The 72,089-nt window shown below is 46.3% G+C and overlaps 2 protein-coding genes across 2 annotated transcripts; both read left to right on the top strand.

Moving 5' to 3' along the window:
- The first annotated feature begins 26,022 nt into the window (after positions 1-26,022).
- Positions 26,023-27,576, top strand: LOC125522047 (uncharacterized). The gene is made up of 3 exons (XM_048687116.2): positions 26,023-26,433; positions 26,588-26,717; positions 26,789-27,576. The coding sequence occupies exons 1-3, from the start codon at positions 26,055-26,057 to the stop codon at positions 27,402-27,404; spliced, it is 1,125 nt and encodes a 374-aa protein (XP_048543073.1). The 5' UTR covers positions 26,023-26,054; the 3' UTR covers positions 27,405-27,576.
- A 23,640-nt stretch (positions 27,577-51,216) lies between these two features.
- Positions 51,217-52,528, top strand: LOC125520927 (late embryogenesis abundant protein 31). The gene is made up of 2 exons (XM_048685970.2): positions 51,217-51,978; positions 52,075-52,528. The coding sequence occupies exons 1-2, from the start codon at positions 51,319-51,321 to the stop codon at positions 52,246-52,248; spliced, it is 834 nt and encodes a 277-aa protein (XP_048541927.1). The 5' UTR covers positions 51,217-51,318; the 3' UTR covers positions 52,249-52,528.
- The last annotated feature ends 19,561 nt before the right edge of the window (positions 52,529-72,089 follow it).

The raw sequence follows: 72,089 nt of genomic DNA, 5'->3' as shown, positions 1-72,089 counted from the left end.
GAGTTTCGTCTCGAAACCCTTCTTTCCGTTTAACAAACTCAAACAAGATTTTGCTTCTGCAAATTTGACTTAGATCCAGATTAGTAAACGAAGCTTGTTTCTTTCGCCGTTTAACTTTCGTTGTTTCGGTCGATTTGATTCTTTTTGCAAACCGGAGTTCTTAAGTTGAACTTTCTGGTTAGATCTCTTATTTGAGTTTTACCTGTGCATTAGATGAGTACTTATTGAATACTTGTTTGTTTGCGATAGAGTACCCGGAGTGCGCCGCTTGCTACTTTGAATCTCTAGGTTTCGCGGATCATCAGCAAGGCAAGTAACACTTTGATCATACCTCTTTACTACCCAGTTTTATTGCATTAGATCAATCCTCAAACATTGCATGATTAGGATCTAATTAAATTGTGGGTTTTGGGAAGTAGATGAGGTAGTACCTATTACCTGTTTTATTATCAAACCCTTGGGAGTTACTTCTACGTTTGTTTATTTTGCCATGCTATGCTAGTAGACGTGGATTGGGTGAGTGTATCCATGACAGATGTGAGATTGTTAAATTAATGGTTTATTTAAGGTGGCAACTTAAACACACATCTGGGTGGATTGAGGCACCTGGGTATTCCAGTGATTGCCTGTTTTCTTTATGGACCGCCACCCAGGCTCAAAGGGATCATGAGATTATTCATACTAGAAACTTCTGTGTGCAGTCACAAGCTACTATGGGCTCTAGCATAGTTGACTAAGTCGTGCGAACTCTTATAGTGGTAGACTAGCAGATGTAGGGGATGTAGGTTGGTACTGTCTACCCGATCGTAAGGTGCTAGCGCTTCTGAAAGACTATGTCTCGGTCATCCGTTTCTCCAACATCAGGAAGTGCGAGAATCCCAATAGAGGAGATCGAGTCTTGTGGGGAAAAGTGCGCAAACCTCTGCAGAGTGTATAAACTAATCATGGTTAGCCGTGTCCCCGGTTATGGACATCTTGAGTATCTAGTACTTGGATTATCATGTGAATCTCATCATGTTACTTTAACTAATATTGTTGGGTTTTAATGATGATGCTTAATTGGGATTGAGAGGGTGTCTACACTCTCAATGTTTAACAACCACCATGATAGTTAAGTAAAATTTATTCCTTTGCGGTAGGGAAAAATTGGCTTTATGCAAAAATTGTAACCATAGAGCTTTCCACCAGCCATATATGCATGTAGTATAGCTTTATTCTTTCATTACCCTCTATGTGTTACATTGCCAGCGTATTCCATGTGCTGACCCATTTTCGGGCTGCAACGTTCATGTTGCAGACTTTTCAGATGACGAGCAAGGTGCCTTTAGGTCATGGTTCTATACTCAGTGATGCCGTTGGAGTTGATGGACTCGCTTATCTTCCAAGCCTTCCGCTGTTACCGTTGTTAGATGGCCTTAAGCCATATTTATTGCAATAAGTTCTCTTTTGAGACATTCGATGTAATAAGTGTGTGATTGCTACTCTGTTATAAATCCTTCAAGTAATGTGCGTGTCAGCATTACTGATCCAGGGATGACACTGATGCACAGAGATCAGACTGGTTGAGGTCTGGTCGCTACAAGATGGTATCAGAGCACACGCTGACTGTAGGACACGACCACTAAGCTAAAGCCCTAGATCACTACTCACTCTTATCTTTTTTGACTTCTCATCTTTTCTACTCTTTTAGGATGGCGGATGCAAGGAACAAGTTCACGCAACCGGATGAAGATACACCCTTTGGACGCCACCTGAAGGAAGTCACTAAGTACCTGAACATCGAAGTACCAAGCTTCACCAGAACCTACAACGCCACTTTACCTGAAGAGGAGCACTGAATGATTCAAGTTCAAGTTCCAGGAAGGACGTTCATGCCCGTCACTGAGCCCATAGAGTTTTCCTTTGATGCACCAACCTGGAGTCTAGGAAAGAGCATGGCAGCCCACATCACCATGGGACGTATTGGAGAAGTTTACCGCAATGATCTCAAGGATACTATCTACCAGATTTGTAGGCGCCGAGATGAGCAATGGGAGATGATCAGCACGAGGAAGGATAGATCAATTGCCTCTTTCATCTAGGAGTTAAATCAGCACATTCGACGCCAGGAGAACCAGATGTGTGCATGCATGATAGATCTAAAGAAGGCGATGACAAGAATCACGGAGCTGGAAGAAGAACTCAATTCTATGCGCGATGGATATGAGGAGGAAATAGCAACACTAGTGGAGAAGAATGATGATCTGAAGAATAAGTTAAAAGTGTTCATGGGATTTCCTGCAACTGGAGGAGAAGATGATTGCACTTGCCCGAAGAACTACATCATCATCGACGACACCGACTCGGATCCAGATGACAGCGATGATGACTATGTCGATGAAGCTGGAGCGGATATCATGGAGTCTTCATCGGAGCAGTTTTTCTAGTCGACCACCATAACAGTAGTAGTGTTCCATCATGTATATAGCATAGTCCAAGCACTTTTATAACGATAGTTCTAGACTGATTATATGCCCTTGTTTGATTGAATGAAGTGATTTTGTGTGCATTTGGGTAGTGTTTTCTCTCTAGACCTCATTCTATTCTATATTCTCATCTTTTCTAAACCCATCAGATGCCTCTGAGACATGACCCCGGATTTACCTTCCCACCGGAGCTCACTCAGTTGATCTAGCAGCAGAATACGTTGATGCAGTTGGGGAACAACAACAACAGCAACAACCCACCACCGCCACCACCTGTTGATCACTTAACCCGTTTTCTTAGGCTGAATCCGCCGGTGTTCTCCAGTAGCACCGAGCCGATTGTTGCAGATGATTGGCTCCACAACACAGCAAGGGAGTTGACCACGGCAGGATGCATAGATGCGGAAAAGGTGAAATTTGCCGCACATCAGCTTGAAGGACCCGCAGCATCATGGTGGGAGAATTTCACAGCCACTTACCCTATCAACACTGTTACATGGGATCAGTTTCAGCAGGCTCTCCGTACTGCCCATGTTTCAGCAGAACCTATGGCCATGAAGAAGCGTGAGTTTCGCAACTTGCGCCAAGGAGGACGGACAGTTGGCCAGTATGTGGATGACTTTAGTAAGCTAGCACGTTATGCCCCAGATGACGTTGCTACGGATGCAGCTAAGCAGGAGAAGTTTCTGGAAGGACTGAATAATGAGTTGAGCATGCATTTGATGGTAGCAAGCTTCAACAACTACCAGGAGTTGGTAGATCGCGCACTTATGATTGAAGGGAAGCAGCAGCAGATTGAAAACCGTAAGAGGAAGCATGGACAAGGGAAGTACAATTCTGGAGCTCAGCAGAAGCCGCGTTTTACCCCTAAACTGGGAGGACCTTTTCAGCATACCCATGGGGGAGGGAGCTCGCACAATCATAATGGCCCCAAGAATGGTAATGGGAATGGAGGAAGTAACGGCCAGAACCGTACCAACCCATCAAGCCAAGAGAGACTTGAGCGAAGTCACTTGCTTTAAGTGTCAGAAGACTGGACATTACGCCAATGAATGTCCTGAAGCCCAGAATGGAAATGGTAATGGAAGCTCTGGGAAGAAGCCGAACCCTTTCAATAGGGGACAGGTGAACCACGTTAACGTGGAGGAGGTTGAAGCTCAGCCAGATGCAGTAATAGGTAAGTTTTTGGTTAAGTCATTTACTGCACTCGTTCTTTTTGATACTGGTGCATCACATTCATACATCTCAAGGGGATTTGTGGATAAGTATAAACTGCCAACCCAAGCCCTTAGGTCACCCATGTTAGTAACCTCGCCTGGAGCAGAGTATATGGCTAGTCTATGGTGTGATCGGTTACCATTAAGGATTGGTAACTATGTATTTCACTCAGACCTAATAGTATTGGAATCTCAAGGATTGGATCTGATATTTGGCATGGATTGGTTATCGAAGTATGAAGGGAACACTGAATGCGCCAGCAAGTCAATTTTGCTTACGACGCCAGAAGGAAGAAGGATCAAGTATGTATCCCGGCATGTGCCGAAGAGGACTCAAGTAAATTCCTTATCAGGAGTTGTGCAGGAGGAAGTACCAGTGGTGAAGGATTTCCCTGACGTATTTCCAGAGGTGTTTCCAGGCATGCCACCGGATAGAGATATTGAGTTTTTGATTGAGCTTTTGCCAGGCACAGGACCAATATCTAAGAGACCATACAGGATGCCCACGAAGGATTTGGAGGATATTAAGAAGCAGATTAAAGAGTTACTGGATAAAGGTTATATTCGCCCAAGTTCTTCGCCTTGGGGATCGTCAGTACTTCTAGTGGATAAAAAGTATGGATCGTTAAGGATGGTTGTTGATTATCGAGGATTGAATGAAGTAACAATCAAGAACAAGTACCCACTACCGATGATCAATGATCTGTTTGATCGATTGCAAGGAGCTAAGGTATTTTCCAAGATCGATCTGGATCGCATACCATCAGTTGAAGATTCGAGAACAGGATATACCTAAGACGGCTTTTACCACCAGGTACGGGCTGTACGAGTATACTGTTATGTCATTTGGTCTGACTAACGCACCTGCATATTTTATGAACATGATGAACAAAGTGTTTATGGAGTTTTTGGATAAGTTTGTCGTAGTGTCCATTGATGATATTCTGGTTTACTCGAAGAATGAAGAGGAGAATAAGGAGCATTTGCGTTTGGTACTTGAGAAGCTCAGATAACATCAGTTATATGCCAAGTTTAGCAAATGTGAGTTTCGGTTGAAGGAAGTTGGATTCCTCAGACACGTTATATCCGGAGAAGGTATAGCAGTAGATCCCACCAAGGTTGTCACTGTGACAAATTGGGAAGCACCAACAATAGTTGGAGAGATCCGGAGTTTTCTTGGACTTGCAGGATACTACCGGAGATTCATTGAAAATTTCTCGAAGATTGTGAAGCCTATGACGGAGTTGTTGAAGAAGGATACCAAGTTCCTATGGACTGAGGAATGTGAGGCCAGTTTCCAGGAGTTGAAGAAAGGTTTGGTTACATCACCAGTGTTGATTTTGCCGGATCAGAACAATGATTATGAGGTGTATTGCGACGCTTCATGTCGAGGACTTGGAGCAGTGCTTATGCAGGAGGGAAGAGTTGTTTCATATGCCTCGCGACAGCTTAAGCCTCATGAGTTGAATTATGCCACGCATGATTTGGAGTTAGTAGCCGTAGTGCATGCATTAAATACTTGGAGACATTTTCTCATTGGAAACCAGTGTGAAGTGTACATGGATCACAAGAGTTTGAAGTATATTTTCACGCAGAAGGAGCTAAATCTCAGGCAAAGGAGATGGTTGGAGCTCATCAAGGATTATGACATGAGATTGCATTATCATCCCGGAAAGGCTAACGTAGTAGCCGATGCACTGAGCCATAAAAGCCATGTCAACACACTAATGACGGGAGATTTACCGAAGGAGTTAGCCCAGGACCTTCGTGAGCTATGTTTGGAGATAGTTCCGAGAGGCTATGTAGCAGCATTGGAGATTCAGTCTACCTTGACGGATAATATCAGAGAAGCTCAGAAGACTGACAAGGAGGTTGCCTCTATAAAGGAGAAGATAAGCAAAGGAAAAGCTAAAGGATTTCATGAGGATGAGCATGATACCCTATGGTTTGAAGACCGTGTTTTTGTGCCCAATGACCCGGAGATCAGGAAGTTAATTCTGCAGGAGGCCCATGATTCACCATATTCGATTCATCCAGGAAATACCGAGATGTATTTGGATTTAAAGGATACTTTCTGGTGGACCGGAATGAAGAAGGATATTGCGGAGTATGTAGCAGTTTGTGATGTATGTCAGAGAGTAAAGACAGAGCATCAGAAGCCAGCAAGATTGTTACAGCCATTGCCAATACCCGAATGGAAGTGGGATAAGCTAGGCATGGATTTATTTACAGGTTTGCCTAGAACTCGTTCAGGCTATGACTCGGTTTGGGTTGTAGTCGATCGTTTGACAAATGTAGCTCATTTCATCCCAGTGAAGACTACTTACACCAGTGCTAAGTTGGCAAAGATATACATGACCAGGATCGTATGTCTGCATGGAGTTCCGAGGAGCATTGTACCAGATAGAGGAACCCAGTTTACCTCAAAGTTATGGAATCAGTTGCACGAAACTTTGGGTACCAGGCTAGAGTTCAGTACAACTTTTCATCCGTAGACAGATGGACAGACCGAGAGAGTCAATCAGATTTTGGAGGATATGCTGAGAGCTTGTGCGCTAGATTATGGATCTAGTTGGGACGACAATTTGCCATATGCAGAGTTCTCTTACAACAACAGTTATCAATCCAGTTTGAAGATGGCCCCTTTCAAAGCCTTGTACGGAAGGAGGTGCAGCACCCCATTGTCGTGGGATGAAGTTGGAGACCGCCAGTTGTTTGGACCGGATTTGATTAAGGAGTCTGAACAGAAGGTGAAATTGATTCGCGACAGGCTCAAGGTAGCCCAGTCCAGGCAGAAGAGCTACGCAGGTTCTAAACGTAAGGAAACAGTTTACGAAGTTGGAGACCGATTTTATCTTCGAGTATCTCCACTTCGAGGAGTTAAGCGCTTTGGAGTTAAGGGAAAGTTAGCGCCATGTTTTGTAGGACCATACAAGGTTTTGGAGCGTATGGGAGAAGTAGCCTACAAGTTGGAATTGCCCGAAGGATTGACAGGAGTTCACGATGTATTCCACGTTTCCCGGTTGAAGAAGTGTAACGCGGAGATGGCTGACATACCGCTAAGGGATACAGTGCCACTGGAAGCGATTCAGTTGGACAGTGATTTGACCTATGAGGAAAACCAGTCAAGATTCTTGAGTATGCCAGCCGAGTCACCCGCAGTAAGGTTATCAAGTTTTGCAAAGTTTAGTGGAGCCACCACACCGAGGATGAAGCCACCTGGGAGCGAGAGGAAGAACTGTTGAAGGACCACCCTCACCTATTTTCTAGCCAACTCGAATCTCGAGGGCGAGATTCATCTTAAGGGGGGTAGGTTTGTAACATCCCAAATTTTCAATTTGGAATGTTATACATTAGATCATCACTGAATATCATATTTTATTTGCCTGTGGGTTTTTTCCTAAGAAATTCAACGCAACTCAAGGACCCTCGGAGAGAGTTGAGGATTTCGTTATTTTCGTATTTGAGCTTTCTAAAATTTTAAAAATAGGATCATTTGATTTTATTTATTTTATCTTCAATTATTTCTATTATAAAAATATGAGAGAGGGAATAAAATGACTTTCCCAAAATAAAGAAATATTGAGGATTTAATAATAAAATCAAATAAGATTTTATTTTGGAGTTTTGCTATTTTATTTGAATTTAGGAAAAAATGCATGTTTTTCAAAATTGCATTTAGGCGCCCAATCAATGTTCATCTTGTCCGGCTTGATTTTGGAAGTTGGGGAAAATTTATTTCGGGATTTTTGGAGTCCGTTTAGTATTTCTTTTATTTGTTTTTCTGCGCATAATTAAAAAAACGCAAACCGACTTTGGGCCGTGTTCGGCCAGGACTCCGTCCGGCCGGGCCTTTATAAGGCGCCGCCCCGAGCCCGTCAGCCCACCAAGCCGAGCAGCGCCGCGCCAAACCCTAACCCTAGCCGCCGCCACCGAACCCCGCCGCCCGAGCCGCCGCCGCCCGCCGTCCCGCCACTTGCCGCTGGAGCCGCCGCCACCACCCGCCGCCGGAGCCGCCGCCGCCGCCGCTGCCAACCCCGCCGCCCGACGCCGGAGCCGCCCCACCGGAGCCGCCGCCGCCCGCCGAGGTTGACCACCGCCCCACCGCCGGCGGTTTTCCTCGAGAAAACCGTTTGGTTTTACGTTTGGTTTCATTCGGTTTTTTAGATCCCTTTTTTTATTTTAGATCGGTTTATTTTCGGTTTAGTTTATTTAGCGAGCATTCGCTCGTTTGTTCGTTTTAACGGTCGCGTTCACCGTTTAGTTCCAGAAAACGAACATTCGTTCGTTAATCTGTTCGTCGTTATTCTTTTTCTTGAATATTCTGCGATTATTTCCGATCGTGATTTCTGATCCGATTTTCGTTCTAGTATAACTTTTCGCTCGTTTATCGAAATCAGGCGATTCAAGCATCTGGAGTTTCATCTCGAAACCCTCTTTCCGTTTAACCAACTCAAACAAGATTTTTCTTCTGTAAAATTTGACTTAGATCCTGATTAGTAAATGAAGCTTGTTTCTTTCGCCATTTGACTTTCGTTGTTTCGTTCGATTTGATTCTTTTTGCAAACCGGAGTTCTTAAGTTGAACTTTCTGGTTAGATCTCTTATTTGAGTTTTACCAGTGCATTAGATGAGTACTTATTGAATGCTTGTTTGTTTGCGATAGAGTACCCGGAGTGCGCCGCTTGCTACTTTGAATCTCTAGGTTTCGCGGATCATCAGCAAGGCAAGTAACACTTTGATCATACCTCTTTACTACCCAGTTTTATTGCATTAGATCAATCATCAAACATTGCATGATTAGGATCTAATTAAATTGTGGGTTTTGGGAAGTAGATGAGGTAGTACCTAATACCTGTTTTATTATCAAACCCTTGGGAGTTACTTCTACGTTTGTTTATTTTTCCATGCTATGCTAGTAGACGTGGATTGGGTGAGTGTATCCATGACAGATGTGAGATTGTTAAATTAATGGTTTATTTAAGGTGGCAACTTAAACACACATCTGGGTGGATTGAGGCACCTGAGTATTCCAGTGATTGCCTGTTTTCTTTATGGATCGCCACCCAGGCTCAAAGGGATCATGAGATTATTCATACTAGAAACTTCCGTGTGCAGCCACAAGCTACTATGGGCTCTAGCTTAGTTGACTAAGTCGTGCGAACTCTTATAGTGGTAGACTAGCAGATGTAGGGGATGTAGGTTGGTACTGTCTACCCGATCGTAAGGTGCTAGCGCTTCTGAAAGACTATGTCTCGGTCATCCGTTTCTCAAACATCAGGAAGTGCGAGAATCCCAACAGAGGAGATCGAGTCTTGTGGGGAAAAGTGTGCAAACCTCTGCAGAGTGTATAAACTAATCATGGTTAGCCGTGTCCCCGGTTATGGATGACTTGAGTATCTAGTACTTGGATTATCATGTGAATCTCATCATGTTACTTTAACTAATATTGTTGGGTTTTAATGATGATGCTTAATTGGGATTGAGAGGGTGTCTACACTCTCAATGTTTAACAACCACCATGATAGTTAAATAAAATTTATTCCTTTGCAGTAGGGAAAAATTGGCTTTATGCAAAAACTGTAACCATAGAGCTTTCCACCAGCCATATATGCATGTAGTATAGCTTTATTCTTTCATTACCCTCTATGTGTTACATTGCCAGCATATTCCATGTGCTGACCCGTTTTCGGGCTGCAACGTTCACTTTGCAGTCTTTTCAGACGGCGAGTAAGGTGCATTTAGGTCGTGGTTCTATACTCAGTGATGCCGTTGGAGTTGATGGACTCGCTTATCTTCCAAGCCTTCCGCTGTTACCGTTGTTAGATGGCCTTAAGATTTATTGCAATAAGTTCTCTTTTGAGACATTCGATGTAATAAGTGTGTGATTGCTACTCTGTTATAAATCCTTCAAGTACTGTGCGTGTTAGCATTACTAATCCAGGGATGACACTGATGCACAGAGATCAGACTGGTTGAGGTCTGGTCGCTACAAGATGGTATCAGAGCACACGCTGACTGTAGGACACGACCACTAAGCTAAAGCCCTAGATCACTACTCACTCTTCTCTTTTCTGACTTCTCATCTTTTCTACTCTTTTAGGATGGCGGATGCAAGGAACAAGTTCACGCAACCGGATGAAGATACACCCTTTGGACGCCACCTGAAGGAAGTCACTAAGTACTTGAACATCAGAGTACCAAGCTTCACCGGAACCTACAACACCACTTTACCTGAAGAGGAGCGCTGGATGATTCAAGTTCAAGTTCCAGGAAGGACGTCCATGCCCGTCACTGAGCCCATAGAGTTTTCCTTTGATGCACCAACCTCGAGTCTAGGAAAGAGCATGGCAGCCCACATCACCATGGGACGTATTGGAGAAGTTTACCGCAATGATCTCAAGGATACTATCTAACAGATTTGTTGGCGCCAAGATGAGAAATGGGAGATGATCAGCACCAGGAAGGATAGAACAATTGCCGCTTTCATCCAGGAGTTAAATCAGCACATTCGACGCTAGGAGAACCAGATGTGTGCATGCATGATAGATCTAAAGAAGGCGATGACAAGAATCACGGAGCTGGAAGAAGAACTCAAGTCTATGCGCGATGGATATGAGGAGGAAATAGCAACACTAGTGGAGAAGAATGATGATATGAAGAAGAAGCTAAAAGTGTTCATGGGATTTCCCGCAACTGGAGGGGAAGATGATTGCACTTGCCCAGAGAACTACATCATCATCGACGACACCGACTCGGATCCAAATGACAACGATGATGACTATGTCGATGAAGCTGGAGCGGATATCATGGAGTCTTCATCGGAGCAGTTTTTCTAGTCGACCACCATAACAGTAGTAGTGTTCCACCATGTATATAGCATAGTCCAAGCACTTTTATAACGATAGTTCTAGACCGATTGTATGCCCTTGTTTGATTGAATGAAGTGATTTTGTGTGCATTTGCCTCATGTGCATTTGGGTAGTATTTTCTCTCTAGACCTCATTCTATTCTATATTCTCATCTTTTCTAAACCCATCAGATACCTCCGAGATGTGACCCCGGATTTACCTTCCCACCGGAGCTCACTCAGTTGATCTAGCAGCAGAATATGTTGATGCAGTTGCTAGTCCAGAATCAGAATCAGGGGAACAACAACAACAACAACCCACCACCGCCACCACCTGTTGATCACTTAACCCGTTTTCTTAGGCTGAATCCGCTGGTGTTCTCCAGTAGCACCGAGCCGATTGTTGCAGATGATTGGCTCCGCAAGACAGCAAGGGAGCTGACCACGGCAGGATGCACAAATGCGGAAAAGGTGAAATTTGCCGCACATCAGCTTGAAGGACCCGCAGCATCATGGTGGGAGAATTTCACAGCCACTTACCCTATGGACATTGTCACATGGGATCAGTTTCAGCAGGCTTTCCGTACTGCCCATGTTTCAGCAGGAGCTATGGCCATGAAGAAGCGTGAGTTTCGCAACTTGCGCCAAGGAGGACGGCCAGTTGGCCAGTATGTGGATGACTTTAGTAAGCTAGCATGTTATGCCCCAGATGACGTTGCTACGGATGCAGCTAAGCAGGAGAAGTTTCTGGAAGGACTGAATGATGAGTTGAGCACGCAGTTGATGGTAGCAAGCCTCAACAACTACCAGGAGTTGGTAGATCGCGCACTTATGATTGAAGGGAAGCAGCAGCAGATTGAAAACCGTAAGAGGAAGTATGGACAAGGGAAGTACAATTCTGGAGCTCAGCAAAAACCGCATTTTACCCCTAAACCGTGAGAACCTTTTCAGCATACCCATGGGGGAGGAAGCTCGCACAATCATAATGGCCCCAAGAATGGTAATGGGAATTGAGGAAGTAACGGCCAGAACCGTACCAACCCATCAACACCAGCCAAGAGAGACTTGAGCCAAGTCACTTGCTTTAAGTGTCAGAAGACTGGACATTACACCAATGAATGTCCTGAAGCCCAGAATGGAAATGGGAATGGAAGCTCTGGGAAGAAGCCGGACCCTTTCAATAGGGGACAGGTGAACCACATTAACGTGGAGGAGGTTGAAGCTCAGCCAGATGCAATAATAGGTAAGTTTTTGGTTAAGTCTATTACTGCACTCGTTCTTTTCGATACTGGTGCATCGCATTCATACATCTCAAGGGGATTTGTGGATAAGTATAAATTGCCAACCCAAGCCCTTAGGTCACCCATGTTAGTAACCTCGCCTGGAGCAGAGTATATGGCTAGTCTATGGTGTGATCGGTTACCATTAAGGATTGGTAACTATGTATTTCCCTCGGACCTAATAGTATTGGAATCTTAAGGATTAGATGTGATATTAGGCATGGATTGGTTATCGAAGTATGAAGGGAACATTGAATGCGCTAGTAAGTCAATTTTGCTTACGACGCCAGAAGGAAGAAGGATCAAGTATGTATCCCGGCATGTGCCGAAGAGGACTCAAGTAAATTCCTTATCAGGAGTTGTGCAGGAGGAAGTACCAGTGGTGAAGGATTTCCCTGACGTATTTCCAGAGGAGTTGCCAGGCATGTCACCGGATAGAGATATTAAGTTGTTGATTGAGCTTTTGCCAGGCACGGGGCCAATATCTAAGAGACCATACAGGATGCCTGCAATGGATTTGGAGGAGATTAAGAAGAAGATTAAAGAGTTACTGGATAAAGGTTATATTCGCCCAAGTTCTTCGCCTTGGGGATCGCCAGTACTTCTAGTGGAGAAAAAGGATGGATCGTTAAGGATGGTTGTTGATTATCGAGGATTGAATGAAGCAACAATCAAGAACAAGTACCCACTACCGATGATCAATGATCTGTTTGATCGATTGCAAGGAGCTAAGGTATTTTCCAAGATCGATCTGGATCGCATACCATCAGTTGAAGATTCGAGAACAGGATATACCTAAGACGGCTTTTACCACCAGGTACGGGCTGTACGAGTATACCATTATGTCATTTGGTCTGACTAACGCACCTGCATATTTTATGAACATGATGAACAAAGTGTTTATGGAGTTTTTGGATAAGTTCACCGTAGTGTTCATTGATGATATTCAGGTTTACTCGAAGAATGAAGAGGAGCATAAGGAGCATTTGTGTTTGGTACTTGTGAAGCTCAGAGAACATCAGTTATATGCCAAGTTTAGCAAATGTGAGTTTTGGTTGAAGGAAGTTGGATTCCTCAGACACGTTATATCCGGAGAAGGTATAGCAGTAGATCCCACCAAGGTTGTCACTGTGACAAATTGGGAAGCACCAACAACAGTTGGAGAGATCTGGAGTTTTCTTGGACTTGCACGATACTACCGTAGATTCATTAAAAAATTCTCGAAGATTGCGAAGCCTATGACGGAGTTGTTGAAGAAGGATACCAAGTTCCTATGGACTGAGGAATGTGAGGCCAGTTTCCAGGAGTTGAAGAAAGGTTTGGTTACATCACCAGTGTTGATTTTGCCGGATCAGAGCAAGGATTATGAGGTGTATTGCGACGCTTCACGTCGAGGACTTGGAGCAGTGCTTATGTAGGAGGGAAGAGTTGTTTCATATGCCTCGCGATGGCTTAAGCCTCATGAGTTGAATTATGCCACGCATGATTTGGAGTTAGCAGCCGTAGTGCATGCATTAAATACTTGGAGACATTTTCTCATTGGAAACCATTGTGAAGTGTACACGGATCACAAGAGTTTGAAGTATATTTTCACACAGAAGGAGCTAAATCTCAGGCAAAGGAGATGGTTGGAGCTCATCAAGGATTATGACATGAGGTTGCATTATCATCCCGGAAAGGCTAACGTAGTAGCCGATGCACTGAGCCGTAAAAGCCATGTAAACAGACTAATGACGGGAGATTTACCGAAGGAGTTAGCCGAGGACCTTCGTGAGCTATGTTTGGAGATAGTTCCGAGAGGCTATGTAGCAGCATTGGAGATTCAGTCTACCTTGATGGATAAGATCAGAGAAGCTCAGAAGACTGACAAGGAGGTTGCCTCTATAAAGGAGAAGATGAGCAAAGGAAAAGCTAAAGGATTTCGTGAGGATGAGCACGATACCCTATGGTTTGAAGACCATGTTTTTGTGCCCAGTGACCCGGAGATCAGGAAGTTAATTCTGCAGGAGGCCCATGATTCACCATATTCGATTCACCCAGGAAATACCAAGATGTATTTGGATTTGAAGGATACTTTCTGGTGGACCGGAATGAAGAAGGATATTGCGGAGTATGTAGCAGTTTGTGATGTATGTCAGAGAGTAAAGGCAGAGCATCAGAAGCCAACAGGATTGTTACAGCCATTGCCAATACCCGAATGGAAGTGGGATAAACTAGGCATGGATTTATTTACAGGTTTGCCCAGAACTCGTTCAGGCTATGACTCGATTTGTGTTGTAGTCGATCGTTTGACAAAGGTAGCTCATTTCATCCCAGTGAACACTACTTACACCAGTGCTAAGTTGGCAAAGATATACATGACCAGGATCGTATGTCTGCATGGAGTTCCAAGGAGCATTGTATCAGATAGAGGAACCCAGTTTACCTCAAAGTTCTGGAATCAGCTGCATGAAACTTTGGGTACCAGGCTAGAGTTCAGTACAGCTTTTCATCCGCAGACAGATGGACAGACCGAGAGAGTCCATCAGATTTTGGAGGATATGCTGAGAGCTTGTGCGCTAGATTATGGATCTAGGACGAAAATTTGCCATATGCAGAGTTCTCTTACAACAACAGTTATCAATCCAGTTTGAAGATGGCCCTTTCGAAGCCTTGTACGGAAGAAGATGCAGGACCCCATTGTCGTGGGATGAAGTTGGAGACCGCCAGTTGTTTGGACTGGATTTGATTAAGGAGTCTGAACAGAAGGTGAAATTGATTCGCGACAGGCTCAAGGTAGCCCAGTCCAGGCAGAAGAGCTACGCAGATTCTAAACGTAAGGAAACAGTTTACGAAGTTGGAGACCGAGTTTATCTTCGAGTATCTTCACTTCGAGGAGTTAAGCGCTTTGGAGTTAAGGGAAAGTTAGCGCCACGTTTTGTAGGACCATACAAGGTTTTGGAGCGTATGGGAGAAGTAGCCTACAAGTTGGAATTGCCCGAAGGATTGACAGGAGTTCACGATGTATTCCACGTTTCCCAGTTGAAGAAGTGTCACGCAGAGATGGCTGATATACCGCTAAGGGATACAGTGCCGCTGGAAGCGATTCAGTTGGACAGTGATTTGACCTATGAGGAGAAACCAGTCAAGATTCTTGAGTATGCCAGCCAAGTCACCCGCAGCAAGGTTATCAAGTTTTGCAAAGTTTAGTGGAGCCACCACACCGAGGATGAAGCCACCTGGGAGCGAGAGGAAGAACTGCTGAAGGACCACCCTCACCTATTTTCTAGCCAACCTGAATCTCGAGGGCGAGATTCATCTTAAGGTGGGTATGATTGTAACATCCCAAATTTTCAATTTGGAATGTTATACATTAGATCATCACTGCATATCATATTTTATTTGCTTGTGGGTTTGATCCTAAGAAATTCTACGCAACTCAAGGACCCTCGGAGAGAGTTGGGGATTTCGTTATTTTCATATTTGAGTTTTCTCAAATTTTGAAAATAGGATCATTTAATTTTATTTATTTTATCTTCAATTATTTCTATTATAAAAATATGAGAGAGTGAATAAAATGACTTTCCCAAAATAAAGAAATATTGAGGATTTAATAATAAAATCAAATAAGATTTTATTTTGGAGTTTTGCTATTTTATTCGAAGTTAGGAAAAAATGCACATTTTTCAAAATTGCATTTAGGCTCCAAATAAATGTTCATCTTGTCCGGCTTGATTTTAGAAGTCGGGGAAAATTTATTTCGTGATTTTTGGAGTCCATTTAGTATTTCTTTTATTTGTTTTTCTGCGCGTAATTAAAAAAACGTGAACCGACTTTGGGCCGTGTTCGGCCAAGACTCCGTCCGGCCGGGCCTTTATAAGGCGCCGCCCTGAGCCCGTCAGCCCACCGAGTCGCGCCGCGCCAAACCCTAACCCTAGCTGCCGCCGCCGGACCCCGCCGCCCGAGCCGCCGCCGCCCGCCGTCCCGCTACCTGGCGCCGCCGCCAACTCCGCCGCCCCGTCCCGCCGACCCCGCCGCCCGCCGCCCGCCGAGGTTGACCACCACCCCGCCGTTGGCGGTTTTCCTCGAGAAAACCTTTCGGTTTTCCGTTTGGTTTCGTTCGGTTTTTTAGATCCGTTTTTTTATTTTAGATCGGTTTATTTCCGGTTTAGTTTATTTAGCGAGCGTTCGCTCGTTCGTTCGTTTTAACGGACGCGTTCACCGTTGAGTTCAAGAAAACGAACATTCGTTCGTTAATCTGTCCATCGTTTTTCTTTTTCTCGGATATTCCGCGATTATTTCTGATCGCGATTTCTGATCCAATTTTCGTTCTAGTATAACTTTTCGCTCGTTTATCAGAATCGGGTGATTCAAGCGTCTGGAGTTTCGTCTCGAAACCCTCTTTCCGTTTAACCAACTCAAACAAGATTTTGCTTCTGTAAAATTTGACTTAGATCCAGATGAGTAAACGAAGCTTGTTTCTTTCGCCGTTTGACTTTCGTTGTTTCGTTCGATTTGATTCTTTTTGCAAACCGGAGTTCTTAAGTTGAACTTTCTGGTTAGATCTCTTATTTGAGTTCTACATATGCATTAGATGAGTACTTATTGAATGCTTGTTTGTTTGCGATAGAGTACTCGGAGTGCGCCGCTTGCTACTTTGAATCTCTAGGTTTCGCGGATCATCAGTAAGGCAAGTAACACTTTGATCATACCTCTTTACTACCCTGTTTTATTGCATTAGATCAATCCTCAAACATTGCATGATTAGGATCTAATTAAATTGTGGGTTTTGGAAAGTAGATGAGGTAGTACCTATTACCTGTTTTATTATCAAACCCTTGGGAGTTACTTCTACGTTTGTTTATTTTGCCATGCTATGCTAGTAGACGTGGATTGGGTGAGTGTATCCATGACAGATGTGAGATTTTTAAATTAATGGTTTATTTAAGGTGACAACTTAAACACACATCTGGGTGGACTGAGGCACCTGGGTATTCCAGCGATTGCCTGTTTTCTTTATGGACCGCCACCCAGGCTCAAGGGGATCATGAGATTATTCATACTAGAAACTTCCGTGTACAGCCACAAGCTACTATGGGCTCTAGCACAGTTGACTAAGTCATGCGAACTCTTACAGTGGTAGACTAGCAGATGTAGGGGATGTAGGTTGGTACTATCTACCCGATTGTAAGGTGCTAGCGCTTCTAAAAGACTATATCTCGGTCATCCGTTTCTCAAACATCAGGAAGTGCGAGAATCCCAACGGAGGAGATCGAGTCTTGTGGGGAAAAGTGCGCAAACCTCTGCGGAGTGTATAAACTAATCATGGTTAGCCGTGTCCCCGGTTATGGACGTCTTGATTATCTAGTACTTGGATTATCATGTGAATCTCATCATGTTACTTTAACTAATATTATTGGGTTTTAATGATGATGCTTAATTGGGATTGAGAGGGTGTCTACACTCTCAATGTTTAACAACCACCATGATAGTTAAATAAACTTTATTCCTTTGCAGTAGGGAAATATTGGCTTTATGCAAAAACTGTAACCATAGAGCTTTCCACCGGCCATATATGCATGTAGTATAGCTTTATTCTTTCATTGCCCTCTATGTGTTACATTGCCAGCGTATTCCATGTGCTGACCCGTTTTTGGGCTGCAACGTTCATGTTGTAGACTTTTCAGACGACGAGTAAGGTGCCTTTAGGTCGTGGTTCTATACTCAGTGATGCCGTTGGAGTTGATGGACTCGCTTATCTTCCAAGCCTTCCGTTGTTACCGTTGTTAGATGGCCTTAAGCCATATTTATTGCAATAAGTTCTCTTTTGAGACATTCGATGTAATAAGTGTGTGATTGCTACTCTGTTATAAATCCTTCAAGTACTGTGCGTGTCAGCATTACTGATCCAGGGATGACACTGATGCATAGAGATCAGACTGGTTGAGGTCTGGTCGCTACAGATGAGTAGGATGATGATTCTTCTATCATCTATTGACTAGCCTTGCCTCGATTTATATAATGCACCAGAGGCCTAGGATTTATAAGAGTCCTCGTCTTGTGCACCAAGTCTTGTGTAATCTTCCTTCCATAGCACAGGGTCGCCTGTAGTCTGGCCTTCCTTTGATGAATCAAGAGCGGCCCACTAGTCCGGCCCATGAGAGATAGGCCAGCGGCCCGAGGACCCCTTAGTCCGGGATACCCTCAATAAGAGCCTAAGCCTGAGGATACCTGATGTACCCTAAGATAATATTCAAAGACTCCCAAGCATCTAAGTTTGGGGATATCCGGGAAGGCACCCCCTCTTTCTTCTACCAACTATCGGTAATTTTACTTGGAGCTATATTTTTATTCATCACATGATATGAGTTTTGCTTGGAGCATCGTGTATTATATGTGTCTTTGCTTTGTTTGATTTTTAGTTTGTCACAATCATCTTTGCTGAACACACCTTCTTGAGAGGGACACACATTATTCATGATTTGTTAGAATATTCTATGTGCTTCACTTATATCTTTTGAGCTAGGCAGTTGCTCTAGTGCTTCACTTATATCTTGTAGAGCACGACGGTGCTTATATTTAAAAGAAATAGTTGCACTCTCATGCTTCACTTATATCTTTTTGAGAGTTTTTATTAGTAATGGCAATTAGTACAAGTTATGAATTTGGTCCTAATATGATAGGTATTCAAGATGGGTATAATAAAAACTTTCATGTACATCACATAATATGATAAGTTTGATTCCTTGCAATAGGTTTACGATATAAAGGTGGTAATATGTGGGATGTGCTAGTGAGTAATTGTGATTTAGTAAGAATATTGGTGTTAAGGTTTGTGATTCCTTAAGCAAGCACGTATAGTCTCTCATTATGCTATGAAGTTGGAGCATAATTTATTATTGATTGTCTTCCTTATGAGTGGCGGTCGGGGACGAGCGATGTTCTTTTCCTACCAATCTACCCCCTAGCGGAAGGCATAGTAGTATTTTGCTTCGAGGACTAATAAATTTTTGCAATAAATATGTGAGTTCTTTATGATTAATGTGAGTCCATGGATTATACATACTCTCAAGTTTCCGCAATTTGTTAGCCTATTCGGGACCATGTGTTGCCCTTTCTCACTTGAGATGTGGTGCAAACTTCGCCAGTGCATCGCCCGTGCTATGATACGCTCTATCACACATAAGTATTCTTATATCTTCCTCAAAACGTCCATCATACCTACCTATTATGGCATTTTCGTAGCCATTCCGAGATATATTGCCATGCAACTTCCACCGTTTCATTTTATTATAACATACATCGTCATTTTCATATTGCTTTGCGTGATCATATAGCTGACATAGTATTTGTGGCTCAACCACTATTCATCATTTTTTATACATGTTACGCTAGATCATTGCACATCCGGTACACCGTTGGAGGCATTCATATAGAGCCATATTTTGTTCTAGTATCGAGTTGTAATTTTGAGGCTCCAGATGATAGAGCCTATGGTTCCCCCATCAGTCGGGATAAGGCTTCGGACGAAAAAAGAGAGGCCAAAAAGAGCCCACAAAAAAGAGGCAAAGAAAAGAGCCCAACAAAAAAATGAATGAAAATGAGAGAAAGAGAAGGGGCAATGTTACTATCCTTTCCACACTTGTGCTTCAAAGTAGCACTATGTTTTTCATATAAAGAGTCTCCTATGTTTTTAGGTTCATATAACTAGTGGGAATTTTTCATTATAGAACTTGACTTGTTCATTCCAATGATGAACTTCCTCAAATGCTTGAGGTCTTCATCTGCAAGCAAGTTGGATGCACGCCCACTTAGTTTTAGTTTTAAGCTTTCATACACTTATAGCTCTCAGTGCATCTGCCGCATGACAATCCCTACTCCTTGCATTGACATTGATTGATAGACATCTCCATAGCCCGTTGATTAGCCTCGTTGATATGAGACTTTCTCCTTTTTGGTCTTCTTAATGTTATCTCCATCACCATACTCTATTCCACCCATAATTCTATATTCATGGCTTGTGCTCATGTATTGCGTGAGTTGAAAAGGCTAAAGCGCATTAAACAGTGTGAACCAATTGCTCGGCTTGTCATCGGGATTGTGCATGATAAATACTTTATATTAAGAAGATGGAGCATGGCAATGCTATATGATTTTGTAGGGATAACATTCTTCAGCATTGATATTTTCAAAGATATTGACTGTTTGTTGGTATGCCTTATTATTATTTTTTTATGTTAAACTATAAACTATTGCTTTGAATCATTCAGATCTTAATATTCATGCCACAAAATAGAGATTACATGATGAGCATGTTAGGTAGCATTCCACATCAAAAATTCATTTTTTATCATTTACATACTCGAGAACAAGTAGGAATTAAACTTGGTGATGCTTGATACGTCTCCAACATTGCAAATTTGGATATATATTTTTGAATATTTGTCGCGGATTAGCAAAATATTGTAGTGGCGGGCAGTAATAGTTGCCCGCCACAGCTACATCAATAACAGAGCCCTAAAATACCACCCTCTATTGTTTCTATCCGACAGCTAATTCTGTGAAAACTTAGGAGTGTCGGGTCAAAAATACTACCCACCATTGTTGAACATTTTGTAGTGGCTGGCGCTTTTACTTACCCACCACTGAAACTTCTCCAAATTAGTTGTGACGGGTGCCAATCATCGCCCATAACTAATTTGAGCCCATCTATAGGCATTTTTCTAGTAGTGTCTACATCATACTCGCTTCACCAACTCTACTCTCCGCTGCATTACTTGATGGGCGATCCAATCTAGATCTGATCTATTCTCACATCTTCATTGTCATCCTGGGTACTTCATTTGTACGGTGGATTTTTTTGTTTTCTACTACGTTTCCCAACACCTCGGACCACACAAAATCATCTTTATTCCTGCTTAACTGCTACTCCAATCTCCGCGCCGAGTTAATGTCGGCTCAGTGCGACGCGGCTGGATAGGGCGACGGGACGGATTCCTACTACATTGTAGATGGATGCTCCTCCGCCTGCCTGCTCGAGATTGCACAGGGGCAATAGCCGAGAAACCAACTTTGAGCTCCCACATCAAATCGCCGCTTGGCCTGGCCGGCGACCGACAAATAAACACGTCTGTGCACGACACAAACCACACTTTCTCCGCTTCTCTTACTCCTCCGTTCACGGACGTCGGTGCACCATCGCTTTCGTTCCTCCTCCTTCGACGACAACCGTCGGCGCAATGATCGCGAGCGGCACAACGTGGTGGAAGCTCCTTCCGTTGTGGCACCGACATGAGATCGCAGGCACCATCCACAAATGGCAGGACTGACGCATGAAACGCATAGAGGCGGGTCTGCCTCTTCGAGCTAGCCGAAGGAGGATGACTCGTCCAATCTCGATCCCGAGCCCACGACCGCGCAGTCCGCGAGCTTTGCCAAGGCCCATGCGCACTTCAACATGGTCATGGCGGAGGAGGAGCAGTAGGAGCAGGCAGTGCCGCCGGTCTCCATGTTCCAGATGCTACAGGACGACAACGAGGCCGGACACGTTGGTGGTTGACCTCACCTCCACCTGTGACGTCAATTGACATGCGATGGACTCTGGCGAGGAAGACTAGGTGGGACACGGACGTGCCTACGGCCGGCACAGAGTAGACTAGGGCAAGCCACTTTTGCTATGTAAAAAAGAAGTCATAATTAACAAAACGGGCGTGTTTGCTTTTATTTTTGATGCATCGGATCGCATAGTCGGCGTCGCTAGCGTGCCACGGACCGTTCGGATGCGTTCGCAAACGTTTTGGATGTCTGGTATGATGAGCGGGGTTAGAGATATCCTAACCTTGCGTTGGCAGAACCTGGAAGGCTAGAAAAGCAAAGATACGCTTTGATTGAGTTGCCTGTAGGTACCATGGTTGCTTCTAATCAGAAGCGCTCACACGTACACACTTGCATGCATGAACAGTGATCTGTGGTCTCTCTAGTCTGTACTACTAGGAACTATCAAATGCAACTTTTTTCTGTCACTATCATGCATGCATGAGATTATTGCTGCGTCCACTGCCCTGACGATTTTATTAATTAGCTTTCTGAAATCTGCTTAGATCACATGTTGACAGAGGTGTTACATATGTCGAGGGGGACTTTGTTGAATGATCCATCTTTTCCCTGGGAAGAAGAGAAATATGGAGCGTTGTGTAGTTGAATCAAAGTGAATGTCGGATCACAAGACGCGGAACCACAGGAGCATGCATGCATGCATGTTGATGCATGGTCCCTTTTCGCCAATCCTTTTATCCAGGGGACGATAGTAGGTCGATAATTGAATCTAAGACTTTTGAACTACACCATTTTGCTATCCTCTGAAGACAAACTAAGAGGGTGCTTCGATCCAAAGGACTTAATTTAGTCTGACTAAAAATAGTCTCTTTAAGAGGCTAAAGTTCCAAGCACCCCTGACTAAAGAGAGGCTAAAACTAGTCTTGAGACTAAAATGTTTTAGTCAGGGGTACACCTACTAAAATGTGGATTAGTCATCTCTCTCCTCATTTAACTCCTCTCCTTTAACACAGGCGAGTTCTGGATTGAAGGATTTAGAGGATAATAAATGCTCATTAACTTGATTTTAGTCTCTTTAGTATTTGGATCCAAGCATGGGTGAGGCTAGCAAGTATTAGTCTCACTACTTTTAGTCATGAGACTAAAACGTATCCAAGCACCCTCTGACCCTCATCAAATCAGTCTTCACAAGCATGCCAACTTTTTTTATGTGTACCCTTTGGATACCCAAAACAGTTGTCAAGCAGATCAATACATATCTTATGAACTGTTTCTGGAGGAAATTTGGTACCCAGGAAAGAGGATCAATATTGGTTTCATGGAAGAAAGTTTGTATACTCAAATCCCATGGTGGATTGGGAGTCCTAGGTAGATATCCATATACATAATCAGGCTTTACCTGTGAAATTCCTGCATAAGTTTTTTAATAAGGCTGACACACCTTGGGTTAAGATTATTTGGGAAACATACTACCAAGATAGCCTACTAGGTGACAAGAGGATGGGTTCATTCTGGTGGAGAGGTATTCTAAAAACTTTGCCTGCCTTCAAGCTTAATGCCATATGCAAACCAGTAAAAGGAGACACCACTCTGTTTTGGCATGACAATTGGTCCGATATGCCTCTGCAACAAAAGCTGTCTGAACTTTTCTCCTTGGCCATCAACAAAGAAATCACCCCGAGACAGATTCATGAGCAACAGGAGCTAGAGGTTTGTTTTCACAGGCCACTCTCCCAGCAAGCATTCAATCAATTCAACCTCCTACAAGACCAACTTCATAGTACTATGCACACTGAAGAGCCAGATCAGTGGGGATATTCTGGGCATCCACCAAATTCTCATCAATGAAGATGTACAAAAACCTCATTGACAAGACTGAAGCTCACACCATCTTCACGCAGATATGGAAATCCAACTGCAGACTCAGACACAAGATTTTCTTTTGGATGCTACTATATGACAGAGTTAGCACAAGGAACCTGCTTCACAGAAGAAAGATGTACCTACCTGATAACAACTGTGCGCTATGTTCAGATGCAACTCCCAAGAAACATTGATTCATCTCTTCTAGAACTGCCACTTTGCACTAAGCTATTGGAACTGCATATTCCCCAACACACAGAGAGGTATTTCCACTTATGATAAGATTTTGCTGACCATCACTGAGTTACCTAAGGACATTGCAATGGAGATCAATATCATGAGCTGTTGGGGTATATGGATGGTTAAGAATGATAAGATATTTAGAGCTGCACCACCCAATGTGAACACCAGGAAATTCTACCTACAGGAAGGGTTGCAACACATCATTCTCAGGTCAAAGCAAGCTAAGGGCGACAAGATAGATCAGTGGATTGAACAGTTCCTATAATTTTATGATTATGTTGCCTAGAGCTGGTATTGGGTGATTCACCCCATGTATTATTTTTTTGTACATAATTTTATATTAATAAAAATACCGTAGAACAATTGTTCTACGGTCACAGGGTCGAAAAAAAACTTTGCTGGAAAAATTATCAAAAAGAACCATGAAACAAGCGTGCCCCCAGCCTGCAAAATCACATGGATGGGGACGATCAATTTGCACTTGTTCTTAGACAGAAAAGACAATTCCCTCAAGAAATCAAGAAATAATTGGAGGGTAGGGATGTTAAGAAATGTTACCCGCTTATTCAACGAATGATTGAAGGGGGGGGAGTATGAAGCTGCAAAGTACATAAAGGAAAATTGTTTACGGTACCACACTCACCTGAAAAATTGAAGACATATATTTTATACTCCCTCTAGCCCAAACTAAATGTTTAGGACAGAGGGAGTATATGTCACGGAACAAGTGCTCCTTGGGGATGACAAAGTAGCTTTGATTCAACTAAACTCATACCAGCATTGACATGCAATGTTGGCCACAGGCTTATATATAGGTCGTGGTGAGACTCAATAAATAAATTAACTAAGCAACCAAAATTACTCTAGGTTTAAGACAACGATAATAAATGTTTTGTGAATGTAGGGCGAGCCAAGCCCTAACAGCCATTCCATCTACTCCCCCTCTCGCCACCACTAGGATGTGTCGTCGTGCAAAGCCCGTACTGATGGAGTCCTGGATTAGGGGGTTCTCTGTGCCGGTTACTGGTCCTTTGGGCTGGGCCAAGAACCCCCCCCCCCCCTCTTGAATGTGGGCCTCATTCGTCTGGCCCAGGAATGTCAAGAAGGAATGATCCGAAAACTGGCGCATACTCTAAGGTGTAGAGGTATTTCCATCTACTCCCCCTCTCGCCGCCACTAGGGCACATCGTCGGGCAAAACCGATGCAGTGATGGTGGCGGTGGCGGGGAGGTCCTAATCAGGTGCGGCCTACATAGGGAGGAGTTGGAGTGCTGCTGCGGGACGGCGAAGAAGATGTATGCTTGAGTGATGGTGTTCCTCGGGCGGTGTTTGACGGTGACATTGGTCATCCGGCTCTGTGATCTTCAACGGTAGCCCAGTCTGGCTAGCTCATTGAAGAATAGAGAGTCGTTGCATGGTCTGGGATGATGGCGAGGTCGACATCAAATCTGGACATGTCATGCAATGACACGAGTGACTTTTTTCAGGTTTTCTTACAGGATCTTCAAGTTTGGTCTGGGGCGGCAAGGCAGTTGTGCTTTTCAAGTGTCGAACAATGTTCTCTCTGCTCTTTCCCCGTTCCCTTGTTGTGCTTATTGGCAGCAGAGGGCGTGTGGAGCCGTGTCTCCGGTGGATCTTTTGGGATCTGGCGGTTTGGGTTTCTGGTGGATCCTTCTGGATTCAGATGGTTTTCTTTTTTTTACAGCCCTTCGGCATTTTCTTCTTTGGCGAGGCGATTTACTTCGCAGTTCAGCAGCCAGCATCTCCCAGTCTGCATCCACGACTTCCATGCCGCTGCTTCTATAAGCTCCTGTGTTTAAAAAAGTTTACTCCGCCGAGGCGAAGGCCTAGTGGCGGCGCAAAAAACCAAAATATAACAAAGAAATATTGGTTCTGACTGGTTGGTAAAAGGACTCTAAATCCTTTGAGTGATTCGATTCCACAACAGAACAAAAAATGAAATGAATGAATGAAAGTCATGACCATACCTCCAGTAGGAAGATCGAGGAACCGGTGCTGGCGCTCCTGGTTCATGGGATCCTAACCGCGATGAGGAGATTAAATATTATTTTTTCGTAAGTCCATCCAATAAAGATAGGCTGAGGAGAAAGAAAGGAGAAAACTAAAAAACAAGATGAACAGTAGATTGACAATATCCGAATGAAATAAGACAAAACGTAGCTATTTTATCAAATCCTGATTGTGTGGGTGTGAAGTGGAAAGGTGCTCACGACACGCCGCCTGTGAATATAGGAGGAAGTTTGACACCCTCAAGGATTTGAATAAATTTTTTTACATATGTGTTTGTAAGATCCTGTAACGCTTAATAGATGGCTTAGGGCTTTTCGCCCAAAAAAAAGCGACAGAAATTAAGCAAAAAGAAACTAGCAAGCTACTAGGCATGAAAGAGGGCAGAGAGAGAAAGAGGAGAAGAAAAGTGGTCAACTGCCCCACCACAGCTGTGAGGCCTATGAGCATGCACCGGTGAAGATTGCCTTATCGTGATCCATGAGCCATGCATGACCTACACCTTTATTTCCCGGGCGGGGGGACTCGAGCTACCACTGCACAGCTAGCAAAGTCCTGCGCAACTGTACGTGTGCATGCAGCTAGCGGCAAAGGTAGGGGATCAGATGGAGGAGAGGAAGGCACCCGGGTCAGGCAGGGCACTCTCCCACGGTGCACACCTACCTGAGAGCGACCGCCCGCCCCCTGCGCCTCCTCTCTTCCTCTTATACCTCCGCCTCGATCTCCCTCTCCTCGCTGCCACCATCGTGTCTCTATCCTTGTCCAGCCGTTTGTTTTCCAGTATATCCTCGCCGCGTTTTAGTGCGCGCTGCCGACCGGCCATGGCGAAGCAGTCGTGCTGCCACAAGAAGCGGCTGAGGAGAGGGCTCTGGTCCCCGGAGGAGGACGAGAAGCTCATGAACCACATTGCCATGTACGGCCACGGCTGCTGGAGCTCCGTTCCTAAGCTTGCAGGTATGACCGACCGTATGCATATGAGCGTGTGCAGGTGCGCTGCATTGTGAATTAGCAGTTTCGGAAAAGCAGAACAATCGCGTCGGATATCTTGGCTGGATTACTTTGTGCCCCGCTCTTAACTTAATTGGTAGCAACTTATTGAATTAATCAGGACTTGAGAGGTGTGGCAAGAGCTGCAGGCTGAGGTGGATAAACTACCTGAGGCCAGACCTCAAGCGGGGCACATTCTCGCAGGAGGAGGAGGACCTCATCATACACCTCCATTCCATGCTAGGAAACAAGTACGTCACTTTGCCTGTCTGTCTTCCAGTCCATCGAATTACAAATGACATCCAACTGTTAAACTTTTCAGGTGGTCACAGATTGCCGCGCAGCTGCCCGGCCGGACGGACAACGAAGTCAAGAACTTCTGGAACTCATACATCAAGAAGAAGCTGAGGGAGCGCGGCATCGACCCCGCCACCCACAAGCCGCTGGCCGAGGCCACCACCACGTCGCCCACCGCGTGCCGAGCGGTCTTTAGCGATGCCGAGCTCGTCCCAACAACGGCGGCGCTGGCCCAGGACCAGGTGGAGAAAATGCTGGATAGCCTGAAGATGCCGCTGGACTGGCCCGTCGGCGGTGTCGCCGGCAACGGGGTGCCCGAATCCTACCAGATGCCGAGCCTTCAGGAAGGCTGCGCCTTCCACATGGGCGCGCTGCAGCAGCACTGCGGCGCCATCCCGTCCGCGTCGAGCTCCAGCACGTTGACGGCAGCTGACGTCGGCGCCGCCCTGCCGTGGCTGGAGCTCGGGCCGACCGACACCATCTCCGGCCACGTCGACCAATACGCCGGCGCTCTGGGCGAGCTCAGGTGGTCTGACTACTTTGACGGCGCCCTGCAGGGGCAGTGCGTCTACGACAGCGGCATGGTCGACGACGACGCTGTGCAGTTCGACGACGTCCATGGGTTAAGCAGCTGGTGCTAATAGTATACGCTATATAAATCAACTAATTCTACCAAAAGGCCAGAGAACTGAAAGCTGCAACACTCTACTACATCGTTGCATAAAAGATTATAAGTTGATATGTACAGGCAAGACAAGGATCGATGGATGGATACTGGCTTAGCCTGAGGCTGAGAACCAAGATATACGTCTATACTTCTACATTTTATTTTTCTCTTAAATACTTCTAGATTTTATTTTTCTCTAAAAAATATACTTCTACATTTTACTACACATTGCAGTACTAGCTGCTGCTGCAACTAGTGATATACTACTTGTTAGTGTTGAGCATAATTCATCGTGTGGTAATGAAATCAGAAGTGTTTCGCCACACATGTAAAGGACAGAAAATGGTGGTTGTACTTGTACATAGGCCAACAGAGATGCCATATATGATTAAATAAAGATGATCCTATATTATGGGACGAAGAAAGTATTATTTATCCGTTCCTAAATTATGGGACAGAGGACGATTGATCGGATTGGTACTATATTGATCTTGAAGGCTCAGAATATGCATGGCTTTATTTTGGGTCCCTTATTATTCTCTTTCAAAACGAGGAGTGGTCCTCACCACGTCGTTTCTTGGTTTGTCCATTACTTCAAGGTCTAATCCCGTTATTGAAACAATTGTATGTACATTGGTTTTATCTAGTTCCATTTCTTCTATTTGTCATCCGTGACTTCAATTAATCAAGAAAACCCTGAAACTAACTAGCCGCAAATCATATTTGACAGCATTAAGGCGCACACCTGTCCGACCACGTTCGTTGCTAATGGGCAGGCCATCTAGCTTATCCTGCTTGCAAAAGAACCAACCAGTTTTTGTGAAACTTCCAACCAGTTTTGTCAAGCTTCCGGTCAGTTTTTACTTTTATTTGTTTTTGTTTTATTTTTATTTTATTACATTTTTGTTTTGCTCTTTGCTGATGATGTGGTACTAGTTGACGATAGTCGGATGGGGGTAAATAGGAAGTTAGATTCATGGAGACAAACCTTGAAATCAAAAGGGTTTAGGCTTAGAGAACTAAAACCGAGTACATGATGTGCAGTTTCAGTACTACTAGGTGTGAGAAGGAGAAGGTTAGCCTTGATGGCCAGGTGGTACCTCAGAAGGACACATTTCGATATTTGGGGTCAATGCTGCAGGAGGATGGGGATATTGATGAAGATGTCAACCATCGAATCAAAGCCGGATGGATGAACTAGCGCCAAGCTCCTGGCATTCTCTGTGACAAGAGAGTGCCACAAAAGATAAAAGGCAAGTTCTACAGGACGGCGGTTCGACCCGCAATGTTGTATGACGCTGAGTGTTGGCCGATTAAAAGGCGAAATGTTCAACAGTTAGGTGTGGCGGAGATGTGTATGTTGATATGGATGTGTGGCCACACGAGGAAGGATCGAGCCGGAATGATGATATACAAGATAGAGTTGGGGTAGCACCAATCGAAGAGAAGCTTGTCCAACATCGTCTGAGATGGTTTGGGCATATATATTCAGCGTAGGCCTCCAGAAGCTCCAATGCATAGCAGACGGCTAAAGCATGTGGAGAATGTCAAGAGAGGGCGGGGTAGACCGAATTTAATATGGGAGGAGTCCGTTAAGAGAGACCTGAAGGATTGGAGTATCACCAAAGAACTAGCTATGGACAGGGGTGCGTGGAAACTTGCTATTCATGTGCAAGAACCATGAGTTGGTTGTGAGATTTTATGGGTTTTACCTTTAGTCTACCCCAACTTATTTGAAACTAAAGGCTTTGTTGTTGTTGTTGTATTACGTTTTTGTTTTTAAATTTGTGAACATATGTGAACACTTTTTAAAATATTTTTCAAATTCAGGAACATTTTCCAAATCGTGAAAAATTTATATACATGAAATTTTTCAAACACGTGATTCTTTTTCCAAATTCATCAAAAAATCCAATTTGGAAAAAATGAATTCAGGATCATTTTTAAAAACATGAATATTTTCATCAAATTCATGAAATCTTTTTAAATTTGAGATCATTTTTTGAAAAACATGAATTTTCCCAAGTTCATGTTTTTTGAGTAATTTTAAAATTCATGGGCATACTTTTTGAATTCATGAACTCTTTTCAAATTCAAGAAGGCTTTTTTATTTCGCCTTTTTCAGATTTCATAAAACCATTTTTTGCTAGTAATTCGATTTTTTCGCCAACGGAGAGAGCAACAACAACAACTGACGTGCGAGCGTGCCGTTTTCAGGAAGTTTGAGAAGGGCAACACGACATCCTCGTGTCAATGGCCAAGTGGATGGAGAGCTGCCAACGGGAGTGTGAGTGGATGGAGAGCTGCCAACGGGAGTGTGATAGAGCGCAGTGCTTCACACGCACGTGCCATGAGTGGACTCTTAGAGCAACTCCAATGAAGCGGCCCAAACACATGTCGCATTTGCTCGCTTTTTATCTGTTTGGATCGGCCACCCGCCTGCCGTCCGTCCAGTTTTGCCTTTGAGTTGGCAATGCATCCAATGCGTCAATCCATTTCATGTCCGTATTCAACTTTTAAATAAAAAAGGCCCGCGGCAAATCAAGTCAGCGGCCATGTCTCATGCCGGCACCATGCCAGCGCCGGCATACAATGCCGGCTTCAGAAAATATCACAGTTCATGTTGGCGCACTCGCCAGCCGGCCGGCACACATGTCAGCACACAAAAAATGGTGGGATTTGAGTTCGACCACACCATCGCAGCTCCCGTGGTCATGCCGGCATACAAAAAAGATGGCCCCTCGACGCCATAGATCACTCGTCGTCGAACTTGAGCATGTCGGCCTGCATCTTCTCGAACCACGGCCTCTTCCTTGACGACAAGGCGTTGAGATCCACCTTCATGATCTCCACCCCGGTCATCATGCTTGCAAGAGCCACTTCTTTCGCCTTTGTCTTGGCGTTGGCGGCCTCAATCTCTAGCATCTTGGCTTGCTTCTCTGCCTCGAGCTCGAACATCTTGGATTGCTTCTCGGCGTCAAGATCAAGCCTTCTCCTTTGGATCTCCATGAAAGCATCCACTTTGCTCCGCCTTGAAACGCCGGCGCTCCTCCTCCCTTGAGTCCTTCTTATTCATCATGCCGTCCACGCTTGCGATCAAGGTGTTGGTGGCCGCATCTCGCTTGTCCTCCTTGGAGTTGGTCTTCCCCCGCGGCCGTGCCGGCTCGCCCTCCCAAACATCCTCCACGGTGCCCTTCCCCCCATGTGCCTTAAGCGCGGCATATTGTGCCTTGAACTTCTCTTCGTCCTTGATGACCCGATAGCAATGGGAGAGGTTGAAGCACTTGCCATTGTGTTGAACCTTAAATGCCTCCAAAGCTTGAAATGCCTACAAAATGTTTCCATGCAAGCATATGAGCAAGTGATCTTGATGGCACAAAAGAGGGCGGCTTGCTAGCATACCATGTCTTGCACGCCGATGCCGCTCACGGGGCGGGCCTTGACGCTCTTAAGGGTGGCGCAAAACTTGTTCCACTCTTGTTAGATCACCCTCCTCCGCTTGGAAATGGAGACCCACCCGCGCGTGCTCACAAATTGGTAAGGTGGAAACTTCTTGCGCTCATGAAACTCGCGGTGCACACGAGTCTAGAAGGTCGAATGCTTTTGCTCGGCGCCCGTCTTTGGGTCTTGTCCAATATCTCGCCAACACTCGTAAAGAAGCTTGTCCTCGGCAGCTGTGTACGCCTTCGTGCGCTTGCTCTTGCGCTTTGACTTAGGACCGGCGGTTTGTTTGGCGAGCTCATACTCGAACAAAGGCTCCACTTCGATGTCGCACTCGTCCTCTTCCTCTAGCCCATAGTCCTCCGGGAACTCGTGGTCGATGGGGAAGCCGTCCAGGTCGATGCCGGCATGAAGGCCGCCTGATCGGGATCATAGCCAGCGGCCGGCGTGAACGCCCCACGGCCGTTCTGGCTTTGCGTCTCCTCGGGATCGTAGCCAGCGTCCGGCGCACACCCTCGAAGATGAGGTGTTGCATGTAGTCCTCGTCGACGGCAGATGGCATTTCCTCGAACAGGTTACGGGCGTCCGGGAGACCGCCGGCCGGCGTCTGTCGCGCGCGTTTCCTCGTGCCGCCGGACGACGAGCCACCGACCACCGGGGTGGCGTTGAGGTCGATGGGCGCGGGCGCGGGCGTGGAAGGCGCGACCACGCTCACGTCGGATGAGCACTCCCCGGAGAGGCGGGAGGCCTGCGGGTAGACGTGAAAGCCGGGGAGTGGGTTGCAAGCCGGTGCGCGGGGTGAGTCGGGCATCACCATCCGAGAAAATGCCGACGAGCCGGTGCTGGCCATGGCAACAGCGGCTTGGATGAGGCTGTGCTGGCTAGGGTTTACCCCAAGCATGTAGAGCGCCTCCCTCGTTGCCGCGGCGACGCGGGCATTGGTGAACTCCTGCTGCGTGGCGGCGACGGCGGCGGCTTGCGCGGCGGCCTCATCCCTCGCGTCCGCGGCGTGCCTCCGGCCCTTCCTCTTGGCCGACTCCCTTGCCCGCTGTTCGGGCATCAGCGCCTTCTTCGGCTTGGTCGCCGCGGCGGTCTTGCACGGGGCACGAGGCTTACCTTTCCCGGAGGGGGCGACGGCGCCGGACGAGGCGAGGGAGTCGAGGCCGGCGGTGGCGTCGAGGTCGAGGTCGATGGCGTCCTCCATGGCTGGTTGGAGGGCGGGGGCGCGCGCGGGCTGAAGCGTTTTTGGGGGAAATGGGGGGAAATGGTGGTGGCTGCCACCGACAGGCGGGCCCGGGAAGAGGAGTAAGCGCGCGCGTCCGTCTCATGACCGTGCCGACGCAAATCCGGCTCACAATTGGGCCTGGAATGGGTCGCCCGCGGACGAAAAACGGACGCGCGCCCGTTTGGGTCGGCGCGTTGGGCTACCACTTTTGTCCGCGCCGATCCAAACGGACGCAGGCGGACGAAATGGGTCGCCCCATTGGAGTTGCACTTAAGGAGCTAGAAGCAGAAGAAGAGATTCTTCGGTTGGCACGTACTCCCTCCGTTCCTAAATATAAGTTTTTTAGACATTTTAAATAGACTACAACATATGAATGTATGTAGATATATTTTAGAGTGTAGATTCATTTATTTTGTTTGTATGTAATCACTTGTTAAAATCTCTAAAAAGACTTATATTTGAGGACGGAGGGAGTATCATGGAGGAGGGACGATGCTTCTGTGCCTTAAGGCACCTACCTTTGTGTCTATGACATGTGGGCCCAACAGGTGGCTGGCCCACATGTCAATGACCCAAAGGCGGGTGCCTTTAAGGCACCGAAGCTGCGTCCATGGAGGAGAGGAGTCAAGTTCTCCTGGGGCAGAGATTTTTTAAGAAAGGTTGAGATAGATAAGAAGAGGCTTGTGCAAATCATTGGGTGGGCTCTCAAGCAGCATCATTCGCCTGACCCTGCCAGAGCTGCTAGGTAGGAATTCTTAAAAAAAAGAAAGGATGTGCTCTAGTACTGGGCAGGTTCCCACGATAACTTTCTCCCTTGCTCATGCGGCCAATCTGTTGCTCATTTAAATCCTTAGTGTTGTAAAAGCCAGAAAGTAGTGATGTGATAATTGTAGTTCGAACTATGTGTATTGCAGGGTTGTTAGTTCCAGTTTAATCAGTGATATTCGCTTTTGTCTGGACCTACTATTGGTGTTCAGTGAGTTAGTGTTAGTGTGGGCATTTTTAGTTTGTGTTGGTGTTAGTGTTAGTGATGCTATTTTTAGTTCAGTTACTTCAGAGCAATTATGTATGCTTAATTTATGTTATGTTTGTATTGGTTCAATGCTGCTATATGTTGTTAGCTTGGAGTAAAGTTTGTATTGGTTAAGTGATGCTACTTAATTTATGCTATTTGGGTCTGTGAAAGTAAATGCAGTGCAGTGGTACTGAAACATGCATATTCAGTTAAGTGGTGCCATATATGATCCTGGAATATGCAGTCAGCTTATGTATGGAGCGGTATGTTGCAATATATGGTACCGAAACATGCATTTTCAGTTAAGTGATGCTATATATGGTCCTCGAACATGCATTCGAGTGTATGGAGGAGTATGTTGTTATATATTGTACAATAAACATGCATTTTCAGTTAAGTGATGCTATATATGATCCTGCAACATGCAGGCTATGTATGGAGGAGTACGTTGCTATATATGCTACTGAAACATGCAGTTTCATTCAGGTGCAATATATTAAATATGTTACTGTCGGTTATGAGTATATATGCAGGTGTAATATGTTGCTCTCCTTGTTGGTATCTGACTTTGCATTTGCACTACTATCTTAGTGTTGGTATGTTAGCAATGTTATCAATGTTAGTACTTGTGTTTGCAGCATCTGCCAATGTTAGTTCAGCTATGTATGTCATTTTGCAGTATTGTTACAACTATGTGTATTTGTGTTCGAGATAAGTTAAGTACAGTTTAAGAAATATGCAGTGAACTGTTTACACTCACCAGTGTCTGCAAGCACAAAGCGCACAAATTAATCTAAAGGTGTACTTTAGATGAACTCGGGGCCTCGTTGTGTGCATGGTACCCCTCGTCCAAATCCGTATAGGGCATGCCTCGCTATGTACATGACTAAAAGGGTTTTAATGATAAAATTGCACGAGCGCACTGCAGGTTACTTTCAGAAATAGACTGTGCTAAATGTAAACAGTGAGGGCAATCGACAAGATTGTAACCATGTTTACAACGTTCTCAGCTTGGCAAACAACAACAACGTGGCTGCCAGTCGGTGCGTTGTGATTAACCCAATGACCGGCTTGTCGGGTGCATGTCAAATCTGAGACCGCAATGCAGTCATTTTAAAGTTCTATCATCAAAGCGCAGGAATCAGTTCCAAGTTTTTTGAAGATTACTCTAGCACTGCGTTTGGATGTCTCCATTGAAGCCTAGGAAATGGATTTGGTATTGAACTAGCAGCAATACAACCGTTTGGATGGACAATGAATTCGTATTGGAAACAAAAGCGCAATTCCAAACCGTTTTGTCTCCCATGAAAAGCTTCCTCCCACGTTTCAGAGGGGTGTGATAACCCACAAGTATAGGGGATCGCAACAGTTTTTGAGGATAGAGTATTCAATCCAAATTTATAGATTCGACACAAGGGGAGGCAAAGAATATTTGAAGGTATTAGCAGCTGAGTTGTCAACTCAACCACATCTGGAGATTAATTATCTACAGCAATGTGATCAGTAGCAAAGTAATATGATAGTTTTGATAAAAGTGACAGCAGTAACAGTAACGGTAACCGTGATAACAGTAGTTTTGTAGCAAGTGCAATAGTGACGATTGATACGTCCATTTTGCATCATGCTTTTATATCGATATTTATTGCATTATGGGTTGTTATTACACATTATGTCACAATACTTATGTCTATTATCTCTTATTTTACTTACATAAAGAAGGAGAATGCTTGCAGCTGGGATTCTGGGCTGGAAAAGGAGCAAATATTAGAGACCTATTCTGCACAGCTCCAAAAGTCCTGAAACTTCACGGAAGTTATTTCCAGAATATATAAGAAATACCGAGCGCAAGAAGTACCAGAGGGGGGCCACCCACCAGCCACGAGGGTGGGGGTGATCCCTATCCCCTGGGTGCCCCCTGCCTCATGGGCCCCCTGGTGGCCCTCCTATGCCCATCTTCTGCTATATGGAGTCTTTCGTCGAGGAAAAAATCATAAGCAAGCTTTCGAGACGAGACTCCGCCGCCATGAGGCGGAACCTTGGCGGAACCAATCTAGGGCTTCGGCGGAGCTGTTCTGCTGGGGAAACTTCCCTCCGGGAGGGTGAAATCATCACCATCGTCATCACCAACGATCCTCTCATTGGGAGGGTGTCAATATCCATCAACATCTTCACCAGCACCATCTCATCTCAAACCCTAGTTCATCTCTTGTATCCAATCTTTGTATCCAAACCTCAGATTGGTACCTGTGGGTTGCTAGTAGAGTTGATTACTCCTTGTAGTTGATGCTAGTTGGTTTACTTGGTGGAAGATCATATTTTCAGATCCATTATGCATATTAATAGCCCTCTGATTATGAACATGAATATGCTTTGTGAGTAGTTACGTTTGTTCCTGAGGACATGAGAGAAGTCTTGCTATTAGTAGTCATGTGAATTTGGTATTCGTTCGATATTTTGATGAGATGTATGTTGTCATCCCTCTAGTGGTGTCTTGTGAACATCGACTACATGACACTTCATCATTGTTTGGTCCTAGAGGGAGGCATTGGGAAGTAATAAGTAGATGATGGGTTGCTAGAGTGACAGAAGCTTAAACCCTAGTTTATGAGTTGCTTCGTAAGGGGCTGATTTGGATTCATATGTTTCATGCTATGGTTAGGTCTACCTTAATACTTCTGTTGTAGTTGCGGATGCTTGCAATGGGGGTTAATCATAAGTGGGATGCTTGTCCAAGTAAGGACAGCACCCAAGCACCGGTCCACCCACATATCAAATTATCAAAGTACCGAACGTGAATCATATGAACGTGATGAAAACTAGCTTGACGATAATTCCCATGTGTCCTCGGGAGCGCTTTACTTCATATGAGATTTTTTCCAGGCTTGTCCTTTGCTACAAAAAGGATTGGGCCATCTTGCTGCACCTTATTTACTTTTATTACTTGCTACTCATTACAAATTACCTTATCACAAAACTATGTGTTACCGATAATTTCAGTGCTTGCAGAGAATACCTTGCTGAAAACTGCTTATCATTTCCTTCTGCTCCTCGTTGGGTTCGACACTCTTACTTGTTGAAAGGACTACGATAGGTCCCCTATACTTGTGGATCATCAAGACTTTTTTCTGGCACCGTTGCCAGGGAGTGAAGCGCCTTTGGTAGGTGGAATTTGGTAAGGAAAAATTTATATAGTGTGCTGAAATTTACTGTCACTTGTTACTATGGAAAGCAATCCTTTGAGGGGCTTGTTCGAGGTATCTTCACCCCGACCGGTAGAGCAAATAGTTGCTCCTCAACCTACTGGACCTACTGAAAATGAAAATGTTTACTTCGAAATTCCTTCGGGTATGATAGAGAAACTGCTAGCTAATCCTTTTGCAGGAGATGGAACATTGCATCCTGACTTACACTTAATCTATGTGGATGAAGTTTGTGGATTATTTAAGCTTGCAGGTATGCCCGATGATTTTATCAAGAAGAAGTTCTTCCCTTTATCTTTGAAGGGATATGCATTGACATGGTATAGGCTATGTGATGATATGGGATCATGGGACTACAAACGGTTGAAATTGAAATTCCATCAGAAGTTTTATCCTATGCATCTTGTTCATCGTGATCATAATTATATATATAATTTTTGTCCTCGCGAAGGAGAAAGCATCGCTCAAGCTTGGGGGAGGCTTAAGTCAATGTTATATTCATGCCCCCAATCATGAGATCTCAAGAGAAATGATTATTCAAAACTTTTATGTTGGGCTTTCTGACAACAATCGCTCCATGTTCGATACTTCTTGTACTGGTTCCTTTATGATGAAGACTATTGAATTCAAATGGAATTTATTGGAGATAATTAAACACAACCCTGAAGATTGGGATCTCGACGAAGGTAAGGAGTCAGGTATAACACCTAAGTTTGATAGTTTTAAATCTTTTATGGATACCGATATTTTTCGTAAATTTAGCACTAAATATGGACTTGACTCTGAGATAGTAGCTTCTTTCTGTGAATCCTTTGCTACTCATGTTGATCTCCCTAAGGAGAAGTGGTTTAAATATAATCCTCCCATTGAAACAAAAGTAGTTGCACCTATTAAAGTTCAAGAAAAAACTATCACTTATGATGATCCTGTTGTTCCCACTGCTTATGTTGAGAAAACACCTTTCCCTGTTAGAATTAAGGATCATGCTAAAGTTTCAGCTATAGTGAACAAAAGTAATATTAGGACACACAAACCCCCTGAGCAAGTTAAAGTTGAACCTAATATTGCTATGGTTAAAGATCTCTTGGCCGATAATATTGATGGGCATGTTATTTACTTCTGTGATGAGACTGCTAGAATTGCTAAACCTGGTGCTAAAGATAAACATAGACCTGTGGTAGGCATGCCTGTTATTTCTGTTAAAATAGGAGATCATTGTTATCATGACTTGTGTGATATGGGTGCTAGTGCTAATGCAATACCTATTTCCTTATACAAAGAAATTATGCATGCTATTGCACCAGCTGAGATAGAAGATATCGATGTTACCATTAAGGTTGCTAATAGAGATACTATTTCACCAATTGGGATTGTTAGAGACGTTGAAGTCTTGTGTGGGAAGGCTAAATATCCTGCTGATTTCCTTGTTCTTGGTTCCCCTCAAGATAGCTTTTGTCCCATTATATTTGGTAGACCCTTCTTGAATACTGTTAATGCTAAGATAGATTGCAAGAAGGATGTTGTTACTATTGGTTTGGATGATATGTCTCATGAGTTTAATTTTTCTAAATTTCGTAAACAACCCCGTGATGAAGAATTGCCTAGCAAAGATGATATTATTGGTCTTGCTTCTATTGTTGTGCCTCCTAATGATCCTTTAGAGCAATATTTGCTAGACCATGAGAATGATATGTTTATGAATGAAAGAAGGGAAATAGATGAAGTATTCTTTAAATAAGGACCCATTCTGAAACACAATTTTCCTGTTGAAATCCTAGGGGATCCTCCTCCACCCAAGGGTGATCCCGTGTTTGAGCTTAAACCATTACCTGATACTCTTAAATATGCTTATCTTGATGAAAAGAAGATATATCCTGTTATTATTAGTGCTAACCTTTCAGAGAAGGAGGAAGAAAAATTATTGAAAACTCTGAAGAAGCACTGTGCTGCTATTGGATATACTCTTGATGATCTTAAGGGCATTAGTCCCACTCTATGTCAACACAAAATAAATTTGGAGAAGGATGCCAAACCAGTTATTGATCACCAATGACGGCTGAATCCTAAGATGAAAGAAGTGGTAAGAAAGGAAATATTAAAGCTCCTTGAGGCAGGTATAATTTATCCCGTTGCTGATAGTCAGTGGGTAAGTCCTGTCCATTTTGTCCCTAAGAAGGGAGGTATTACTATTGTTCCTAATGATAAAGATGAATTGATCCCGCAAAGAATTATTACAGGTTATAGGATGGTAATTGATTTCTGCAAATTAAATAAATCCACTAAAAAGATCATTACCCTTTGCCTTTTATTGATCAAATTCTAGAAAGATTATCCAAACATACACATTTTTGCTTTCTAGATGGTTACTCTGGTTTCTCCCAAATACATGTGTCAGCTGATGATCAAGCAAAGACCATTTTTACTTGCCCTTTCGGTACTTTTGCTTATAGACGTATGCATTTTGGTTTATGTAATGCACCTGCTACCTTTCAAAGATGCATGATGGCTATATTTTCTGACTTTTGTGAAAAGATATGTGAGGTTTTCATGGATGATTTCTCCGTTTATGGATCCTCTTTTGATGATTGCTTGAGCAACCTTTGATCGAGTTTTGCAGAGATGTGAAGAAACTAATCTTGTTCTGAATTGGGAGAAATGCCACTTTATGGTTAATGAAGGTATTGTCTTGGGGCATAAAATTTCTGAAGGAGGCATTGAAGTTAATAAAGCTAAAGTTGATGCTATTGAAAAGATGCCATGTCCCAAGGACATTAAAGGTATAAGAAGCTTCCTTGGTCACGTCGGTTTCTATAGGAGGTTCATTAAGGACTTATCAAAAATTTCTCGGCCTCTGACTAACCTATTACAAAAAGATATTCCTTTTGTCTTTGATGATGATTGTGTAGAATCATTTGAAATACTTAAGAAAGCATTGATTTCTGCACCTATTGTTCAGCTACCTGATTGGAATTTACCCTTTGAAATTATGTGTGATGCTAGTGATTATGCTGTAGGCGCTGTTCTAGGGCAAAGAGTTGATAAGAAATTAAATGTTATTCAATATGCTAGTAAAACTCTAGACAATGCCCAGAGAAATTATACTACTATCGAAAAAGAATTTTTTAGCAGTTGTTTTTTGCTTGTGATAAGTTCAGACCTTATATTGTTGATTCTAAAGTAACTTTCACACTGATCATGCTGCTATTAAATACCTTATGGAAAAGAAATATGATAAACCTAGACTTATTAGATGGGTTCTCCTGCTACAAGAATTTGATTTGCATATTATTGATAGAAAGGGGGCTAAGAACCCCGTTGCAGACAACTTGTCTAGGTTAAAAAATGTTCTTGATGACCCACTACCTATTGATGATAGCTTTCCTGATGAACAATTAAATGTCATAAATGCTTCTTGTACTGCTCCATGGTATGCTGATTATGCTAATTATATTGTTGCTAAATTTATACCACCTAGTTTCACATACCAGCAAAAGAAAAAGTTCTTCTATGATTTGAGACATTACTTTTGGGATGACCCACATCTTTATAAAGAAGGAGTAGATGGTATTATTAGACGTTGTGTACCTGAGCATGAACAGGAACAGATCCTACGCAAGTGTCACTCCGAGGCTTATGGAGGACATCATGCTGGAGATAGAACTGCACACAAGGTATTGCAATTCGGTTTTTATTAGCCTACTCTCTTCAAGGGTGCCCGTAAGTTTGTATTGTCTTGTGATGAATGTCAAAGAATTGGTAATATTAGTAGACGTCAAGAAATGCCTATGAATTATTCACTTGTTATCCAACCATTTGATGTTTGGGGCTTTGATTATATGGGACATTTTCCTTCCTCTAACGGGTATACACATATTTTAGTCGCTGTTGATTACATTACTAAGTGGGTAGAAGCTATTCCAACTAGTAGTGCTGATCATAACACCTCTATTAAGATGCTTAAAGAAGTTATTTTTTCGAGGTTTGGAATCTCTAGATATTTAATGACTGATGGTGGTTCGCATTTTATTCATGGTGCCTTTCGTAAAATGCTTGCTAAGTATGACGTTAATCATAGAATTGCATCTCCTTATCACCCATAGTCTAGTGGTCAAGTAGAATTGAGTAACAGAGAGCTCAAATTAATTTTGCAAAAGACTGTTAATAGATCTAGAAAGAATTGGTCCAAGAAACTTGATGATGCATTATGGGCCTATAGGACTGCATATAAAAATCCTATGGGTATGTCTCCGTATAAAATGGTTTATGGTAAAGCTTGTCACTTACCTCTTGAATTGGAACATAAGGCATATTGGGCCATTAAAGAGCTCAATTATGATTTCAAACTTGCCGGTGAGAAGAGGTTATTTGACATTAGCTCACTTGATGAATGGAGAACCCAAGGCTATGAAAATGCCAAGCTGTTTAAAGAAAAAGTTAAAAGATGGCATGATAAAAGGATACAAAAGCGTGAGTTCAATGTAGGTGATTATGTATTGTTATACAATTCTTGTTTAAGATTCTTTGCAGGAAAACTTCTCTCTAACTGGGAAGGTCCTTACGTTATCGAGGAGGTCTATCGTTCCGGTGCCATAAAAATCAATAACTTCGAAGGCACAAATCCAAAGGTGGTGAATGGTCAAAGAATCAAGCATTATATCTCAGGTAATCCCATAAATGTTGAAACCAATATTATTGAAACTGTAACCCCGGAGGAATACATAAGGGACACTATCCAGAACGTTTCAGACTCCAAAAAGGAATAGGTATGTGGTACGGTAAGTAAACCGACTCCAAAACAGTTCTAATGGCACTTTTTCTCCGTTTTGGAATATTTAGAAAAATAGGAAAATAAGAAGTAGTCTGGGAGGGACACAAGGCTTCCACAAGGGTGGGAGGGGCGCCCTACCCCCTGGGCGCGCCCCCTGCCTCGTGGGCACCCCGTGTGCTCTCCGGACTCCGTTTTCTTGCACGATACTTTTTTTGGTCGGTAAAAATTCATTATATAATCTCCCGAAGGTTTTGACCACCGTATCACACAAATATCTCTTGTTCTTGTTTCGAGCTATTTTCTGTCAGGGTTGTCAAGGCCAGGCATCATGTCGTCCCCCTCCCCCAACAATGGTGACAATGATGCTTGTCTAATGAAGATAGAACTAAAGAGGGAAGAACCTATGGAGATCAACAAGGATGAAGGGATCAAGAATGCCACGGAGGACCAAGTCCCGCCAGCAGAAGACATCCTTCAACTTGATCACAATCATCTTACCCCAACTGAGATCGAAGCTTTCAAGATGATTGAGTTAGCTCGTATACAAAACAAATATCTCACACGTGAAAATATTTTGTTGAAGGAGCATATCATCGCACTCAAGGGCATTATCCGCAAGTTGGAGGACCTCCTACGCTCGATGTGCGACTATCCATCATCAACAACTCCACCTTCTTCACCAACAAATAAGAACTGAGTATCTAGTATGGGCACTCCCCTTGGCAATTGCCAAGCTTGGGGGAGTGCCCCGGTATCGTATCACCATCACTTTTATCTTTACCATTTTTCTTAGTTCGATCCTTTTGATAATATCTTGATCTAGTAGAATAAAGTTTTAGTATGATCTAGTTGTGAGTTTTGCTTTATGATCCTTCTATGTAATCGAGTCTGTGAGCTATATATAATAAAGTTTAGTGTTGATTCAAGGGCCTGATTATTTTGCTATGATCTTGAGGGAATAAAATAAAAAGAGAAAGAATAAAAAGAAATAAAGAGATCATATGGATCTTATGGAAAGTAATGAGCTCGCATATAAAGAGTATGATGAATAAAAGTTGTTGAGAGTTGACAAACATAGTTTTGGTCATAGTTGCAATTAACAGGAAGTAATAAGGAAAGAGAGGTTCACATATAAATATACTATCTTGGACATGTTTTATGATTGTGAACACTCATTAAAGTATGACATGCTAAAAGTTGATGTTGGAAAAGGAAGACAACGTAATGGGTTATGTTTTCTTTCATCTGAGATAAATTATATTGTCATGGATCATCCAACATGTTGAACTTGCCTTTCCCTCTCATGCTAGCCAATTTCTTTGCACCAAGTAGAGATACTACTTGTGCTTCCAAATATCCCTAAACCCAGTTTTGCCATGAGAGTCCACCATATCTACCTATGGATTGAGTAAGATCCTTCAAGTAAGTTGTCATCGGTGCAAGCAATAAAAATTGCTCTCTAAATATGTATGACTTATTAATGTGGAGAAAATAAGCTTTATACGATCTTTTGATATGGAAGAAATAAAAGAAATGGACTGCATAATAAAGGTCCATATCACAAGTGGCAATATAAAGTGACGTTCTTTTGCATTAGGATTTTGTGCATCCAACCATAAAAGCGCATGACAACCTCTGCTTCCCTCTGCGAAGGGCCTATCTTTTACTTTTATCTTCTACCTTATATATGAGTCATGGTGATCTTCACCTTTCCTTTTACATTTTATCCTTTGGCAAGCACAATGTGTTGGAAAGATCCTGATATATATAGCTAAATGGATGTGAGTCTTCATGAACTATTATTGTTGACATTACCCTTGAGGTAAACGTTGGGAGGCAAAACTATAAGCCCTTATCTTTCTCTATGTCCGATTAAAACTTCATACCCATAAATATTGCGTGAGTGTTAGCAATTATGAAAGACTAAATGATGGTTGAGTATGTGGACTTGCTGAAAAGCCCTTATATTTACTCTTTCCTACATTATGATAAATTGCAATTGCCTCAATGACTGAGATTAGAGTTTGTTAGTTCTCAATGAAGTTTATGATTCATACTTGAAATTGTGATTGAATTGTTACTTTAGCATAAGAGATCATATGACAATACATATATATATATCTCTGTTCTAAGAATGATCATGATGCCCTCATGTCTATATTTTATTTTTATCGACACCTCTATCTCTAAACATGTGGACATATTTTTCGATTTCGGCTTTCGCTTGAGGACAAGCGAGGTCTAAGCTTGGGGAGTTGATACGTCCATTTTGCATCATGCTTTTATATCGATATTTATTGCATTATGGGATGTTATTACACATTATGTCACAATACTTATGCCTATTCTCTCTTATTTTACAAGGTTTACATAAAGAGGGAGAATGCCGGCAGCTGGGATTCTGGGCTGGAAAAGGAGCAAATATTAGAGACCTATTCTGCACAGCTCCAAAAGTCCTGAAACTTCACGGAAGTTATTTCCAGAATATGTAAAAAATACTAGGCGCAACAAGTACCAGAGGGGGGACACCCACCAGCCACGAGGGTGGGGGCGCGCCCTACCCCCTGGGCGCGCCCCCTGCCTCATGGGCCCCCTGGTGGCCCTCCGATGCCCATCTTCTGTTATATGGAGTCTTTCGTCGAGCAAAAAATCATAAGCAAGCTTTCGGGACGAGACTCCGCCGCCACGAGGCGGAACCAATCTAGGGCTCCGGCGGAACTATTCTGCCGGGAAACTTCCCTCCGGGAGGGGGAAATCATCACCATCGTCATCACCAATGATCCTCTCATCGGGAGGGGGTCAATCTCCATCAACATCTTCACCAGCACCATCTCATCTCAAACCCTAGTTCATCTCTTGTATCCAATCTTTGTATCCAAACCTCAGATTGGTACCTGTGGGTTGCTAGTAGTGTTGATTACTCCTTGTAGTTGATACTAGTTGGTTTACTTGGTGGAAGATCATATGTTCAGATCCATTATGCATATTAATACCCCTCTGATTATGAACATGAATATGCTTTGTGAGTAGTTACGTTTGTTCCTGAGGACATGGGAGAAGTCTTGCTATTAGTAGTCATGTGAATTTGGTATTCGTTCGATATTTTGATGAGATGTATGTTGTCATCCCTCTAGTGGTGTCATGTGAACGTAGACTACATGACACTTCACCATTGTTTGGGCATAGAGGGAGGCATTGGGAAGTAATAAGTAGATGATGGGTTGCTAGAGTGACAGAAGCTTAAACCCTAGTTTATGAGTTGCTTCGTAAGGGGCTGATCTGGATCCATATGTTTCATGCTATGGTTAGGTCTACCTTAATACTTTTGTTGTAGTTGCGGATGCTTGCAATGGGGGTTAATCATAAGTGGGATGCCTATCCAAGTAAGGACAGCACCCAAGCACCGGTCCACCCACATATCAAATTATCAAAGTACCGAACGTGAATCATATGAACGTGATGAAAACTAGCTTGACGATAATTCCCATGTGTCCTCGGGAGCGCTTTACTTCATATAAGAGTTTGTCCAGACTTGTCCTTTGCTACAAAAAGGATTGGGCCATCTTGTTGCACCTTATTTACTTTTATTACTTGCTACTAATTACAAATTACCCTGTCACAAAACTATCTGTTACCGATAATTTCAGTGCTTGCAGAGAATACCTTACTGAAAACGGCTTATCATTTCCTTCTGCTCCTCGTTGGGTTCAACACTCTTACTTATCGAAAGGACTATGATAGATCCCCTATACTTGTGGGTCATCAATGATAGCAGTAGTAACTTAGCAAGAACAATATAAGATAAATTCGTAGGCATTGTATCGGTGACTTGTTGGATGATATTCATCATGAGACAGTTATAACCTAGGGCGATATGGCACAAGCTCCGGTTCATCAATATAATGTAGGCATGTATTTTGTAAATAGTCATACGTGCTTATGGAAAGAACTTGCATGACATCTTTTGTCCTACCCTCCCGTGGCAGCGGGGTCCTACTGGAAATTAAGGGATATTAAGGCCTCCTTTTAATAAAGAACCGGAACAAAGCATTAACACACGGTGAATACATGAACTCCTCAAACTACGGTCATCACCGAGTGTGGTCCCGACTATTGTCACTCTGGGTTGCCGGATCATAACACGTAGTAGGTGACTATAACTTGCAACATCGGATCTAGAACATGGATATATTGGTGATAACATAAACGGTTTAGAGCTGAAATCATGGCAGCCGGGCCCAAAGTGACAAGCATTAAGCATGGCATAGTCATAGCAACATCAATCTTAGAACATAGTGGATACTAGGGATCAGGCCTTAACAAAACTAACTCAATTACATGATGAATCTCATCCAACTCCTCACCGACCAGCGAGCCTACGAAGGAATTACTCACTCACGGTGGGGAGCATCATGGAATTGGCGATGGAGAAGGGTTGGTGATAACGAAGAACGAAGATCCCCCTCTCTGGAGCCCCAAACGGACTCCAGATCTTGCCTCTCGATGAAGAATAGGAGGTGACGGCGGCTCCGTCTCGTGAATCGCGATAATTCTTTCTCCTTGATTTTTTTGGAAAAATAGGATTTTATAGCGTCGGTTTCAGGGTCTGCGGGACCACTAGGTGGGGACAACCCACCTGGGCGCGCCAGGAGGGGGCACGCCCTGGTGGGTTGTGCCCACCCAGGTGCCCCCCTCCGATGGATCTTGGCTCTAGAAATTATTATTTATTGTATAAAAAACCCTCGCAAAGTTTTGTTCCATTCCAAAAACTTTTATTTCTACACAAAAACAACACCATGATAGTTCTGCTGAAAATAGCGTTAGTCCGGGGTTAGTTTCATTCAAATCATGTGAATTAGAGTCCAAAACAAGAGGAAAAGCGTTAGAAAAAGTAGATATGTTGGAGACGTATCAGGGCGTCGCTCCGATTTGGGCTGAAATCATGAGCGCCCACAAAATGTACCCCTTCATCCTCCCGCGCCCACAAAAAACAGAGCAAGAAGGTCGGCCGTGACCTAGGAGCTCGGCGGCGGCGACCACCACGAGCATCGGCGGCTACAAGTTGTCGTTTTCCCCCCGTTCCCTATTCCTCTTCCCCACCCCAGTACCGTGTCCCATCCTCGTACCGCGCTGCATCCCATCCCCATACCACATCCCATCGCAGCACCAGTCGGCGACCAAGATGGAGGTCTGCGGCGTCCTGGGACCTCTAGCCAGCGCCCCCCTCTGGATCCGTCGTGCCCCCCTCTGGATCAGTCGCGCCCTGACCCCCTGGATCCATGTCCCTGAAGGAAATATGCCCTAGAGGCAATAATAAAGTAATTATTTATTTCCTTATATCATGATAAATGTTTATTATTCATGCTAGAATTGTATTAACCAGAAACATAATACTTGTGTGAATACATAGACAAACAGAGTGTCACTAGTATGCCTCTACTTGACTAGCTCGTGATCAAAGATGGTTATGTTTCCTAGCCATTGACATGAGTTGTCATTTGATTAACGGGATCACATCATTAGGAGGAGGATGTGATTGACTTGACCCATTCCGTTAGCTTAGCACTCGATCGTTTAGTATGTTGCTATTGCTTTCTTCATGACTTATACATGTTCCTATGACTATGAGATTATGCAACTCCTGTTTACCGGAGGAACACTTTGTGTGCTACCAAACGTCACAACGTAACTGGGTGATTATAAAGGTACTCTACAGGTGTCTCCGAAGGTACTTGTTGGGTTGGCGTATTTCGATATTAGGATTTGTCACTCCGATTGTCGGAGAGGTATCTCTGGGCCCTCTCGGTAACACACATCACTTAAGCCTTGCAAGCATTGCAACTAATGAGTTAGTTGCGGGATGATGTATTACAGAACGAGTAAAGAGACTTGCCGGTGACGAGATTGAACTAGGTATTGAGATACCGACGATCGAATCTCGGGCAAGTAACATACCGATGACAAAGGGAACAACGTATGTTGTTATGCGGTCTGACCGATAAAGATCTTCGTAGAATATGTGGGAGCCAATATGAGCATACAGGTTCCGCTATTGGTTATTGACCGGTGACGTGTCTCGGTCATGTCTACATAGTTCTCGAACCCGTAGGGTCCACACGCTTAACGTTTTGATGACAGTTATATTATGAGTGTATATGTTTTGATGTACCGAAGGTTGTTCGGAGTCCCGGATATGATCACGGACATGACGAGGAGTCTCGAAATGATCGAGACATGAAGATTGATATATTAGAAGCCTATATTTGGATATCGGAAGTGTTCCGGGTGAAATCGGGATTTTACCGGAGTACCGGAGGGGTTACCGGAACCTCCCGAGGGTTAATGGGCCATAGTGGGCCTTAGTGGAGAAGAGGAGAGGCGGCCAAGGCAAGGGTCGCGCGCACCTCCCCCCTAGTCCGAATAGGACAAGGAGAGGGGGGCGGCGCCCCCCCTTTCCTTCTTCTCCTCCACCTCTTTCCCCCTCTTCTCCTAATCCAACAAGGAAAAGGGAGGGAGTCCTACTCCCGGTGGGAGTAGAACTCCTCCTGGCGCGCCCCCTCCTGGCCGGCCAGACCTCCCCCCTTGCTCCATTATATACGGGGGCAGGGAGCACCCTAGAGACACAACAATTGATCGTTTGATCTTTTAGCTGTGTGCGGTGCCCCACTCCACCATAATCCACCTCGATAATACTGTAGTGGTGCTTAGGCGAAGCCCTGCGTCGGTAGAACATCATCATCGTCACCACACCATCGTGCTGATGAAACTCTCCCTCAACACTCGGTTGGATCGGAGTTCGAGGGACGTCATCGGGCTGAACGTGTGCTGAACTCAGAGGTGACGTACGTTCGTACTTGATCGGTCGGATCGTGAAGACGTACGACTACATCAACCGCGTTGTGCTAACGCTTCCGCTTTCGGTCTACGAGGGTACATGGACAACACTCTCCCCTCTCGTGGCTATACATCACCATGATATTGCGTGTGCGTAGGAAAATTTTGAAATTACTACGTTCCCCAACAGTCCCACTATGCAATGCCCCTCCGTCCTCCTGTACACCCCCTCTTTCTGCACCATGGTTGACAGAGCTGCAGCTCCTCTGCTTCTCTACTCCATGGCCGCTCCCTGTATGAATTCTACTACTCTTCCAGCATGGCCATAGCCTACCTCCTTGAAAGCACAAGTGCTCCCTGGGTGATTTTGGTAATTAATGTCAACATATCTCTTATTGGACCAATGCTTCTACCTAGTATGTTTCAGATAAGTTCAACAATGGAGTGGCGTGGACTAGAGGATGTGGAACCCCCTTCAAGATGCTGAGGACAAACGATTGGCTCAAGCTCAAAGCTCAGGACTCTACATTTTCTATTTTAGTGATCCAAGATCACATTGAGTCCATAGGAAAGCCAATACTATTAAGAGGGGATGAGGTGTTGCTTAATGAGTTTCTTGCTCAAAGTTCTTAATGATATGTTCCGAAGCCCTCAACCACTTTCTCACATCCACATATGTCCCAAACCAAAAGTCAAACTCGGCCCCACCGAAACTTTCTATCTGGCGCCACCGAGTTCTCTTGACATAGCCACTGCCAGAAACCCTAATCAATTCGGTCTCACCGATGGGATCTCGGACTCACCGAGATGGGCTTGCAAACTCTCTGTTGCCTATTGCAATAATTTCGGTCCCACCGAGGTATGCAATCGGTCCCACCGAGTTTACTTGGCCAACTCTCTGTTTCGCTTATTACCCAAATCGGTCCCAGCGAGTTTGTGTAATCGGTCAAACCGAGTTGAGGCTTTACCCTAACCCTAGCACATCGGTCCTACCGAGTTGATCATATCGGTCCCACCGAAATTCCTAACGGTCACATTATGAACTAAATCGGTCTGACCGAGTTCTCTGAATCGGTCCCACCAAGTTTGGTGATTTGTGTGTAACGGTTAAATTTTGTGTGGAGGCTATATATACCCCTCCACCCACTATTCATTCGTGGAGAGAGCCATCAGAACGCGCCTACACTTCCAACATACATTTTCTGAGAGAGAACCACCTACACTTATGTTGAGTTCAAGATATTCCATTCCAACCACATAAATCTTGATCTCTAGCCTTCCCCAAGTTGCTTTCCACTCAAATCTTCTTTCCACCAAATCCAATCCTATGAGAGAGAGTTGAGTGTTGGGGAGACTATCATTTGAGGCACAAGAGCAAGGAGTTCATCAACAACACACCATTTGTTACCTCTTGAAGAGTGGTGTCTCCTAGATTGGTTAGGTGTCACTTGGGAGCCTCCATCAAGATTGTGGAGTTGAACCAAGGAGTTTGTAAGGGCAAGAAGATCGCCTACTTCGTAAAGATCTACCCGAGTGAGGCAAGCCCTTCGTGGGTGACGGCCATGGTGGGATATACAAGGTTGCTTCTTCGTGGACCCTTCGTGGGTGGATCCCTTCTTGGACCCGCGCAACCGTTACCCTTCGTGGGTTGAAGTCTCCATCAACGTGGATGTACGATAGCACCACCTATCGGAACCATGGATAAAAAATCTCCGTGTCTCCAAATTGCGTTTGCACACTCTAATCCCATCCCTTTACACTCTCGCAACTTGCATGCTTTACTTTCCGCTACTCATATACTCTTGTCATGCTTGCTTGATATGTATTGTGAATGTTTAAACTTATGCCAAAACTCCACTTCAACTTAAAGAAATTAAATACTACAATTTTTCTTACTTAGTGTCTATTCACCCCCCCCCTCTAGACACCTCTTCTCGATACTTTCACTCCTCTTCTCCTCCTCCCTCCATATCCCTCTCTGATTAGCTAATTTACAATGTTTACATCAAATGTTAGTACCAAAGTTCAACCATTAAAATATTTTTCCCGAGTTGTCTGATTTCATAATCAAGAGAATGTAGATAAGTGTTCATTATGGGTATTAAGTTTCCTACCATGTCTCCTAAAGTTTATTGTGTCGAATTTGAGAGTACGTGTTGTTTGTTAATTCCAAAGTTTGTCATCCAAACATGATTTAGTATTGAAATCCCAGAGGCATTTCAAGGGCCAATTCACTGGACAACCAAACATGTGAATTCGTATTCGTGTCATTTCAGTATATGTATTCATATGCCACCATTGTACATGCCCTAAGGGCATGTACAATGCATAGCCTCAAGATGATGCCTCGCATGCCATGTAGGATTAGATATGACGTAAAGTAGGTTCGGATAGGGAAGCGGGATCCTCTCCAGGAGGCGGGTGCTTGAAGAGAAAAAGTGTGGTCTGGTGACAAAAATTGAAAACATTGGAGTGAAAAGTAGAGGTGCATGTGTACTAGAGTCTTTGTTTTCTATTTCTTAATGAGCCCACTAGTGATAGCTTGTATTGGAGAGAAAAAATTAATGTAAATGCCTCAAATTACTTTTTGTCATAGGGCTAAGGGCATGTACAATGCATAGCCTCAAGGTGATGCCTCGCATGCTATGTAGGATCGGGTATGACGTAAAATAGGTTTGGATAGGGAAGCGGAATCCTCTCCAGAAGGCGGGTGCTTGATGAGAAAAAATGTGGTCTGGTGACAAAAGCTGAAAAAGTTGAAGTGAAAAATAAAGATGCATGTATACTGAAGTTTTTATTTTTTATTTCTTAATGAGCTCAGTAGTGATAGTTTGCATTAAAAAAAATGTAGATGTCTTAAATTACTTTTTATTATAGGATATATGTATTCATATGCGATCATTGTACATTCCGGGTAGCACATGGTACTTTCCCTGGCGTCGACACGCCTCGTGTGCCTGGGGTGCAGAGACGAACGACGAATGGGGAGGCACCAGCGTCCATGGCGCCAGGGCACACCTCACCCCCTATGTACGGATGAAGTTTCTGCTACCCATTTCCGGATCCGGATGACACTGCGTCGGCAGTTCGGCACGGAGACGCCTACTCGAAAGATCTATGCTCGCATGCAGGCTCGCGCCACCGCCCTCCACGCTTGAGCCAACGAGAATCTGACACCTTCGTCCGTAGCGCAGCACACCGCAACAGCCAGCACCGCACGTGTCCTCGCGCCCACGCCTCCGTCGGCCACCGCATCGCCTCAAAGATCATACTATATAACGGAAGACAAGCATATCTCCAAGCAGCACAACTGATAGAGATAGCGATTGATACCTAGCGATTGATACCAGCAGGTTTGCAGAACAGAGAAGAAAGAGACAGTGAAGTGAGAGCAGCTGCTAAGCCATGGCTCAAGCACAGGCGACGCGAGGCGACCCGATGAAGGCCCAGCAGGAGCAGCCGGAGCCCATCCAGTACGGCCACGTCTTCGCCGTCACGGGCGACCTGGCCGTGCAGGCCATCGCGCCACGGGACGCGGAGGCCATGCGCACCGCCGAGGAGAGCGTGCAGGGCGTCCCGGTCCCGCAGGCCAGCGGCGGCGGCTTCAGCGCGGCGGTGGCCATGGAGACGGCCGCCGCGTACAACCAGGCCGTCGGCGCCGTCCGCCCCGGCCAGGCCAGCGACGCGGCCACCAAGCAGGGCATCACCGTCACCCAGACCGCCGTGCCCGGCGGCCGCATCGTCACCGAGTTCGTGGCGGGTCAGGTGGTCGGGCAGTACTCCGTGGCCGACCAGGCGATGATGCAGCAGCAGCAGCAGCAGGTGGTGGAGGAGGACGCGAGCAAGGTGACGATCGGCGAGGCCATGGAGGCAGCGGCCCTGTCCGCGGGCGATCGGCCCCTCGAAGAGGCCGACGCGGCGGCCATCCGCGCCGCGGAGACGCAGGCGCAGGGAGCGGACGAGGTCATGCCCGGCGGCCTGGCCGACCAGGCGTGGGCCGCGGCGAGCGCCAACGCCTGGGCCGAGCGCGACGAGGACAAGATCACGGTCGGCGATGTCCTCTCGGTACGTTCGTTACCCGACTTGCATATGCTCCTTTTTTCTGAGTTATATAGATGAACTGGTTGTGAACTCGTTGCGTGTGCTCCATCCCGTGTGCAGGACGCGACGACGAAGCTGGCGGACGACAAGCCGGCGGCGAGGGAGGACGCGGCCAGGGTGGTGCAGGCGGAGACGTACAGCGACGCCGGGGCGCGCACCAAGGCCGGCGGGGTGGGCGCCGCGGTCACCACGGCGGCGAGGCTCAACCAAGAGGACGACGACGACGACGCTTGAATTTTCGCGTCGTGCCACGTCTCGTGTGTGCGCTGTACCCTCGGATCAGACGGGAACACGCAGAACAAGATCGTGTGTGTAACCTTTACAGGAGAGCATCCTGTCGAGTGAGGCGAATCAAGGCAGTAGTAGATTCAGCCAGCCTTGCGTGTAATAAACGAATAACAGTGTTGGTCCGTCTGTGAATCTGTACATGTTTTTCTTTTCTCTGCGGGTGTAGCAGTATGTCGTGTGCTTTTTACTCGATGTTTCGCTCAAGTTCAAGTCTGTTTCAGCTATTTGTCGAGATGTGTAAATTTGGGGATTTCGTATTTTGACATTCCCAGTGCTGCCATGCGAAGGGGGACACATTCCGGTTGCCGCTTGCGCCGTGTCTAGGGCACGCAGCGAGCGCCAGCCGTCGTGACTCTGCCGGCAAACGTCGGTGGCGATTCACATTTCACAGAGTGCATCGGCCTTTATGGTTGGATGGATCCGATGACAGTGTTCTTGTCTTTTAAGGCGTTACTGCTGAAGATCTTCCTCATTCATGTGGTGTTAATGGTTGCTGAAGATCTTCCTCATTCATGTGGTGTTAATGGTTGCTGCGAATATGGTCCTTCCTCGTGAAGATCTTTCTCATCCATGTGGTCTACAAATATGGTCTGAGTTGTAGTTAGTCAATCGACCCTTCCTGCAAGCGTTGCTGTAAATATGACACACAAGAGAAACATTAATTAGATAAGATGACATTAATTGGACAAGATGAATAAAGTAACCTCAATCACAAGCCAAGAGAAATATTAATTGAACAAGATGAATAAAGTAACCTCAAATCACAAGCCAACAGATGGATTTCAAGCATTCAATAACAACAGAGGAAAAGATATAAAGATAGTTCATTCAAATCTCTAATTGAGTTGGGTCTTGAGAAATTGAGTTGGGTCTTGAGAGATAGGTAGATCTTCCCCAATCGAAAGAATGCAGGAATCTTGATGATTCACTTGGGGAATCCTTCTCCCATTAGGAGGCCTCGACAACGCTGGATGGTTCTTCTTAATTTGAAGGTCTGAAGGTCTTATTCCTCAGAGAGAATATAAAAAGAAGCAAAATTCTCTCAAGATCTATTCATATACAAAGAGCAAAAATCCTATTATGGTAAGGTATGAGACAAAAATTATCAAAGATCTATTCATATACAAGGAGCAAAAATCCTATTATGGTAAGGTATGAGACAAAAATTATCATGGATGTATAAATAGATTAAAGCTAAAACCCATCGGATAGAGCGGGTAAGGGTATGGGATCGTAACCCATACCCATATACCCATGTACTTATATAAAATCTGACAAGTATGGCCTAATTATCTTTACAATGTGTCATAAATTTGTGAACTCAGAATGTAGGACTATGTGTTGTTTTTAATGACTACGTAATATTATTTTGATGTCTTGTTGTTTATGAGAAACAAATGTTGTTTATTAAATGTGTTGTTGTTTATGATGTGTTTTTGTTTATAAGTATGTGTTGCTGTTATAATGTGTTGTCGTTTATAAATTATGATTATATGTTGTTGTTTATGACTACAAGTTGTTTAAATTGATACTTTGCAAACATTGAATAATTTTACCCACGGGTACCCATCTACCCTGTCGGGTAACGGGTATGAGAAAAAAGTTTACTCCTTGACTGATATGGGTAAGGGTGATGGGTAAGCTTAGAAGGGACGCGTAAGGGCATGAGGCGTCTTCACCCATATCCAAACCCTGAGGGTGCCATCCATGCTCTATCCGAACAGTCAAGTTGCAACAGAGGCTCTGCAATTGCTCTCTGCAAGAACCGAATAGACCGAAAGTGCAATTTGTGCACCATTTCATCCGTTGTTTTGTCTTCTTCCGTCACCTCTTCCACACTTCCCTCTTGGATGGTGTTGTCATCCTCTTGTGCTTGCACTCCTCCTCAAGGCACATGAAAGCTCCCGCAAACCTATACATGCACGAAGGGGGTTCAAGTAGTATACCATCCAAGAGAGAACCAAGTAGACACGCACAAAGGACATAATTCACCTTGTCATATGTGATGCGTGTGTCCCTTGGCAATGGAGCCAAGTCCATGGTGATGATACTAGGGCGTCCCGCACCATCTCCTCCCCCTTGAGAAAGATCCGTCCTCGGATCGGGATCCTCATCACCGTGGAAAAGATTTGGTGTGACCGTTTGGTATAGGACGCTCACCAAGAACTCGAGACCTACACATGCACAAAGCAAAGCAAAGAATGTGTGTGCATGGTACACAAATGCATCATCCATCATGATGCATCTCTTCTCTTGCCCATCACCATTCGCACAAAACATGATCAATGAATATATGGTATATGCATAGCATATGCCATGACAAGTATGTGCATCATGCATATTGTGCAAAGAAGGAAAGCAAGCATTAACACGTCAAGTCTCCAATCATACGTGAGAAAACTATGGGGGCATTCATGTTCAAGAATAAAGGCATTGTTGCACTCAATACATAGCAAGTAGCAATCACCCAACATGAGAGAGGCAACATATGGAGTAATTTGACAACATGCAAGAAAAAACATGTGAAGAGCATGGAAATGATTGCCATCAACGCATTGGAAAGAGAAAGTACTCACAATGGGAGATGCAATACACAAAGTAATCGTATCAATCATTTCATGTGAAGAAATGGTATGCATAAGCAATGCACAAGACAAATCACAATCTTCAAAGCAAAGCATGGTAAAATCGTCATAATTACATTGGCGAGAAGTCCTACATAAAGAACAATTGGTCAAAATGATCGACTCTCCCAACACAAGCATCATCAATAGCATGGAACCAAATGAGGCATGGCAATAATAAGTGATGCCTCCACCAAACTTGCAAATACACATACAACTAATATAAAGGGTGGACCATGTGTAATGAAAGGCATGGGTCACAAAGGCATGTAATGGCAATAGCAATGATCAAGGCATGCAATTCGAACACAATAATATGGACACAAGATCTGTAATGGAGGAGCTGGTGTCACGAGACTCGATTGCAAAGTCACCGGCATTTCTGAAACATCACCGGTGTTGCATTTTTGCATTTTTCTAAAACATCACTGGTGTTGCGGAGGCGCGGGTCTGCAAGCTCACCGGATTGCAATGGCGCCGACATTTCTGAAACATTGTCGGTGTTGTGGAGGTGCGAGTGTTGCGAGCTCACCAAATTGCTGCGTTGACAGCATTTCTGAAACATTACTGGCGTTGCAAAGGCGTGAGTCTGCGAGCTCACGGGAATGCAAGATCACCGATGTTTCTGAAACATGGCCTATATTGCGACGCTTTGCAACGTCATAGATGTTTTTAAAACAAAGCTCTTGTTGCAATTGCAACGGCCGCGAGCCAAAGTTAGAAGAGGGGTCGTACGGTGAGCCACATAGATCAGACGGCTCGTGACTCGGCCGATCTTTTAAAAAGATCAACCGGCCACGCGTAGCAAGCCCTGAAAACATACACTAATTTGATGGATATTTCTGAAGAAGAAAAATGCTGCAACAGATGGCATGCAGACCGTGTCGTGGTTCTAAGCCTGACAGTAGAATGGGGGTAGGAATGTAGAGGCAAGATCCTAGCTGTGGAGGAGTTGTACACGCGAGTTTTACGAGTTCAGGCCCTTCTCGGAGGAAGTAACAGCCCTACGTCTCAGAGCCCGGAGGCGGTCGACTGGATATATGCGTGTGCGTTACAGGGGGTGCGAACCCTTGTCCCGGAGGAGGGGGGTGGCTTATATAGGGTGCGCCAGGACCCCAGCCAGCCCATGTTACAAAGGGTTCAATGTACATTAAGGCAGAGCGTTACTGGTAACGCTAGTAATAAAGAGATATAAATGATCTTTAAGGTTACAGAGTGAATGACCGACCGTTGTCATCCTGAGTGACGTTAGGCCTTCTACACTCTGAGTGGTTTCTTGTATCGTCGAGTGGTTGTTCGCATAGTCGAGTGTCTTCTATACTATCGAGTGGAACATAGCTTCACGGTCGAGTGGATGATGATTTTGCTTCGACCGCTTCTGGTTCCTTCAGAGATGTCCTTGGGGAGGGTATCTTGGACAGATCCATGACCTTACCCTAGGTACATAGCTTCATCATTAGCCCCCGAATGAATCAGGGTTTGAGTGAGGAAGGAGTTGGGAACACTTCCGACTCATTCTTTGTGCTATGAGTATAACTTGTTCTGGAACAATGAACCGAGGAGACAACATCAACTTCTTTTTCAGTCGCCTTGGTCCATTATTAGTTTTTGTCGAGTGAACTTTCACGGTAGAATTCCGAATGATAATGTGGAGGATGTTTTCAGTCTGACCAATTGCTCTGTTCTCCACGGATTTCACGGGATTCGAATTTCGGGAAGCGCGCCAGACGGGCAAGGCCGTGGTAATCGGGACGGATTAGGCAGGTCTCCTCGATCTCCACGCCACCTTTTTTGCCACGTACTGCGCGCGCGACTGTTACGGGATTTGTTTAGATCGCCTGGGCCTACCAGTCAGTCACTTAGGGAATGACCTTATAAAAGGCACCTGACCGGGTCTCTGCACCGTGCGCTCCCATTCTCTTTTCTTCTTCCTCCGACCTCTCCGCCACGCTCGCTTTTGCTCTCGTCGCCGAACCCTCGCTCGAACTCGATCCGCCGCCATGGGAAAAGAGAAGATGGTGGTGCTGGAGCGCGCGAAGAAGGCGACCGCGAAGGCGAAGAGCAAGCGGACCAGCCGGGGCGGATCCTCGTCGAGATCCGGCCTGCCACCGGGCTGGATCCAGGGCGACTGGATCCACTCGATGATCAGCCAGGACGACCTCGACGACCTGGTGGAGGGGGGACCGATCCCCCACAAATCGGCACGGCTCCCGGGGAACGAGACCGAGCCGCAGCCAAGGGAGGGTGAGCGTGTTCTCCTCGCCACCCACGTCGATCGCGGATTTTCTCTGCCTCCCCATCCTTTCTTTCGGGGATTTTTGAACTTCTTTGGGGTTCAGCTCCACCACTTCACTCCAAACACCATAGTCTATCTGGCTGCTTTTGTGTCAATGTGTGAAAATTTCTTGGGCTGTCGACCGCACTGGGGCCTCTTCAAACATATCTTCACCTGCCGCTCCCAGTCGGTCAAAAAGGCCAATCCGAGTGATGAGAGGATGCACGTGATCCAGATGTGCGGGGGCCTGGGGATCCAGATGAGGAACAAGAGCACCTTCGCGGCGATGATCCTTCCCGACTCGGTCTGCGGCTGGCAGTCGACTTGGTTTTACTGCAAGGATCAGCCGACCCCGGGTCAGTCGACTGGACTTCCTCCCTTTTCCCTGACTCGAGTGGAGAAGCCCTCCTCGAAGGTGGTTCCCGAAGAGAAGGCGCAGGTCAAGGTGCTGGTCGAGCGGGTCGTCCAACTTGTCCGTGATGGGGTGACTGGGATGGACCTGCTGGAGGTATTTCTCGGTCGACGCATCCAACCGCTCCAGGCCCGTGATCATCTGATGTGGATGTACTCTGGACTCGAGGACTCCACTCGGATCCACCCAGAGGACGTCAGTGAGGACATCTTGGAGAAGTGGCTAATGGGAATCACCAGCAACAAAGACAACCCCCGGGGGTCTAGGAGGGTGATTCCATTCGACCACTCGCGCCAGCCGGAGCAGGTATGATTATGTTTTACCAAATATATTTCTGATTCACTGTGTGACACCTTGTTGATGGCCGACTGTACTCCTTTTGCTCGTTGTTCTTTCAGGCTCTCATTGACATGTACTCGATGCCCAACGGAGTGCAGGAGCAAGACGTCGAGGAGGGAGCGAGCGGGGGCGAGAGCGGCGAGTGGTACTCGGATGCAGAGGAGGACAAGGAGAGCGATGACTCGAGCGATGACGAAGAAGTCGACTCGCCTCCTCGCAGAGAGAGGAGATCCAAGCACGCACACGAACCGGCGAGCACCCCGGACCTGGCGACCGCGCCGACTGGGCAGTCCTCGAAGTGCCCCCGGACGTCTTCTCCAGCGCCGATTGAGAAGGCCCCAAAGCAGCCCAAGGTTGTGCCACCTCCAGCTCCAAAAGCACCAAAGGCCACCTCCTCCAAACTGCCCAAGGCTTTGCCCAGGATCAAAGTGACCGTCCCTACCATCTCTGGGTAATCATCTGACTTGTTCTTTTCGTCGCCTCGAGCAACAGAATGTAACCGACTGAGTACGGACACTTGCAGTGCTGCTACATCGGGAACCTCTTCCCTTTAGTATCGAGACGAGGAGATGGAAGACACGGTTACCTCCAACCCAGGTAGAAACTCTTATGATCTTGTTCTTGATTACTTGGTCGATTGCATTCTAGTGGTTCACTTGGGGTCGACTGATCTGTCTTGCAGCTCCACCCAATGTCATCAATCTTCCAGATGACAATGAAGATGTGGCTCTTAAGCCCAGGAAGAGCAAAAAGGTAGTAGCTGGCAAGATGTCTCAGCAAGGGCCAACAATAACAACACCCGTCCGTCAATCTGAAGACGCGGGCAGGGCCTCTGTAACCTTCGTTGCACCCTTGTCGAGTGAGCACCCCGCACTGTCGACTGCACCGGTGATTCCTTCAGTCGTCCAACTCCATGCCACGGAGCTCCAAACTGCCACACCTGGGTCGTCTGCTCTCTTTTTCACCAGCTACCCCGTTCCGGACAACCAGTCGGAAGCGGCTGCGGAAGCCATCCGTCAGGCTAACATGATGATGGAGCGGATGAAGACGGTGCATGAAAATAGCCAGGCTGCTTATGACGCCAACGCTGCTCTCCGGGCCAATGTCCAGGTAAGTAGACTTTTTGGCTGACCTTGTTCTGTCAGGATATGTTATCTAAAACATTTTCTTCCATACAATCTCCTGTTGTTTGCATCGAATCTGTACACCCACTGGGTGTTTGGTTGTATTTGGTATTTGCGTTCTTCCACTCGGTCTGGGCGAGTAGAATCTGAACCGGTGGGGGCACGCTAAGTGCACCCACTGGGTGTAGTCCCCGAGACCGCAGTCGACTGCTGGCAGTCGACTGGGGTCTGAATAGTTTTTTTTACTTGACCCGGGCGGACCGGTCGAGTTGGGTCTTAATCAGCGGGGGCACGCCAAGTGCACCCGCTGGGTGTAGCCCCCGAGACCGCAGTCGACTGTGTGCAGTCGACTGGGGTCTAAGCGAACTTCTTTAAGTTTTATCCACTCGGAAGTGAACAACCTTTGATCTTGTCGGTTGACACATCTTTTGCCTTCTGCAGAAGTCGTGTACTCTCATTTCCAAGTTTGCTGAACTTGAGGAGAAGCAGAGGCAACTCAACCTCGACTTGGAGTTGGCCCAGCAGAATCTGAAGAAAACTCAAGACGAAGCTGCTGGTATGGAAGGTAACTGCCTGTCGACTATCTTTTTAAAACATTTCTTCGAGCTCTTGTCTGGTCTGATTGCTTCTTTTGCAGAGAAAATGAAGTTGGCTCTGGAGAAGAAGGACTCGGACCTCGCCGCTACACAGAAGGAAGCCCAAGATAAAACTACCCTCGCAGACCAGAAGCTGGCTTCAGTCGAAGCACTGGAAGGGGAGGTGACCAAGCTGAAGTCCTGTCTCAACGAGTCTAACTAAGAGGTGAGTTGTCTGAAGAAGGACAAAATTACCCTGAACGAAAAGCTGGAGTCTGCGGTCCACAAGAGGAATGACACAGAGGCTTATCTGAGAACTCTCGCCAAGAAGCTTTATCTTATGCTGGAAGGTATTTCTTTTAAACCGACTGTGTTGATGCTTGCGAACGGATCCTGTCCGGACGACTCACTAATTTTTGGCTGCAGAATTCTGCCAAGACTTTGACGAGGAAACTGGAAAGGTCGAAACGGGTCTGGACCCTATCGCTTCTCCAGTTTGCGACGAAACTGCAATGAACGTGCTCCGACTGGAGTCTCGTGTCGCCAGCATCACAAGCTACCTCGCGCGCCTGAAGGAGGCAATCTCACAAGTCGACACATTACTCTAGCCAAGGGCGACGCTTCAAAATGACCTGGAATCCCTGATGGCTTGACTCAACGAGATCCCTGACCGAGTGCAGGAATGGAAGAAGTCCTCCGCCCGGTGTGGTGTTGACGTGGCGTTGTCCTTGGTGCGAGTCCACCGCAAGGAAGCTCATGAAGACAAGCTGGCGGCAATCAAGGTCGCTAACACTAAAAGGCATGACTTCCAGTCCTTCATGGAGACTTTCATCGCTGCTGCCACTTGGATCGCGGATGGGATCGACCTGGACAAATTCGTCGAGCCTGCCAGCCCTCCTCCTGCCGAGTGAACAAACTTATGAGACTTGAATCTGCTTTAAATTTGCCTCAAAATGCCGAGTGGTTGCTGTAACCGTTAAACTCCTTCGGGCTTGATGCTCGAATACTTTTGGTTTGCTGCTTGGAACTTTAGGATTCATCCGAATTTGGTTTATTTTCGAATATGCTTGCGTTTTTCCTTCAAGTGGACTTTGTTCTCTGCTCGGAATAGTCTTTGCGCTGGAGATGCAGCTCTGAGGTGGCGACTCCAGTCGACCTGCGCTTTGTCGTCCTTGCCGATAGGGATGGAGCGCACATTGTACTTGTGGCGTAGTCCCGAAGGAGAAGGTTGCAGTCGACGTGCACCTCGTCGTCCTTGCGGATAGGGATGGAGCGCACGTTGTACTTGTGGCGTAGCTCCGAAGGAGAAGGTTGCACTCGACCTGCACCTCGTCGTCCTTGCGGATAGGGATGGAGCGCACGTTGTACTTGTGGCGTAGCTCCGAAGGAGAAGGTTGCGGTCGACCTGCACCTCGTCGTCCTTGCGGATAGGGATGGAGCGCACGTTGTACTTGTGGCGTAGCTCCGAAGGAGAAGGTTGCGGTCGACCTGCACCTCGTCGTCCTTGCGGATAGGGATGGAGCGCACGTTGTACTTGTGGCGTAGCTCCGAAGGAGAAGGTTGCCGTCGACCTGCACCTCGTCGTCCTTGCGGATAGGGATGGAGCGCACGTCGTACTTGTGGCGGAGCTCCGAAGGAGAAGGTTGCAGTCGACCTGCACCTCGTCGTCCTTGCGGATAGGGATGGAACGCACGTTGTACTTGTGGCGTAGCTCCGAAGGGGAAGGTTGCAGTCGACCTGCACCTCGTCGTCCTTGCGGATAGGGATGGAGCGCACGTTGTACTTGTGGCATAGCTCCGAACTTAGGCGGGTAATAGACTGCAGCTAAGCCCCCGAATGGGAGGGTTGCTCTCCACTCGGTAGGATTTTTTAAACTTAGGCGAGTATTGGACTACAGCTAAGCCTCCGAGTGGGAGAACTTAGGAGAGTACTAGACTGCAGCTAAGCCCCCGAGTGGGAGGGTTTCTCTCCACTCGGTAGGATTTTTTAAACTTAGGCGAGTACTGGGATGCAGCTAAGCCTCCGAGTGGGAGAACTTAGGCGATTACTAGACTGCAGCTAAGCCCCCGAGTGGGAGGGTTGCTCTCCACTCGGTAGGATTTTTTAAACTTAGGCGAGTACTGGACTGCAGCTAAGCCTCCGAGTGGGAGAACTTAGGCGAGTACTAGACTGCAGCTAAGTCCCCGAGTGGGAGGATTGCTCTCCATTCGGTAGGATTTTACAAACTTAGGCGAGTACTGGACTGCAGCTAAGCCTCCGAGTGGGAGAACTTAGGTGAGTACTAGACTGCAGCCAAGCCTCCGAGTGGGAGGATTGCTCTCCATTCGGTAGGATGTTACAAACTTAGGCGAGTAGTGGACTGCAGCTAAGCCTTCGAGTGAGAGAACTTAGGCGAGTACTAGACTACAGCTAAGCCCCCGAGTGGGAGGATTGCTCTCCACTTGGTAGGATTTTACAAACTTAGGCGAGTACTGGACTGCAGCTAAGCCCCCGAGTGGGAGAACTTAGGCGAGTACTAGACTGCAGCTAAGCCCCCGAGTGGGAGGATTGCTCTCCACTCGGTAGGATTTTACAAACTTAGGCGAGTACTGGACTGCAGCTAAGCCCCCGAGTGGGAGGGTTGCTCTCCACTCGGTAGGATTTTTTAAACTTAGGCGAGTACCGAACTGCAGCTAAGCCTCCGAGTGAGAGAACTTAGGCGAGTACTGGACTGCAGCTAAGCCCCCGAGTGGGAGGGTTGCTCTCCACTCGGTAGGATTTTTTCAAACTTAGGCAAGTACCGGACTGCAGCTAAGTCTCCGAGTGAGAGAACTTAGGCGAGTAGTGGACTGCAGCTAAGCCCCCGAGTGGGAGGATTGCTCACCACTCGGTAGGATTTTACAAACTTAGGTGAAACGGATTCGTGGCTAAGCCTCCCGAGTGAGAGGCTTACCCATCACTCGGTAGGATTTTCTTTCGAACTTAGGAGAAATGGATTCGTGGCTAAGCCCACCCACTGGAGGATTTCAGAGGTAAATAAAAGCAACAACAATCATGCGAGAAGACTGAAAAGCTCTTTTCTTTGACGAACAAATTACAAAGGTACTTCTTATTACATTTTATTCGAATGAGTGCTTAAGTATAAAAGGGGCGGAGTAGCTCCGCGTTCCAAGCCCGTGGCTTGTCTTTCTGATGCTCAACACTGTAAAGATGGTATGCTCCATTGTGGAGAACTTTGGTGATGATGAAGGGGCCTTCCCAAGCCGGGGCGAGCTTGTGCGGTTTCTGTTGATCCACTCGAAGAACCAGGTCTCCCTCTTGAAAGGCTCGACTGTCGTGGTTCTAAGTCTGACAGTAATGTAGGGGGGTAGGTATGGAGAGGCAAGATCTTAGCTATGGAGAAGTTGTAAGCACACGAGGTTTACGAGTTCGAGCCCTTCTCGGAGGAAGTAATAGCCCTACGTCTCGGAGCCCGGAGGCGGTCGACTGGATTATGTGTGTATGAATTACAGGGGTGCGAACCTTTTACACTGAGGAGGGGGCTGGCTTATATAGAGTTCGTCGGCCCCCTCCGGCCCTCAGTTGTGCAGGGTCTTAAATACAGTAAGGTCGGGCGTTACTGGTAACGCCTCCAATAAAGTGCTATGATGACCATAAAAGCTACTTAATAACCGACCGTTAGCATGCGGAGTGCCTTTAGGTCTCCTGGCCGTCGGGTGGTTAGATCTTGGTCGAGTGATTGCTTCTTGGTCGAGTGTTTTCGAGTCCGTCGAGTGGAACACCTCCAAGTCGATTGGAAGGTGATTTCTTCTTGAGATGTCCTTGGGTAGGGCAGTTGGGACAGGTCCATGACCCTACCCTAGGTACATAGCTTCATCATTAGCCCCCGAATGGATCGAGGTTTGAGTGGGGAAGGGGTTGAGCACTTCTCCAACTCATTTTTCATGTCATGAGCATATCTTGTTTCGGATCAATGAACCTGAGTGATGACCGCAACTTCCTTTTCAGTCGCCTTGATCCATTCTTGGTTTTTTGTCGAGTGAGTTTATTTACTTGAAAGGCTCCGAGTGACGGTGTGGAGGAGATCTTCGGTCTGACAAGTTGTTCTGCTGCCCGCAGATTTCGCGGGATCCGAATTTTGGGAAGCACGCGGGACGGGGGAGGCCGCAGTAATCGGATGGGATAGGGCGGAGCCGCCTCGATCCCCGCGCCACCTTTTTCACCACGTATCGCGCGCGTGATTGTTATGGGATTTGACAGGACCGCCCGGGCCTACCAGTCAGCCACTCGGAGCGGCCTCATATAAGGCGTCGGACCGGGGTCTCTTGAACAGTGTGTCTCCATTATCTCTTCTCCTCTTCAGGCTCCTTCGTCGCGCTCGCTCTCGCCCCAGCGCCACCGCTCCGTACGCGTCTCGCCAGTGACGATAGGGAAGGAGAAGACGGCGGCTCTGGAGCGGGCGAAGAAGGCGACGGCAAAGGCGAAGGGGAAGGCGACCAGTCAGGGTGGATCTTCCTCGCGAACCAGCCTGCCGAAGGGCTGGATCTAGGGCGACTGGATCCGCTCGACGATCACCCAAGAGGACCTCGACGACCTAGCCGAAGGAGGGCTGATCCCCCATGAATTGGCGCGGCTTCCGGGGAAGGAATCCGAGCCGCAACCTCGGGAGGGTGAGCGCGTTCTCCTTGCCACCCACGTCGACCGTGGATTTTCCTTGCCTCCTCACCCTTTCTTTCGGGGATTTCTGAACTTCTTTGGGGCACAACTCCACCACTTTACTCCCAACACAATCGTTTATCTCGCCGCTTTCGTTTCTTTGTGTGAGAATTTCCTGGGTTGTCGGCCTCACTGGGGTCTTTTCAAGCACATTTTCACTTGTCGCTCTCAGACGGTGAAAAGGGCCAATCCGAGTGATGAGAGAACTCAAGTGATTCAGATGTGTGGGGGTCTTGGTGTTCAGATGAGAGGGAAAAGTTCCTTTCCGTCCATGATTCTTCCCGACTCGGTTCGCGGATGGCAGTCGACCTGGTTTTACTGCAAAGACCAGTTAACGCCAGGGCAATCAACTGGCCTCCCTCCTTTTACCATGGACCGAGTGAGGAAACCCTCCTCTTTGAAGGTGCTCCCGGAGGAGAATGCGCAGGTGAGGGTGCTGGTCGAGCGAGTGGTCCAGCTTATCTGTGACGGGGTCACCAGTATGGACCTCTTGGAGGTCTTCCTTCAGCGGCGCATCCAGCCTCTTCAAGCCCGAGACCATCCGATGTGGATGTATTCGGGTCTTGACGACTCCACTCGGATTCACCCGAAGGAGGTCGATGACGACACGCTGGAGAAGTGGCTGTCGGGCATGATTGGAAACAAGGACAACCCCAGGGGAGCCAGGAGAGTTCCTCCATTTAACCAGTCCCATGTACCAGAGAAGGTCTGATTCCAAGCTTTTGATTGTAATCTGAATTCACTCGCGCAGCTGTCTATACCGCGTCGACTGACTTTATTCTTCGTGCTTTCTTTCAGGCCCTTATCGAAATGTATTCAATGCCCAACGGAGAACAAGAGCAAGATCTGGAAGGAGAGGCGAGCGGCGGCGACAGTGGCGAATGGACTTCTGACGGTGAAGGGGACGGAGAAAGCGACGACTCAAGTGACGAAGAAGAAGTCGAGTCGCCTCCTTGCAGGGAGAGGCGATCCAAACTTGACCAAGAACGACCGAGCACCCACGAAAAGGCGACTGCTCAGGCTGGTCAGTCTTCAAAGCGTCCTCGGATCTCTTCACCAACCCCGACCGAAAAAGCACCAAAGCATCCCAAAGTTGCAGAGCCGAAGCCTCGGAAGGCGTTGCCGAAGATTAAGATTGACATCCCCGTCGCTTCTGCGTGAGTGTCTCCCTTTGTATTCACTCGACGTCCCGTGCTGTTTGTTTTTCTTGTTTTAACCAGACGAACTTTGGAACTGGCAGCGCTGCTACTTCCGAGACCTCAGCTTACAGGGACGAGGATGAGGTAATGGAGGATGTGGTCACTTCCAATCTGGGTATGATTTCTGCCATTCTGTCTTTATTTGGTCGACTCAACTGCAATGTGCACCATTGGGTGATATGATTTTGGCGATTGAACTTTGCACAACTCCCAACATTATCGACCTCCCCGATGATGATGAAGAGCCCGAGAGGCCTTTGACAAGGAAGAATAGGCAAGCTCCTGCAAGCAAGGTGCAACAATCGACGCCGAGGGCGGAACCAGTCGTTCAGGACACTGGCGACGCCAATCGGAGTTCTGTTACCTTCGCCGTGCCACTGTCGAGCGCCTTGCCTTCTTCGTCGACTGCTCAGGCCCCTGTCGACCCACCTTCAGTTTTTGCGACCCATCATGTCCTAGAGGACGAAGTGAATGCTGCCAAGGAAGCCATACGCCAAGCGGGCATCATGATGGAGAAGATGAAGACGGTGCGGGACGCCAGTCAGGCCGCCTACGACGCCAGCTCGGCTCTCCAAAGCAACGTTCAGGTTAGTTGGTCACCGCTTGTTCTGTTAGGATATGCTATCTGAAGACTCTTTCCGAAAACCATTGCATCTGTACACCCACTGGGTGTGTCGATTTAATTTTTGAACTAGTGGGGGCACGCTGAGTGCACCCACTGGGTGTAGTCCCCGAGACTACGGTGGACTGCTGGCAGTCGACTGTAGTCTTTGTATTTTATCGAGTGTAAACCGAACTGGTAGTTTGTCTCTTCCACTCGGTCTGGTCGAGTGGGATCAGAACCGGTGGGGGCACGCCAAGTGCACCCACTAGGTGTAGTCCCCGAGACCGCGGTCGACTGCTGGCAGTCGACTGTGGTCTGAGTTCTTCTTTCTCTCCCCCTTTTTTTTACTCCCTGCACTCGACTCTGGAGGGCCGGTCGAGTGGGATCAGAACTGGTGGGGGCACGCAAAGTGCACCCACTGGGTGTAGTCCCCGAGACTATGGTGGACTGCGGGTAGTCGACCATAGTCTTAGTACTTATTGTCTTTGTCGTTTTTCGCTGTAAAATAACTTCTCCTCTTTGATTGCAGAAATCTTTTGATCTTGGAGCTCGCTTTGCTGACTTGGAGAAACAGCAGATCCAACTGAACCTTGACTTGGAGCTGGCCAAGACAGAGCTGCAAAAGGCCAAGGACGGCGCCAATGGTAAGACGAGTTTGTCGACTGGTTTGTCTTAGGCTTGAGTAGCCTTCTGCTCTTTCTGAATCAAGCATCATTTCTTAGCAGAAAAACTGAGAGAAGCTCTGGCGAAGAAGGATCAGGATTTGGCTGCTGCTCGAAAGGAAGCTGACGATAGAACCGCTCTGGCTGAACAGAAACTGGCTTCGATCGGCCAGTTGGAAGAAGAGAATACCAAGATGAAATCTGCTCTGAACGAAGCCAACAAGGAGTGCACGTGCTTGAAGAAGGACAATCTCAACCTGTACGAGAAGATGGAAGGCATCACTCGCAGGAGGTACGATCTGGAGAGCTATCTGAGGAGCCTTGCCAAGAAGTTGTTCATCAAGCTTGAAGGTGCACATTTTGTTCCGACTGATTTTTTTTGTGTCGACTCAGCGTACGAAAATTGACTTATCCTTGGATCGTGAATGCAGAGTTTTGCCAGAACTTCGAGGAGGAGACTGGACGGATTGAGCCAGGTTTGGACCCAATCAATTCTCCCGTGAAAGATGAAACTGCCATGGATCTGCTCCGACTGGAATCCCGCATCGACGGTGTTGTGGACTACTTGGCTCGACTGAAGGTTGCCACGTCACGGATCGACCCGGCACTTTGGCCAGAGGCCACGCTCCAGAATGATCTTGAGTCCCTGATGACTCGACTTAACGAGATCCCTGACCGAGTGCAGGAGTGGAAGAAATCTTCTGCCCGGTGTGGTGCTGATGTGGCTCTGTCTTTGGTTCGTGTCCATTGCAAGGAGGTGCGACAAGATAAGCTGGTAGCAATCAAGGTCGCCAACACCCAGAAGCATGACTTCCGATCTTTTATGGAGACTTTCATCGCTGCAGCCACTCGGATCGCCGACGGCGTCAACCTAGACGAGTTCGTCGAGCCTACTAGTCCTCCTCCCGCGGAGTGAACAAACTTTTATGCCTCACCTTAAATTTGCCTCGGAATGCCGAGTGGTTTTTGTAACCGTTAAACCCTTTCGGGCTGAATGCCCGAGCACTTCGATCTGTGGTCCGGATCCTTTGGGATTTATCTGAACTTGGTTTATCATTGAATGTCTTCACGAATCCTCTGTCGAGTGGAACTCGTTCTTCACTCGAGACAACTTTTGTATTTGTGGCGCAGCCCCGAAGGAGAAGGTAACAGTCGACCTGCACCTCGTCGTCCTTGCGGGTCGGCGATGGAGCGCACGTTGTATTTGTGGCGAAGCTCCCAAGGAGAAGGTGGCAGTTGACCTGCACCTCGTCGTCCTTGCGGGTCGGCGATGGAGCGCATGTTGTATTTGTGGCGAAGCTCCCAAGGAGAAGGTGGCAGTTGACCTGCACCTCATCGTCCTTGCGGGTCGGCGATGGAGCGCACGTTGTATTTGTGGCGAAGCTCTCAAGGAGAAGGTGGCAGTCGACCTGCACCTCGTCGTCCTTGCGGGTCGGCGATGGAGCGTACATTGTATCTGTGGTGAAGCTCCCAAGGAGAAGGTGGCAGTCGACCCGCACCTCGTCGTCCTTGCGGGTCGGCGATGGAGCACACGTACTTAGGCGAGTACTGGACTGCAGCTAAGCCTCCAAGTGGGAGGCTGGCTCGCCACTCGGTAGGATTTTCAAATACTTAGGCGAGTACTGGACTGCAGCTAAGCCCCCGAGTGGGAGGCTGGCTCGCCACTCGGTAGGATTTTCAAATACTTAGGCGAGTACTGGACTGTAGTTAAGCCCCCGAGTGGGAGGCTGGCCCGCCACTCGGTAGGATTTTAAAATACTTAGGCGAGTACTGGACTGCACCTAAGCCCCCGAGTGGGAGGCTAGCCCGCCACTCGGTAGGATTTTCAAACACTTAGGCGAGTACTGGACTGCAGCTAAGCCCCCGAGTGGGAGGGTCACTCTCCACTCGGTAGGATTTTTAAATACTTAGGCGAGTACTGGACTGCAGCTAAGCCCCCGAGTGGGAGGGTCGCTCTCCACTCGGTAGGATTTTTTAAATACTTAGGCGAGCACTGGACTGTAGCTAAGCCCCCGAGTGGGAGGGTCGCTCTCCACTCGGTAGGATTTTCAAATACTTAGGCGAGTACTGTACTGCAGCTAAGCCCCCGAGTGGGAGGGTCGCTCTCCACTCGGTAGGATTTTTCAAATACTTAGGCGAGTACTGGACTGCAGCTAAGCCCCCGAGTGGGAGGGTCGCTCTCCACTCAGTAGGATTTTTCAAATACTTAGACGAGTACTGGACTGCAGCTAAGCCCCCGAGTGGGAGGGTCGCTCTCCACTTGGTAGGATTTTCAAATACTTAGGCGAGTACTGGACTGCAGCTAAGCCCCCGAGTGGGAGGGTTGCTCTCCACTCGGTAGGATTTTTCAAATACTTAGGCGAGTACTGGACTGCGGTTAAGCCCTCGAGTGGGAGGGTCGCTCTCCACTCGGTAGGATTTTCAAATACTTAGGCGAAACGGTTTCGCAGCTAAGCCTCCGAGTGGAAGGCTGGCTCACCACTCGGTAGGAAATTATTTTTACAAACTTAGGCGAAACGGATTCGCATCTAAGCCACCCGCTGGGGGATTTCTCACGCAAACAAAAGCAATAACAATCATTGGGAAAATTATACCGCTCTTGTCTTTGATAAATAAACTACAGAAGTTTTTCTTATTACATCTCATCCGAGTGAGAATTCAAGTATAAAAGGGGCGGAGCAGCTCCGCATTCCAGGCTCGTGGCTCATCTATCGTGGTTATATGTCGTGGTACCAGGAATAGGCGTCTAAAAAAGACAGTCGCTCACATCTCGCAGTCGAGTCGACTATCCGGTCGATGCGGGAGAGAGGAAAATGATCTTTCGGGCAGGCCCGATTGATATGTTTAAAGTCAATGCACATGCGAAGTGAATTGTCCTTCTTGGGGACCATGACAACGTTGGCGAGCCACTCGGAGTGGTAGATCTCTCGGATGAACTCCGCTGCTAAGAGCCGAGCCACCTCCTCGCCAATAGCCTTTCTCTTCTGGATGGCGGACCATCGGAGATGTTCTTTGACAGGTTTTATTTTTGAGTCGACTCGTAGGCGATGCTCAGCCAGCTCCCTAGGAACACCTGGCATGTCAGAAGGCTTCCATGCGAAAATGTCCCAGTTCTCACGGAGGAACTGGATGAGCGCTTCTTCCTATTTGGAGTCGAGTGTTGTTGAGATATGAGTTGGAGCAGCGCTGGGATCGGTCGGGTGGATGTGAGCTGTCTTCGTTTCGCCAGACGACTGAAAAGCTGATTCTGTAGCGGGCTTCTTGGCTCGCAACAAATCACTCGGGTCTGCAGTCTTCTGGTATTCCTGCAGCTCCACCACTGCCATCTGAGCATCAGCGATCTTTGAACCTTTCTGAAAACATTCTTCTGCTTTCTTCCTATTGCCCATAATAGTGATCACACCTTTGGGGCCAGGCATCTTCAATTTGAGATACACATAACATGGTCGGGCCATGAAGCGTGCATAAGCCGGCCTGCCCAAAATAGCGTGATAGGCACTCTGGAAGTCTACAACTTCGAACGTCAACTTTTCTTTGCAGTAATTCTTGGAATCACCGAAAACCACATCGAGAGCAATCTGGCCAAGTGATTCAGCCTTCTTCCCAGGAATGACTCCATGGAAAATCATGTTGCTGGTACTGAGTCTGGACATCGGAATGCCCATCCCTTTCAACGTCTCAGCATATAGTATGTTCAACCACTGCCACCATCCATCAAGACTTTGGTCAATCGAGTGCCTTCAACAACTGGGTCGACCACCAAAGCTTGCCTCCCAGGGGTGGCAATGTGCGTTGGGTGATCGGACCGGTCGAATGTGATGGCAGTCTGAGACCACTTCAGATAACTGGGTGTCGCCGGAGCAACCATATTCACCTCTCGGTTGATAACTTTCAGTCGACTTTTGCTTTCAACATCAGCAAAAATCATCAGGGTGGAATTGACCTGGGGGTATCCATCGTCACTATCTTCCTTGTCCTCAACTTTGTCCGACCCCTTTTCCTTATCTTTGGGCTGCTTGCCCTGGAACTGCTGGATCAAGAGTCGACACTGTCGAGTGGTATGTTTCGGGTAAATGAAATTACCCTCTTCATCTTTCTTGGTGTGGATGTGACATGGCAAATTCAACACATCATTTCCGTCCTGATCTTTAACTTTCTTGGGGTTCCAAGGTCCTTTGGGTTTCCCCTTAAACTTTCCTTGAGTTACAGCCAAGGCTTCCCCAGGAGCAGCTGGCTCGGCTTTCCGCTTCTGTTTCCGATTGGAATTTCCTCCTCCGGTTTCTTGGGCGACTGACTTGAGCTTGCCGCTCCTGAGTCGATCCTCATCTTCACCATTAGCGTACTTGGTGGCAATCTCCATCATCCGATTCAGGGACATGTCTCTGGTTCGACCGAATTTCAGATTCAGTTCTCTGTACTTGACGCCTTCTTTGAAGGCACAGACCGCTTGATGGTCAGGCACATTCTCTACCGTGTGATGTAACGTGATCCATCTCTAGACGTAATCCCTCAAAGTTTCATTTGGCTTCTGCACGCAGGACCACAGTTCCGTCAGCCCTGCCGGTCGCTTGCATGTTCCTTCAAATGTGGTGACAAACACTCGGGCGAGATCTTCCCAAGTGTAAATGCTGCTGGGTGCTAACTGATTCAGCCACGCTCTGGCCGAGCCCACCAACATGAGAGGCAGGTGCTTCATGGCCACTTCATCATTGCCATCGCCAATCTGGACAGCCACTCGGTAGTCTTCAAGCCAAGTATCGGGCTTGGACTCACCAGTGAACTTACTGACCCCAGTCGCCAACCTGAAGTTGGGAGGAATCACAGCGGCCCTGATGGCTCTACTAAAGCACTCTAACCCCGAAACATGTACTCTGCTACTGGTAGGTGCATCTCTGTCGTGACCTTCTCGGTGAGCTCTGTTCCTGTCGACCAAACCTTGAACAAGAATGGATCTCGCATCAAAGCCTGGTTCCCTGGGGTCGACTGGAATCCTTCGCCCAACACTATGAGAGCGCCTGTCATCCTGCTGTCGAGGCACATACGACCCGCTCCTCGAGGGAGGGGTGGGCACTCGACGTCGATCGTCACGATCGAATCGGTGATCATACTGCTCACGGTTCCCGTACTGATTCCGCCGGTCCCCACGTCCCTCACGCCTCGAGGGCGATCTTGGGCTATGAGCCGACTGGACTGTGTCTGCAGCAATGGATCTGCTATGAATCCTGTTCCGCGACTGAGAAACAGCGGAATTCTGGTCTCCTGCTGCCCGGAGTAACGC

Source organism: Triticum urartu, chromosome 7A, assembly GCF_056163025.1.
Source record: "Triticum urartu cultivar PI428250 chromosome 7A, HENAU_Tu73, whole genome shotgun sequence".
In the NCBI taxonomy this organism is placed as follows: Eukaryota; Viridiplantae; Streptophyta; class Magnoliopsida; order Poales; family Poaceae; genus Triticum; species Triticum urartu.
This window is presented reverse-complemented; position numbering and strand designations above follow the sequence as displayed.

Excerpts from the sequence above, each read along its gene's own strand:
- LOC125522047 (XM_048687116.2), top strand. The coding sequence starts at position 26,055 with ATGCAGCTAGCGGCAAAGGTAGGGGATCAGATGGAGGAGAGGAAGGCA. Across the intron at positions 26,434-26,587 it reads CTCCGTTCCTAAGCTTGCAG|GACTTGAGAGGTGTGGCAAG; the intron begins GTATGACCGACC and ends TGAATTAATCAG. Across the intron at positions 26,718-26,788 it reads CATTCCATGCTAGGAAACAA|GTGGTCACAGATTGCCGCGC; the intron begins GTACGTCACTTT and ends TAAACTTTTCAG.
- LOC125520927 (XM_048685970.2), top strand. The coding sequence starts at position 51,319 with ATGGCTCAAGCACAGGCGACGCGAGGCGACCCGATGAAGGCCCAGCAG. Across the intron at positions 51,979-52,074 it reads CGGTCGGCGATGTCCTCTCG|GACGCGACGACGAAGCTGGC; the intron begins GTACGTTCGTTA and ends TCCCGTGTGCAG.